Genomic DNA, 72,089 nt, shown 5'->3' on the forward strand with positions numbered 1-72,089 from the left:
TGAAAGACACTTCCCCCTAAAAATGCACCCTTTCACTTCTCCCATGTCCGATCGGCCCAAATTTAGTCCTTAATGCTTTAAATTGCTCATAAATGATATATTAATGCACTCCTACGAAACTCCTATGAATTTTGGACCCCGTCAAGGCTCAACAACACATTTATCACTTTCTCGTCATGTTATTATTTTTGGTGAAAAATGTAAAAGTACATGAAAGATGGCTGAAAATTAGGCCGTATGTCCTAAAAAGAGGAAGAACATAACCTAAATGATTAAAAAAGGATTTTTCTTAAAATTTTCTTTTTTTATAAAAATAGCTAATTTTGCTAATTACTACTCCCAAAAATAGCTAAAATTTACCCAATTTTGCTAAAAAATAAGGCAAATTAAGTCCCAAAATTAGGAGTTAGCATTGATCTTCAAATGCTAATAGATAGAACTTTGTCAAGGCAAAAGACCAACCCATCTCCTGATGCCACTTCACGAATAGTTGGTGATGCAGTGATGGGAATTCCAATGTTTACAGACATGATAAAATTCAAGGGGGAGGAGAAGACTATTCGAGCAAAGAGACCAATTCACCAAGGAGAAGAAGAAAATGCTGCTAATTGTAGTCATAGACTAGGACTATGCAAAGGTAAAGGATGCAATGATAGACTTGGAGCATGATACAGACAAACAACTAGTAGAAATGGAAAAAGAAATTCATGACACAAAGTGGGCTATTAGGAGAGTTACAAAGACAAGCAGGGTAAAGTGCCATCATTGGGCAATGGGTCATAAATGTGATGTGCAGTTACGAGGTGGGGATATTGCTCCTTGTTTTCCAAGCAACTGTCAGTTGTCACAATGGACAAAAGATAAGATGTGCTATTTCTACAATACTGATGTGAGACATACATGGAAGATTCAAACACTAGTTTTACATCCACTCCCTAGTGTTCCTGATGTATGGCCCATTGCAAAGGGCACCTCCTTAAAAATTGGGGAAGCACAAAAGCTTATTCATGTAGGTTTTGATATTGGTATTTCACTTGAGGATCTCTTAACATCCATAACTTCACACAGTGACAGTGACCTTCTTGGGGAAAAAAGCCATAAGTATCCCTATAGAAGAGGTATATCTAAAGCCACATTTGAACAGATTCAACAAGCATTGGACATGAAAGCAGAGATTGTTGGCGGAGTCATATACAAGGCTGGTGTCAAAGAAATGTTATATGTGAAAACAAAGGATGCTGATAACACAGAAGCAAACCTCCTATTCATGCGGTGCATTTGTGGAAAGGGTAAACAACAACAAGACATATCTTTCTTGCAAGCATATATATTTTGTGTTTTTGATGGTGCTTGGGCAAGATGTGAATAACAGTATGCACATCCATCAAGAAAAAATAGCTCAACATGTTTTGAAGGACATGCTCACAAAAGCTGTAAGGAGCTACCCTTCCACTTCACATTAGGCCAGAATTTCTTTGCCTCCTTTTATGTTGTACTCCTTTTTGGTAGACCATGAATACCTAGTATAGCACTATTTTGTGATGGTAAAAATACCAGCATAGGCATCTCCATGTGGTAGAAATTTTAACTTTTTGAAGTTATCATGAAATGCCATGTGTCTCAGATTCTCCTAAAAATTAGCACTATAATGTTACTTGTTCTTGCCTTAGTATTACCACTGGTATATTTTTTTATGTTGTATTATTTGTAAATTGCTTGTCAATTCATGATCAACTTGTTATTTGATGTTAGTAAATGTAGGTAGTTTAGTATTCCTTTATGATTAATTACTACATTTGTATATATCCATACATCTTTTGGCTCACTCTTGCTCGCTCACGCACTGGTAAGTTGTCAATAACCCAATCTTCTCACTAACTCATGCTCGCTCCACAGACACACCTGAATGGTGATTTGCATGAGGAGGTTTAGGCATCTCAACATTGTGGTTTTATTGAGAAGGTACATAAGTCTCCTAAAGTATGCAAGTTAAGAAAGCTATGGTCTTAAGAAGGCTCCTAGAGCACGTTATAAGAAGATAAACACATCCTTGGTTGGCAAATGGTTTTTGAGAGTACCCTTTATGTAAATAAAAGTAAAGATTATTTGTTGGTCATCGTTTCATACATTGATGACATGCTATTCATAGGCCCTAATGAGGAGAAGATTTCATCATTTAAGGATGAATTACATGTGTCATTTAAGATGACAGATTTGGGCTAATTGCATTATTATTTGGGAATACACCTTATGCAGTGTGATGATAGTATTGATGTTGTTGCCAAAGTACATACAAAGAGACTGCTTACATGGTTTGGTCTTGAAGACTATAAGCCTTGCTACACTAGTAGAGACAAGTGCTAGACTGCTTACATGGTTTGGTCTTGAAGACTATAAGCCTTGCTACACTAGTAGAGACAAGTGCTAGGCTTAGTCTCCAAGATGTAGGTGAACCATTTAATGTATCTTTTTACTAGCAAGCTGTTAGGTGCCTCATCTATCTATGCACTACGATGCGAGACGTTCAGTTTGGGGTCTCCAAGTTGAACAAGTTTATGCATTATCCTGGAAATAAGCATTAGTAGGTTGCCAAGTGAGTATTCCGATACTTATAGAGGGCACGAAGTCTCTTGCCCTTTTCTATGCTAAGGGGGGTAATATGAGGGTGATATTTAGCTGCATGATTTCCTTGTACTTATCCAATGTACCATTGGGCTTGTACTTAGTGTTCCAAATCCACTTGGTGCCAATTACCTTATGTTTTGCAGGACATTTGATAAGGTGGTTTCTCTTATTTATGTCATACTCTAACTACATGGCCCCTCTCCTCCAATTCGGATCTGCTAATGCTTCCTCCAAATCAGGGGGCTCCTATACTTCCATTTTCTCAGCCATCAAGACCATATTGACCATGTGAGCAGCGCAGGCCCCCTTCTCCTCTTCTATGCTCTTTGATCTATGAACATCTACTGGCTCTTCTATGATTGCTTCCGATCCAAGAGTTGCTTCACCTATGGCCCCTTTTCTGGTGGTGTAGGCTTCTCTTCTTCATAATCTAATAAATCCACCTCTTGTGGAGCTGTTGGTACTATCACTAGTGGTTGTGCCCATTTGGATACTTCTTCGTTTTGAAGGATAGTATAGACAAAGCCTTCTCCTCCACCTGATGAGGTTGTTCTTTTTGTACTACCAAATGACACTAAAAAACTACAAGATTAGTAAAAATGTTTAATTTTTAAAATGATAGTAGAGAGTTATGCAACAAACATTCATATTAGTGATGGACTAGTAAATGCTACAGAAGGGATGTTTAAAGCATACATTGAAAATCCCGTTGTTTGCCAATCAAAAAATATGAAAAAAAGCTTGTTATACTAATAGACATGTATATAATAAAAAAACATTGAAAAAGCTCATTATACTAATAGGCATGTATATAATAAAAGCTCGTTATACTAATAGGCATGTATATAATAAAAAGCTCGTTATAATAATAGGCATGCATATAATAAAAAACTTGTTATACTAATACGCATGTACATGATAAAACATTGAAAATTCGACTCAAAACTATCACAAAAGAAATAGGAACATCAACTCAACATCATACTCATTTACACAAACACAATTCTAATAAAATGAACTTCAGCACATAATATATATAGAGCACGAAGCCTTACTATGGAGACTTTAGCTTTTAAGCTGAGAAATGTAAAAGGACATGAACTAATGCTAGAGTTAAAGATATACAAAATTTGTATCTGCTTGAACTTTACTCTTGAGTGTGCGAACCCATTGACAAACTCACAACAATTGGAAGATTCGCAAACACTCTTTTAAATGCCCCATGAAGAAAACATTCCACTTACTCAGGCATCCACACATTGCGTGTGTTGCATGAGAAATCACGAAAGTGTACTTTAGGCACACAACTCATCCTGCAAAGCAAAATGAAACATTAAAACATCATAGTTGAAGAACAATGAAATAAACACATTTATAGTAGCACAACACACACACAAAGACCAAACCCTTCCTACATTACACCCACCAAAGCTAGATAGTGGATAAGCAACAAATGCTAAAGAGAAGAAAAATGCTTGGATTTCAAAAAGGAAGGGATTTTTTTTGAAAACAATAAATATTTATATTTATATTTACAAGATAAAAGCTTCCATGTACAAAAGGTCCATTTTTACACCTACCATATCCAGCCTACTCCAGCCTATTCCCAATCCTTGTTAAGCAGATTACAAATTTGATCCCATCTCTCTTCCTCCCACACAAAAGAAGGAGAGTCAGAGGTACATACATCCCTTTGGGGTCTATTCTTCAAAATAATCTCCCTTAGTCCAAAATTTTCAACAGTCATAACATTATAAAGCTCAAAAACTAAGGTAAATAATTAAAGAATTTCTCGTGTGCATGTGTGCTTTCATACCACTGTCAAACAGCCAGCAGGTTTTGAACCCAGTACCTCATGCTCTGACTTGAACACCTTACCCCCCTTTTTCAAGGGGAAGGTATCCACTTTACAGTTTAGGAAAGTGATATTCCATGGTAAATATAATATATAGGGGAAGGTATCCACTTTACAGTTTAGGAAAGTGATATTCCATGGTAAATATAATATATAGGGGCAATGTGAAAATTACGAAATCAACAATTTCGAAATACAAAATGTCATTGATTTGAGACGACACAAACCTTCCTCGAAGGCTGGGCTCATCAACATCTGCATGCACGGCTTGCCACATTCACATAACACACACACACACACACACACACACACACTCTCTCTCTCTCTCTTTCTCTCTACACGGCACCTACCGGCCTCCCCAGTTTTGCTTGACTGTCTAATTGTAGCTTCAAACATCAAGATGGAGCTAAATCATTACGCTTAACCACAGATTGAATCTGGTATCATCTTCTGCTAAACATCCAAGTAAGCACCCCCTTGCATTATTAATCATTTTCCTGTTGCTGAGCACCCCCTTGCATTATTAATCATTTTCCTGTTGCTGCCCTTTTCAATATTAATCATTTTTCTGTTGCGTGCATAGCTTTTTACTTAATTGAGATTAGAAGGTATAAAACAACAAAATAATGACACATTAAATGTAGGCAATAAGGATTCTCTCTGTGGTTTTGTCAAAAGAATAAGTTTCAGACTTGTTCCTGTTTTTTTTAAAAAAGGGGAAAGAAACAGGTTCCTCTTTGTAGGCCACACAAACATGCAGGGAGGCTTTAAATTTGAAGTCTATTTCAGCACCTTGCATGCAAAGATGTGTAGTTTATGAATGATCACATCACATTTTCTTAGGTGTTTTTCGGTACATTTTTTGAACTTTGAAGTCCTCTAGAGCTGAGCATCACTTAACTCATCTCCGGTAATCAGTTTTGGCTATATGGGCTTAATCTAGCCTAATGTCCTTTTTAATAAATATTTTAATTATGTATTATACAATATTTAGGTACCGGGCTTGAACCCAAGACCTATACATACACAGGCCAAGGGTGGCATGGTTGGTGAGATTATGGGTTTTCTGTTGCTAGTGATTTATATGTGTGATAGCTATTTTGTTTTACCAGAGTTATGACGGCTGTTTCCTGTGACTATGCCCTTTGCATGTCTATGTAAGAGGATATAACGCTCAGTATATGCAAGAGAATACTTACAAGAAGTAGGATCTTTCATAGCACAAAACTTTAAAACTCAAATTGCACAATAACCGAGATAGAGAAGAATATTATATCAAAGCATTCGCAGCAGTGAAAAATCTCTCTCTCAAAAAGGAAGATTGTGATTGGGTGTTCTGATTTATCCTCTTTGTGTGTCAAGATTCTCTTGCTTGGAAAGTCCCTCAAAAATTGAATTAAATAATCCTTGTGTGTGTTTTCCACTCTGGAATGCCTTATTGTTATAAAAGGCTCCATCATTCTCTTCATACCCTTGCATAGAGAAGTGGGGGGTGAACTGATGCAGGCTGCCATGAGTGGTAAAGCTCTTATATTAGGCTTGACATGAGAGTTCAAGCGGTGGTGTCATTGTGTCTCTTTTGAGCACATGATATAGCCTAGAGTCCAAATCACCACGGCTATTGAAGGCTTCTCAGACAACACCTCCTTCACTCCGAGGGGGTTTTGTTGGGATTTGGGCCTTGTAGGTGTGAACGCCCTCTTAGGTGTGAGCATCACCTATGTGTGGATAGGACGTGTGCCATGTGTCATCACTTCAGTGTGTGAGTGATTTCTATGGGTTAAAAGATAAGGCTTCAAGCCTATAAAAGCATGTATTTGGTGATGGTTCAACACAGCAATCAAATCATCATTGTGTCATGCAGTCTAGCTCTCACTCTATAGCTTTGTCATCTCTCTCTCTCTCTCTCTCTCTTTCTCTCTCTCTCTCTCATGCTTCTATGCTCCTAGTATTCCATGATGAGTTTCCATGGACAGTCTTGCATCACCCCAGTGAGATAGCTATGTTCATGTTTTCTTTTTGTATTATTTTCCATTCCATGATGAGATATGCCATGGACATTATTGTATCACTTTGGTCTCATAGGCCCATTGGATCTTTAGTTGACGCTTAATATATCCTTCTTTCTCTCTTTCTCCCTCTTCACCTATTGTGACTGAAAGTTGCTTCTCCGTGGCATGCATCATCCATAACTTATGGATCTCACAAAGCTTATCGAACTATACTACATATGGTAGCACTCGGACTTGGGATCTCATCGAGGAATTCTATTAATGCTTCTGCATTATTTCTTAACATAGTTTCTGCAAAGAAAATGGTAGCAATATTGTGCATAGCAACACATAACTGAATTCTGCATACTGTTTCCAGCCGTTACATGGTAGCATAAGAGTATCAACATAGGCATATTCAGGTCTGTAAGTGATTCATTTCACCAATGCCTTGATAGTAAGCATGTAAAATGCTTGATATCAACATAAGTAATCTTCCCCAAACAGTGGAACTTGGCTATGTAACTATACATATCAACTTATAAAGCATTCCAAGAAGGTAACTTATTTAGCATATCCATATACTTATGCACTTCCTTAGTGGTAACCAAGCTAACATAATCTCGGGTATTCACAAACCCATGGTGGCAGCCATTGTGCAACACATGACTGTCCCCGAAAGTACCTCTATGCATCAAGAGCTGCATTCTCAGCTGAGGCATCTGCATTCTTCATCTCAGGGCAGGTAGACAGCATGTGACCCTTGCTACCATACTTGAAACACTGTCTTCAGGTTCTTGGAGAGGCCGGCTATGCCCTCGTTGTCTTTGTCTTGCTTTTCTTTGAGATTGTCAGCCTTGGCTTCTGTTTTGGAATCCTTTTTATGTGGCTGTCCATGTTGGAGTATGCACAGGCAGAAGCATAGACAAGGAAAGAGAGAGAGAGAGAGCAAAGGAGAGAGAGCAGTCGTTGACAAGATCACCTTTATTATAGCATGAGGGTTTTACAATGGCAATAGCTAGCAAGAAAGTGCAATAGAATGTGCTAGGAATGGATGAAACAAGTGAATATGAAGGGGCCCCTTATATAGTGAAGCAAGGAGCTGGCCAACTGCTCCACGACCCACTAAAAGGAGAAAAAATGGATAAAGGCCAATAAATAGGCACCAGTAAGATGCACAATATTCTAACACCCCCTGTGCAGCTCAGTGTGTGCAATTGTCTGAAGTGATAGAATGTGCAGCGGAAGAAGGGAAAGTGGAAACACAGGAGAGAGAGAGAGAGAGAGAGAGAGAGAGAGAGAGAGAGAGAGATGGAGAGGAAACACAGGTGAGAACTTGCTCTCAATATCATCATCAAAAGGAATACATGTTCCAAGCAAGAGGGGAGAAAACCTCGTATGTGAGGGACTGCAGCAAACAATGCTAAGCAAGTAGTGAGAAATGAGGGAGGCGAGCCAGCTATATATATGCCCATGAGTAGGCAACCGATTGGTGATAAAATCCTCCACGACTGGGGAAAATACCCAAGACTCCATAAAATGGGAAATAATGTGGGAAAATATATGTGAGGGGTGACCAGCCCCTCTAACTAACATGGTCACCGCTAGAGGCTATAATAGGACACCAAACAGGAAGCCAGCAAGAAGGGGATGATGTGTAACACCCCCTCTCAACACCGGATGCTGAGTGAACTCCAAGAAGCCAGAGACGCCGTCCTCGATCAAAGATGAAAGAGTGCGGAAACAGGTACCAAGAAAGCTCCCCAAGCAATCTCCTCAGCAACTCATCTACAAAAGCAACAGAACAAGCTACCAGGTACACCGCTCCTGTGCAAGAAAACAACCATATAGGCTGCGACGTGCTGCTCCAAATAATGGATGCAAATCCAAGTGCAAGAACACTCCCTGAAGTCGAATGTTGTGTATCCAGCCTGGAGAAGGTATGAAAAGCCTCATAACCAACCAAGATCAGATCCTATATATAATCATTCCTGGGAGAAGCAAACTGCTACTCAACTGGAACCCTCAAAAGAAAGAGTCAATTTGCTCCAACTCTGTACCAAGAGTAGCCAAATGTTGAACAAAAGCATCCTCTGAAAAGGTCGGCATCGCAAGATGTAAAGACTCTGTAGAAAAGATGGGGTCCATCTGCTCAAACTCTGTACCATGAGTTGCCCAATGTTGTACATAAATACACGCCACTGAGGTGGGCATCACAAGATGAAAGGACTCCACATCCCCCTCTGAAAAAAGATATCGTCGGACTGGTACAAGCCCAACCTGATTCTGATCCAAATCCAAAAAACTCTGGAAGTACCATTGTGCCCCAGGCATGGTTAGCAACCACAGATCCAAAGCATCCCACTGGGTCCAAAAAACCATCCTCCAAAACAACAAACCTGCAGAGCTGGCAGGGGGGAGGGGCATCCTCAGAAGCATCACAAAGAGAGGCAGAGGTAGACTCCTCACAATGAGGAAGGGAAGCAGGAATATAAACTGCAGTGGTAACAAAGTCCTCAAAAGCATCACAGATAGCAGAAGACTGATCGAGAAGTAGAATCAGATCCCAAGAATCAGCAACAAATAAATGATCCATGTGAAGTAAAAAATAGCACTCCACCACCAACAGAAGACAAGGAACATGAAGAAATTGGGAAACCGAGTAGGCCAGGAACAAAACACATGTATAGATGCTCCAAAATCAGCAAAACGCTGACTGAAATCAGAAATTCAGAATCCTCCTCAAGTACCAAACTGCCTCCAAAGACACAATCCAAACAAGAAACCCCTTGTGCAAGTGATCTGTGTCCACTGGAGAAGAAAACGCAGCCAAACAAGGGGCTACAAACCTGAAAATTCAGGCCAACCAGTGTCCACACCTCCTATGAGGAAAAATGCTGAAGAGAAGGTATCTTCGGGTCCAACAAATGAAGCCCAGGTGAAGGTAGAGCTACCAATAAGATCAGTTCAGAAAAAACGCAGCAAGCATGGCTGCAAATCTGAAAACACAGAGGTATTCGGGGCAGTAGAAAGGGCTGAATCTGGAAACGCAGAACAGGCGACCAGCACTACAGGGGGGGTATGAATGCTGAGAACTGCTGTAGACAGCCACCTGTAGAAAAACGCAGCAAACTATGTGCTGCTGCCCTGAAAACAGTGCAGAAAACAGGTGTGAAAGGGGTTCTCAGAGGTCAAACTGTTGAGGACCATGGGCTGCTGAGAAGAAACGCCTGGAAGAGGCAGGCGACCAGCAGCACTTCTGAGAAAAAATGCAGATCTGTCCACCTTGCTGAAAACACAAAAACGCAGGAGGGAGAGGAGGGAGCATCCAACACTGAAGATCACCGACGCTCTGATACCATGATAGAATGTGTAGCGGAAGAAGGGAAAGTGGAAACACAGGAGAGAGAGTGAGAGAAGGATGGAGAGGAAACACAGGTGAGAACTTGCTCTCAATATCATCATCAAAAGGAATACATGTCCCGAGCAAGAGGGGAGAAAACCTTGTATGTGAGGGACTGCCAAAGAGGCTCTTAGAGGGCTTGATTCACTTGATTCCCAAGGAGGGTGGTGATTCGGTTGTGGAGACCCATCACTCTTCTAGGACAGCCTATAAGATCTTGGCCAAGGCCATCTGTCACCAATTGGCTGACCATTTGGTTGTGACGGATTGGGGATTCGGTTGTGAGACCCATCACTCTTCTAGGACAGCCTATAAGATCTTGGCCAAGGCCATCTGTCACCAATTGGCTGACCATTTGGTCCATCTCCAGATTTGTGTCTCATTCACTTGAGGCTAGACCGGTGTCTCATGTGAAGGGGCCAGTATTTTTGCATAACATGGACGGGAGCTAGACTGGTGCTACCCGTGTTAGCAGGATGGTGTCGTATGGACGGGAGCCAGATTGGTGCCACCCGTGTATGACGTGGACTGTGTTCTATCCATGGGATTGTTACGCCATGGAAGAGCCAGTATTTGTGCCGTGTCTTGCCTATGGGACTGTCACTCCATAGGGAGGCTCGTGCCTGGATCTGTGTCTTACCTATGGGATTGTCACTCCATGGGAAGACCGGGATTTATGTTTTCTGTCGTGCCATTTTTGTGCCCGACAGATGTATTGTACTTGTTCCATGAACGGGAGATATGTCCATGATACTATTTGCACATGCATTCATGTTTTGCATGTTTGGAACTGTTTTCGCATGACTTGTATTCTTGTGTTTGCCTGTTTGACGTGCCACTTACTGAGCAGGGACGCCTGCCAGTGAGTCGTGAAGTTTGCTCTGTCTTCTGACGATTTTTGTTGCGTGTGAACAGGGGGTAAGTGTATTGCACTTGTTTGTTTAATAGCTTTCTTTCTAACCTTTATTTTTATAAGGTTGTAAGTTCACATTCATTTAAAAGTGGGCATCCATTATGGGCACCCAGGTGTGGGCCAAGGTGGGGAGGGAAACCCCACTCTTAACCCTTTATGTGTGGGGGTGGGTGCATGGCCACCTACCCACACCACACCTTGAAACTGGCCGCCCCCATGCAAGCTTGGGGAGCCGGCCAGCTGTGGTCGTGTACTTCCTCTCCAACGCCTACAAAGGAGCTCTCATACAGCTGCACACAGGGCATCTCTCCGCCTTCCTCAGGTTGCTGCACGCTGGTGGGTTGCTCTCTCTACATAGGCGACTGCTCCCTCTGCTTCTGCAGGCGGTTGTGCGCTCTCTCTCTCCATAGGCGTCTGCCCACTCTGCAGGCGGTTGCGCCACCCCACAGGCGGCTACAGCCAGGCGTTTTCCTCTCCAGAAGGCGGCTGTGCCTACTGCAGGCGGCTGTGCCTACTGCAAGCGGCTGCGCTTGCTCTTCAGCAGGCTGCGCCTCCACCTCCACAGCTGGCGGCTGCGCCACCCCATAGGCGGCTGCAGCCAGGTTTCCTCTCCACTCAGCGCATCCCACAGCAGGCTGCGCCTCCTCATCCTCCCCTTGCAGGCGGCTACGCCTTCTCCTCCATAGCAGGCGGCTGCGCCCTTTGCACAGCAGGCGGCTGTGCTTCCTTTGCAGGCGGTTGCGCCTCCCTTCCATAGTCGGCTACAGGCGGCTCTGCACCTCCCCTCTTCAGGTGGCTACACCTTCTACACAGGCAGTTGTTCCTCCTCCTCCTCGACAAGCTGCTGCGTCCTGGTGTCCATCTATAGTAGCTGCACACAGACGCCTCGGGTATTTGTCTTCCGTTAGCGAGCTACAAGTAAGTGGATTCAGATTTAAGTAAAGGATTTTGTTGTAAATCTGATAAAGGATTCTCTCTACCGCTAATACCCGTTCGGTGCCGGGTAGTCGAAGCTTTTGGAGAACCACGGTCCATGGGTGCCGAGATCGGGAGAGCCAGGCGTTAGTACGGGAGCGCCTGTTTGTGCGTGGTCTTGGAATACCAGTGGGGTGCTCTCCGCGGATTCCAGTGAAGGCACAGGACCGTAGAGACTTGACCACTCAAGTAGGTCGCACTCCTTCGAACGTCTACTTCGAGTCTCTTGTTTGGTACTATATTCATCTCAGTTGTACATGGACATCATCTGGTTCATTGAAGCCATGGAGCATTGTATTTGTTAAATACTCCCAAAAATATATCATATATTGAGGGGGGGGTCGACCCGTTCCGGCCCCAGTGTTGGTGTCCATCTATCAACATTTCATTTCATTTTGATTTTCAGTTGTTATTAAGTTGTCCATTCAAATTGTGATAATTAAGTTGTGCTATTACGCGTGTGGGTGTCCAACGGAGTCTATTCCCACTTGACGGGATCGGTTTCATTGGTATCAGAGCACGGTTATTTCCCTCTTCTTAGTGGGGAAACGAACCTGTGTATTGGACACCCCGTTTCTAGCACACTTAACACAATGGACAGCCAAGGCAACCCTTCGAAAGTGCCTAATTCGAGGGGCCCATCAAGTGCCTCGCGTGGTTCTGATGCTTTACAAGGAAGGCACAAGTCCCTTGAAAGGGTAAATGATAGTGATTCAAGGGGACAATTGTCTCGAGGAAAGACAGTCATGCAAGAAGAAGAGCCTGATGCAATGAGGGCTGAATTGAAGCATATGAGGAAGCTTTTGCAGGCACAAGAGCAAGAGCTGAAATTTTTGCATGAAGATCCCTATGTGCAAAGTGCCATTGAAGCAAGGAAAGCAGATGCAATGGTAGATGTGACTTTTGAATCCATGGCACGAGAAGTGGGCAAGAAGCCAAGGGAGTCGGCACTTTCCTACCTCCTCCGCAAAGGTGACATCAAAGAGGGGGAAGATGGAGAGCTGAAATTCAGAAATCCACCTCGCTCGAAGCATGGAGATCCCGCATCTCAAAGGTTGAGGTCATTTATGCAAGGGGAAGAGGTGACAGTCACCTCTCGTCATGCATCTTCTCCACAAGGCACAAAGCCTGACAGGTATATGTATGCTAGTGCTCGTGGAGGGCATGATGGTCACATGCATTCAAGACATGTATCCCACGGTAGGGGTGACAGGTCTGCCACTAGAAGAGCTTTGTCTACTGAATTGTCTCATGGAGAAACATTGCCTTATGCAGGAAGGTCACATGCATCTGATTCTCAAGTTCGTGGAGCACATGCCACCGTGCTTCATGAAACTTCCATGATGACCCATGGAGCCCATGCAGATAGGGCTGACCCGTTGGATAAAGGGAAAAGAAAAAGAGAGGACCATGAGTCTCATGCCAGAAAGCTCAAGGAATTTAAAGCAGGTGACAAGTTTGTTAAGTTTGATGTTTTTCATGGAGAGCATGATGCTTCCAAAGTGTTAGCATTTGTGGCACAGTTTGACATTGCTTTTAGCGATGAGGACTTCACTGAGAAGTCTAAAGTACGCCATGCTAGCATGTTCTTGAAGGGGACCGTTGCTCATTGGTGGATCATTGAAAAGATCACCAAAGACCCCATTTGCACTTGGAAAGAGTTTAAGGACAGATTTTATGCTCAGTTCTTGCCACCAAATGCGGAGTAAACTCTCACCCAAAAGTGGGATAGACTTGAGCAAAGAGATAATGAAAGTGTGCAACAATATGTCAACAAGTTTTGGAAAGTGTTGCTTGAGGTAACTCCTTTTATGCAAACCACTGAGGATGAAAGAAAGAGGAAGTTTCGCTCCGGATTGCAACCAGCTTATCGTTCGGGCATTGAATTGCACCCGAAACATACTTTGCAATAGCTTACAACCTCTGCTCTTGGTACGGAGCAATTGGTGCTCAAAATTAAGCAAGATCAAGGCGGTTCAAAGGGGAAAGACAAGGCTGTCCCAAATCTGCAAAAAGGTGGACAGCCACCTAAAAAGAACTTCCGGGAGATTCAAAAGGGAGGTAAAGCTGAAAATACCTCATCTAAAGATCAGGGCCTAAAGAAGAACAAATTTGGCTTGACCCCCGAGCCAAAGTTGAAGAGCTCGATGTTAGCTTTCCGATAAGCCCTAGACCGCCTTCATCGGATACACGGTTTAGCGCCTTTTAGCTTTTTGGTCTGGCTTAGTCTCCTTTTTCAATTGGTGCCCTCGGCTCGCAGTCAACTCTGTTTGACCTTTTGCTTTTTCTTGCTTTTTGACAAGGAATTGTGCTTTTTCGTAATCAAACCTTATGGACCTTGTCCCCATGTCTTCTTTCACCTGTCTGGTGTCCGGGCATGGATTTCACCATGTGAAATAGAGCTAGGAAGTCCAAATAGTTACAATGTCCAAGCTTCATGCCCAAGCTCTATGTCCAAGTTCTTCATGTCTATGCTCAAGTTCAAGCTTCCATGTCCAAGCTCTAAATCCACTCGCTCATCCCATGAATAATCTCCACAATTCCTATAGCCTTGTCGATGATGAAAACCCTAGAGAAGCTCTTTCTGGCAAGAAAACTGATATAAAACCTGTTTTAATGGTTTTTAGGTGATAAAAACCTCCAAAAAGAAGTTTTTAGGGTTTTTGAGCAATTTTAGGGTTTCTAGAATTTTCAGGGTTTCTTAAAATTTCTGTCTGTATAGTCCGTACAGTTGTATGGATTCGTGAAGTCGTACGGAAAGATGGTGACGTGGCACTATAGTTGCTAGAGGCGCTCTGAAATCAACGGATAGCGATGAAAAACTCCATGATTTGGTTCATAGATGATGAAGAAGATAATCTCCACGCTTGAACGAAGATGGCAACGCGATAAAGAGGTTCTTCTTCAACTTGATGCTCAAGAGAGGCTCATGCTTCTTTTATACTTGGGGAAGCCTTGCTTTTTGCCAAAAAGTAATGCTTTTGCTTTGCTTTTGTCTTTTTATTAAATATTATTAATAATAGCCAAAGTTCTTGATTTGTGCTTTTACAACTTCAAGGCCTTGCTTTTTGGCCCTAGAGCTACTTTTTGAGAACGCGGCTTTTAGCTTTTTGGTCCGCCTCAATCTCCTCTTTCCAATGGTGCTCGCGGTCAATCTTGTTTGACTTTTTGCTTTTTGACCAAGAATGGTGCTTTTTCTTAATCAAATCTTATGGACCCTGTCCCCGTGTCTTCTTCCACTTGTCTGGTGTTCGGGCATGGATTTCATCATGTGAAATAGAGCTAGGAGGGCCAAATAGTTACATTTCCTCCCTCTTGCATCGCAGTTATCCTCAATTGTAGACTGCAAGTGTTCCAAACACATCCATATGTTCCATGTATATCCATGTGTTCCAACTTCCAAGTACATGAAGTACTTCCATATGTTTGAAGGTACTAGCCCCATCTGGTCTGTCCCCATATCCGTGGTGTCATCTTCTCATCTGGCAACATCTCAATGCCTTTTTTTTGACCGATGGCCTTGTTCTTGATGGTACATCTTCATTACCTATCACACGTGTTAGATAAAATAAATGCATACTTACCTCCTGCAAAAACTAGACACAAGTGGACTATCACATGCCATAAATCCAAACATTGTTTATACATCGAAAACAGCACACAAAGTCAAAGAAATTCAAACATACATCAGTATGCAGTCCACAAGTAATGATCCTCCTGTTCATGGATTGTCCTGTCTGGTTTCATCGAAACCGTGCTGAGCCATCTGGCCACTAGGACCGCTCAGACAAGGCCATCTGGTCACTAGGACCGCCCGAGAGTTCATTGATAGTCATTTGGGCCATCTGGCCTCATTGACCGTCCGACTATGAAATCCAATACAGTCATGTGGGCCATCTGGTCGCAATGATCGCTTGATTGCGAAATCCAATACAGTCATGTGGGCCATCTGGTCGCAATGACCGCTCGACTGCGAAATCCAATACAGTCATCTTGGCCATCTGGTCGCAATGACCGTCCGATTGCGAAGTCCAAGATATCAGGCGTCCTTGCCGTTCAATGGTCATCTGGCATCGTTTCCTCCTATATACAAATCTCGTTTTGGCATCATTGCTGTCCATATACAAATCTGGCTCCTTGGGCTTTCTAGCATCGTTGCCACCCAAACTAGAGCATGTCCAAATAACCATTATAAGCAGAATAATGATCAATTCCAGTCCAATATATATACAATGAAGAGGGCTAGAGGTATGATTCCTTCCTCTTGAATCTGTCTTGATCGCAAGACGTCCATATCTGTACTTCAAATACATCTCGACCAACCACTTCCTCAATGCTCATAAGCTCGAAGTATATCTAAATAGTCCTAGAAGTACTCCTCTGGCATCCATTTCACGTCCAACAGTGAATAATTCTCGAATTCCAAGAGAAACTTTTTGACCACTGTCTTTCCCGTTTTTCTCATAGAATGAAACACAATCGCTTCTGGCTCTTCCACCCCTGGTGGATCCTCCAAAACAGGCTCCTCTAGGGGTAACTTGTACATGGTTTCAATAAATTGTCATGGAAGGCATTATGTATCCTGCAATGATTTGAAAGGTCCAACCGATGATCTTCTTGGTAATCCGAAAGGTCCATATATCATCATTCCTTGACTTTGGCAATCCAAAGATAAAATCCATAGCAATATTCTTCCATAGAATATTCAATGGGTGCAATAATCTTGCTAGCTTTTGTTGGTCAAACTTGTCCTTCTGATAAACCAAACATTCTCGAACATATAACTGAATGTTCTTTCTCATACAATGCCAATAAAAGTAGCTTTCCAAAGCTTGAGTTGTAGTCAGTATGCTTCTTTGCCCTGCGTAAGGTGGAGCATGGCTTTTTTTTTGTTCACTTTTGGCCTCGAATCCTGTGTCACATAAACGGGTTTGCATTATAAGAAAAACCCTTTTTGATGACATAGAAAGTCACCAAATCTTTATTTTGTAATCTGTTCCAAAACATCTTTGAAGTCTTCTGTGGTAGCATAAAGATCCTTCATCAAAATGAAATCCATATGGTAACCCATAGAAACCGCATGGCTCAAGGGTTTTCGAGATAATGCATCTGCTTCCTTGTTGGCTTTTACATTCATCGGCCACAACATGGCCTGCTTGGTTCAAGACTGCTCCAATGCAATCTCATCATGTTCAACCACAAAAAAGGGTCTAGAATATCCAACACTGATCCTTTGCTAGCATAAAGTCTCAATGCTTCAAAAGGATTCTGTTTCAGCTTTGGTCCACAAAGATCCCATGGCTTTATTTGTCGAAACATGCAATGCGCTAAGCACCACTGCAAACCATTTGTCGAACTTCCTGGCATGATGTCAATCTGATGATCTTCCGATCTCTCTGGCTTCTTTGCCTTCCTTTCCTTTACCTGTCCTGAAGAAACTGCATCTGAAAGAGTAGGCCTAGAAGTAGCTTCCTTGTCTCCTCCATGATAAAAAGAGCGGGTAGCTCTAGATCCTTCTGCAACGGTGACTCGAAAATAGGCTTTAGCAGCTTCAACTCCTTGATGAAATCTGCAAACATTTGAGTCCTTCATTGCTTCTGTTCTCTTCTGGTTCTCCAAGAAATAAATTCTTCGTCTCTGAGAGGTCATCTGAACTGTTGAAAGTCATGGTACTCTTATGATGTCATGGCTGCGGTTCCCATCAAGAATTTCTGTAACCACCTCATGGTTGTTTCCTTGATGAGGCCCATGCTCTCCCTTTGCTCTTGACATGGCTTTGTCACCCCAAGAAAGTTTCTTAAAGAGAAATCCTACTCTGATACCGCTGTGAGCCTAGTGGGGCGTGTAGTGACAGACTCAACCATGTGTCCAAGAGAGAAAGATATATAGGGGGAGAGAGAAGGAAATAGGGATCTTGCACAGTACACCACATTGAGCGGGGAACAGGTCTCGCCCCCTTTCAGGAATTTATTCACAAACAATCCATGGGCACGCCGGCCAAGATCAATACAATCAATGAATACAAAACAAACACATATGCCGATCTAGGATATCCAAGTCGATGTCGATGTACAAGATCTCTGATGTCGAGCACACCACAGGGATGACCCACAAGTATCTCTCATCGGGCTAGTACCAGATCTAATAATATCCAAATCCAATGGATCCCAAGTCCAAGTCCAAGTCCAAATCCAAGTCCAAGTCCAAGTCCAAGTCCAAATCCCAGTCCAAAATCCAAGCTCCATATCTAAGCTCTGTGTTCCATGTTCATGTCCAAGCTTCATGCGCAAGCGCTATGTCCAAGCTCTGTGTTCCATGTTCATGTCCAAGCTTCATGCCCAAGCGCTATGTCCAAGTTCTTCATGTCTATGCTCAAGTTCAAGCTTCCATGTCCAAGCTCTAAATCCACTGGCTCATCCCATGAATAATCTCCACAATTCCTATAGCCTTGTCGATGATGAAAACCCTAGACAAGCTCTTTCTGGCAAGAAAACTGATATAAAACCTGTTTTAATGGTTTTTAGATGACAAAAACCTCCAAAAAGCAATTTTAGGATTTTTGAGCAGTTTTAGGGTTTGTGGAGTTTTCAGGGTTCCTGAAAATTTTTGTCTGTACAGCTGTACGGATCCGTTTAGACTCAAGGCCTTGATTTGTGCTTTTACAACTTCAAGGCCTTGCTTTTTGGCCCTAGAGTTGCTTTTTGAGAAAGCAGCTTTTAGCTTTTTGGTCTGGCTCAGTCTTCTCTTTCCAATGGTGCCCTTGGCTTGCGGTCAACCTTGTTTGACTTTTTTGCTTTTTCTTGCTTTTTGACCAAGAATGGTGCTTTTTCTTAATCAAATCTTATGGACCTTGTCACCAATTGGCCGACCATTTGGTCCATCTCGAGATTTGTGTCTCGTTCACTTGAGGCCAGGCCGGTGTCTCATGTGAAGGGGCCAGTATTTTTGCATAACATGGACGGGAGCCAGACTGGTGCCACCCGTGTATGACCTGGACTGTGTTCTATCCATGGGATTGTCACGCCATGGAAGAGCCAGTATTTGTGCCATGTCTTGCCTATGGGACTGTCACTCCATAGGGAGGCTCGTGCCTGGATCTGCGTCTTACCTATGGGACTGTCACTCCATAGGAAGACCGGGATTTATGTTTTCTGTCGTGCCATTTTTGTGCCCGACAGATGTTTTGTACTTGTTCCATGAACGGGAGATATGTCCATGATACTATTTGCACATGCATTCATGTTTTGCATGTTTGGAATTGTTTTCGCATGACTTGTATTCTTGTGTTTGCCTGTTTGACGTGCCACTTACTGAGCGGGGACGCTTGCGAGTGAGTCGTGAAGTTTGCTCTATCTTCTGACGAGTTTTGTTGCGTGTGAACAGGTGGTAAGTGTATTGCACTTGTTTGTTTAATAGCTTTCTTTCTAACCTTTATTTTTTATAGGGTTGTAAGTTCACATTCATTTAAAAGTGGGCACCCACGTGTGGGCCAAGAAACCCCACTCTTAACCCTTTATGTGTGGGGGTGGGTGCATGGCCACCTACCCACACCCCACCTTGAAACTGGCCGCTTCCATGCAAGCTTGGGGAGCCGGCCAACTGTGGTCGTGCGCTCTCTCTCCAACTCCTACAAAAGAGCGACCACTCCACCCGCTTGAAGGGACAGCCGGCGATCATCTCCTCCTCGTTTGCTCTCAGGCGGCTGCACACCCACTCTGCAGGGTGCTGCGCCTCTCCTCTCCACGCTCTGCACAGCAGGCGGCTGTGCTTTCCATAGCAGGCTGCGCTCTTCCCCTCCATAGGCGGCTACGCTTGCTCTCCAGCGCAGGCTGTGCTCTCCTCTCCACAGGCGACTGCTCCCTCTACCCTGCAGGCGGCTGCAGCCAAGTGGCTTCTGTGCTCTTCAGCTGGCGGCTGCACCTTCTCCTCTCCAAAGGCGGCTGCGCCTCCTCCTCCCTTGCAGGCGGCTGCACCTTCTCCACAACAGGCGGCTGCGCCCTCTTCTATAGGCGGCTGCGTGGGGCTGCGCTCCCCTCTACAGGCGGCTGCGTGGGGTTGCGCCTCCCTTCCATAGGCGGCTACAGGCGGCTGCGTGGGGCTGCGTGGGGCTGCGCTCCCCTCTACAGGCGGCTGCGTGGGGTTGCGCCTCCCTTCCATAGGCGGCTACAGGCGACTCTGCACCTCCCCTCTTCAGGCGGCTACACTTTCTACACAGGCAGCTGCTGCTCCTCCTCCTCGACAGGCTGCTGCACCCTGGTGTCCATCTCTAGTAGCTGCACACAGACGCCACGGGTATTTGTCTTCCACTAGCGAACTACAAGTAAGTGGATTCAGATTTAAGTAAAGGATTTTGTTGTAAATCTAATAAAGGATTCTCTCTATTGAAATATACAAGTGAATAGGGTGTGTGTGGGAACAAGCTCTTGGATAGAGGCTGTAAAAGAGGAGATGTAATTGTGAAAGAACCTGTGAAAAGGTGAGAAGAATCTATTGGGAGAGAATAAAGGGTAGCATGAGAGAATTTAGGAGTGTGGAGATATTCTGGGAGATATTCATGGAGAAATCAATGGGATTAGATGCTTGATGTAAACTCTATAAATTGAGGCATAGCCCTAATGAGAATTTGTTGGTTTTTGAGTATCCATGCCTACATTAATCGATGTACTAATTATTCACTAATTACGTCTTAATCATTTGCTAATCACTTTGTTAATGATGTTGATTCTAGTGTTTGATCCACCATAGCTCATCATTTTGCTCAAATTTCAACATGGTATCAGAGCCATGCCTAGAATCAATTAGGTTTATGAGCCCATTAGTTAATTAATTAGGATTAGTAGATAATTAGCAAAAAAATCAATTTTTAGTGAGTTTTTCACCTTCCCCTTCAGCCCCAGCCAGTGGAGGATCTCTAGCACCTGGCACACTCACAATTAGGGCACAAGCTTCTAGCATATCATAGCTTACATCTTTGGCTACAAGCCCATCAAGAAAACGCAGCAAACCGCCGGCGCTAGCAGGAGAAATCGACGATTTGGCCAGCGCTGATTTTTCTGAGTAAATTGCAGATCTCCACTTCATCAGATCAAATTGCTTCAATTCCTCCTAGCCCAAGGGGTAATCAAGCATGCTCTACAAGCTGGTGAAGATAGAATTCAATTTCATCAAGTCTACATTGAGATCAAAGCTCTTCATCAAATCTGCAGGTGACTTTGGTAAAACAGAGATTAAGCTTTCATTATTTGGTCAAATCTTGTGTTTCTTGGCTTAATCCTCTACTAGACTCATTGCTATTGATGCCTTTGAAAGCATTTGAGCTCATTTGAAGTCTAAGGCACCAGATCTGGACTCCCCGCATACTCTGTTTTCTGCACAAACCAGAGCATTAATTTGCTAATCAGTGATTAATCAGTGCTAATCACTGTATTTTGGTGCAATTGAGGGTTCAAATTAACCATTAGGTATCTGATACAGATCCCTAAAGCTTCAGATTGCAAATCGGAGTTGGTTTGATACTCCAATCATCCCGTACAAATTGGTTACCCTTAATTTAATGTAATTTCTGGTGATTTTATGCTGATAAAATTGTTGTAATCATCTATTAAACACCAGATTGAGTTGTAAAAGGGTAGACACTGCCCTTGAATCTTGAAATTGGATCAAGAGGTAAGACCCCCTTCACATCACCATGAGTTCAGCACAGGAAATAGCCAAATTTAATGGGGAACAGTTTTATACATGGCAGACAAAAACCATGTATTTGCTGATGAGGAAAAATCTGTGGGGATTAGTTGAAGGGAGAGATGAATGCCCAGAGAGAGGAGAAAATGAGTGGAAGAGTAGGAATGAAAAAGCATTGGGACTTATTGCACTCAGTTTAAATGATGAAATCATTCACAGGGATACAGTGGGCAAAAGATGCATGGGATGAACTCAATAAATTATTTGGTACACAAGCAAAAAATTCCAAGATAAATCTATTAATGCAATTCTACAAATTGGACATGAAGGAAAGTGAACCTTTAATCACACACTTGAACAAATATAAAAGCATTAGCTGCAACTTTGCAGTTGCTCGTAGAGCCTGATCACGTGGGAAGGAAAACCTATGCATTTTTCCCAAAATACATCCTTCACAAATGTGATCTGGAGGCTTCTCCATGAGAGGTAGATCTGTAAACATGTTATATCGCTGCATAAGCATAAGACTACCAAAATTTATATGCCCCATGCGAGCATGCCATAACTCCGCATCAACCATAGTTGGAGTAAGAGTGAATGTATTATAAGCAGACTGATCCACTGGCTGAAATGCATCCAACTGATAAAGTCCATGACATAATGTACCAGTAAGCATCAAGGTCAAAGCATTAGCTTTGTCTCTGACCATGCATTTATCATCATCAAAGTGGACTTGCATACCACAATGTGCTAAAGAAGAAATGGACAACAAATTCTTCTTTATCCCTGGTACATATAAGGCATTTGTAAGGTGGAGAATGGAGCCATCAATGGCTGTGAGCTGAATCTCCCCAATGCCACGAGCTGGATATGAAGCATTGTTGGCACACTGAACAGTTTTGCCAACAGGGGCAGGGTCTACATGACAAAACAAATCCCTGCGAGATGTGATATGCTTTGAGGCACTACTATCAAAATACCAAGTACATGCATGCTCTGTCATACTGAGTGCTTGTGAAGACCAAGAGGCATCATAGCTGCATGTATAGAAACAGTAATCCCTGTCCTCAACAAAAGAAGCAGTCTCTGGAGGAGCTTTAGAGGCATCATTTACAGACATCCCAGCTTCCTTTGCCTTCTCTTTGGCAATCCTCTTTCTACACTCTGTGATGTAGTGACCTGGCTTCTTACAGTAATGACATTTGCCCTTCTTCTTGGGCTGTCCATCACCTTTCTTGGTATCCTGAGATCCACCATCACCTGAATTTTGATTTGAACTCTTTGGCTGAGTTTTTCCTTTCCCCTTTTGACCTGTAGTAAATGCTTGTTCAGCACTTGTGTTCATATTCATATTCTTCCTCATTTGCTCTTCTTGTAGCAAGAGAGCAGCAAGTTCCTGATACTTAAGGGGTTCAGCAGCATTCCTCATGCTGAGGTTCAAAGAGGTATGAAAAGCCAAGTAAGATCTTGGCAAAGAGTGCAAGATGGTGGACACAAGCTGTGTCTCAGGAATAATCTCATCCACATTGATGAGGCTCTCTTAAATCCTGCAGCTTGTTTAAGTGGCTAGACATATCATCTCCATGCATTTTCTGATTTTCCAGCTCTCTTTTCAAAAATGAGATCCGAGCCTCATTACGAGCAGCATACATCTGCTCCAAAGTCACCCATGCATTCTGTGAAGAGCCAGCTGAACGAATATGAGGTATAATAGACCTCTGTACTGACAATGCAATGATGACAAGGCTTGTGCATCTCTGGCATCCCATGTCTTCTGAGCATTTGTTCTTTGAACAGGCAATGGGTTCCCTGGAGCCTGTACCTGTTGTCCTCATCCACGAGCACCCCCTTGGGGAGGAGTCTCTGGAGCCAATGGACCTGGACGTGGTTCATCACCACTAACAAAATCCCAAAGACCTTTTGCCACAAGCACATTTTTCAGCATAAAACTCCACAAGGAGTAGTTCGTGCCATCCAATTTGTCTTCCTTAGACAAATACATGAATACATCACTCTGCTGTTGATTTGCCATTATGCCTATGTGCCTTTACAATGAAGTTAGATGGACAAATAACCTTTGAACCTTAGGCTTTAATATTGGGTATATGTTTGGATTATTTCCAACAATCCAAACCTGCAAAGAGATGGACAACACTTTAAATGCAATGGAAAACATGCAAAAGGTGGGGGTTGTAGCATTATATGGTAGTGATGTGTGTGAACACACTTAGGCACTTTTTCCCTCACTAGGAGGTTATTTCCCCCGTGCATATGTACACCCTCTTATCTACTCATTTTGGGGTGTGTACTATCTTTTGTATATGGCACACATTTTTTTATTCTAATCTAGTGAGTTTGTGTGCTCTCAAGCTTCTCTATCTTGTGTGTGCGCATTGTTGCAACCCTAACCCTAATTCCAACAATTGGTATACACCCCCTAGAACTCTGGATCTACAAAAAACCAACTGCATGCAAGGAGGAATGTTAGTTATCCCATTGAGTTTGGGAAATTACACCTCTCTAACGTGCTCTATCATCTTGTCCATGCCCTCATAAACCTTGCCCATGCAAGGTTGCTTGCTATCCACAATCCTTAACATGTGAATGATGGGCTTCACAACAACATTAAGATGGCCCAAAATGCATCATGAATCACATTACTATAGCATGCTCTACATGTAACTGAACGAGAGGTAGGCCAATTAATCCATTGATCACTCACCACAAGCTGTTTCAAAACATTTTCACCTGTGTATCAAAAAACCCAATAGCAAGAACCCTGATAGCAACTGTACTCCACTGAATACAGGTCACCCAAATATGCCTGCACTCTCAATCCTCTGAATGTGCAGCTCAATGCACCAATGACTGAGTAGAGCAGCAAAAATGGCTTACACAGTGCCAAAATGTCCCAAAAAGACCCAAAATTATTGCACCCAAAACCTTGCAAAAAGCCTGTAGACTTCTTTGCAAGAAAGTCTGCCTATAGATTTTCACAGAGAAAATAGAAATACCCAAAAATCAAAATTTGTAATGCTTACCACAGTTGAGATTTCAACAGGTCCAAGTTGATTGCAGTGTGCAGGTACTGATGACTTGACTGTTGTACTGTGCAGGTACATATTACTGTACGGAGCAGACTGCAGGTACAGTGAAAGTACGGCGGATGTACTCAGACGGAGCACTGTACTGAACAGTGCGAACAGGTACACTGCAGGTACTCGATGCAAGTACAGTCGACTGTATGTTGGTACAGTACGAAAGCAGTCAACTGTAAGCAGGTAGGTACAGTACGGGTATTGAAGCAGTTGATTGTAGGTACAGTACGGGTACTGAAGCAGTCGACTGTAGGCAAGTACAGTACCAACTGAAGGCAGCGCTGACAGGTGCTGTCGGCGAATTGGTACGGAAGCTGCAATGCTGGTATGGAAGCTGCAGTGTACCTGCTGAAGGCGGCGCTGACTGCGTACAGGCAGGTACTGATGTACGAGCTGGACAGAACCTGAAGGCGGCAGTGTACGGGCTGGGCAAGGGCAGGCCAACGAAGCTCTGATACCAAATGAAGGCCTTGGACTGTTAGGGTTAGGGTTTGAAGGTACAGCAAACACAAGCGTGGAGAGGCAGAGAGAGAGAGAACACGACCCTTGTGTATTCAGATGATAAAATGTGAAGTACAATAGCCACATAATAAGTGACCTAAAAAGATGTGTTCACATGTCCGGCCATAAAATGTGCCGGGTGGACCAAAACACTTATAAACTGTTTATAAGTGTAACTAAGCTAATCTGGGGAAAAAAACCTCCACTAACTGAAGTAAAAAGTGTCCCAGTAATCTACTGATGATCACTAGCACTCCTGCATACACAGCATAAAACCCAACAGCATTTTGCTATGATAGCCACCCCTTTACATGATCTCACAAAGAAGAAAACCACTTTCAAATGGACTCCAAAAGAACAGGATGCCTTCTTGCAGCTCAAGCATGCTATCATATGTGGACCCATACTAATTGTTCCTGACTTGCAAAGGTCATTCGTAGTAGAATGTGATGCTTGTGGCGATTGTATAGGGGCTGTCCTAAATCAAGAAGGGCATGCAATTACATATGAGAGTCGTCGTTTGCATGATGCTGAGCTTCATATGGATATCTATGAGAAAGAGCTCTTGGTTGTAATTCATGTCTTAAAGATATGGAAACATTATCTTCTTGGGGCTGAATTTGTAGTCAAGACAGATCATCAAAGCTTGAGATACTTTCTATCTCAAACAAAGCTTTCGGAGAAGCAGATGAGAATGACAAACTTTCTTTCCATGTTTCATTTTCAGATTGTGCATACTCCGAGAAAGAAAAATGTGGTGGCCGATGCATTATCCAGGAGGCCTTATGTGGCTGCAGTTTCCGTGGCCTCTCATGGGGACTTATCTGCTATGCGTGATTTGTATCATTTGGATGCTGATTTTTGCCATATATGGACTGATTTGATGGCTGGTCACTCACATGCCTCTTATATTATCAACAAGGGTTATCTTATGAAGGATAATTGCCTATGTGTGGGAAAGGGTTTGCGTCCAAAGGTTATGGAGGAATGTCACTCTCCACCTTATGCTGGTCATAGAGGTATCATGCTCACTACACGCATGATTGAGAGATATTTCTTTTGGCCAAGCATGCGTAGAGAGGACCATTGTGGACAGGTTTAGCAAGCAAGCTCATTGCTTGCCCGTCAAGAAAACCATTAAAGTTGATCATATGGTAAAGCTTTTTCTTGCTAACATTTTCAAACATCATGGTATGCCTAAATCCATTGTTGGGGATAGAGATCCTAGGACTACGAGGCTTTTTTGGAGGGCTTTATTTGATAATATGGGCACTAAACTTGAGTTTTCATCAGCTTATCATCCCCAAACGGATGGCCAAAGTGAAGCTGCAAATTCAGCCGTGTTGGATTTGTTGAAGTGTTATGTGGCAGATCAAAAGACTGCATGGGAGAAGTATCTTCCACTTGTTGAGTTTGCCTACAACAATACGATCCATGCCTCCACGAGCAAGGCCCCGTTTGAGATTATTTATGGCAAGGTGGTTCCAAACGTTATGTACTGTACGGATCCGTACGTATTGTACGTTGTTTGGTACGGAAAAAAATTTGAAGGTACGTAAAAATACGTACCATTGGTAAAAATACATAAAATCTCAGAAATTTCAGCCACCTACATAAAATTTCAGTCCATGTCCACATTGACATATAAAACTTTCGAAATAGAGACACAACAAGGTCAAAAACCTACTAATTCAAAAGTGAGAAATTAGAATCACAAGTCAATGCATGATTGCTCTGACAAATTCAATGCACAATGCCATACAATTTCAATCAGGATTCAGCAATCATGCAATGCATAATATTTAGTGGGCAGCTCAGCTGAGAGAGAGAGAGAGAGAGAGAGAGAGAGAGAGAGAGGGGAGACTTGAAGGAGAGAGAGGCTGAGAGCTCTATGCACGGTCCACAGAGGGTGGGCTAAGGCTATGAGAGAGAGAGAGAGAGAGAGAGAGAGAGAGAGAGAGAGAGAGAGAGAGAGAGAGAGAGAGTTATGTTGCTGCCTTGGGGGCCTGAGCAAGGGAGGGAGGCAGGGAGGAAGGGTGGGTGGGGAAAAGGGTGCGAAACCAGGCGAACACATAAGATGAGCAAGGCGCCGGGAAAGAGGCGAAGCGAAAGGAAGGCGGCGGCGACAGGAAAGAGGCGAAGCGAAAGGAAGGCGGCGGCGATAGTAGCGACGGCAAGAGAGAGAGAGAGAGAGAGAGAGAGAGAGAGAGAGAGAGAGAGAGAGAGAGAGAGAGAGAGAGAGAGAGAGAGAGAGAGAGAGAGAGAGAGAGAGAGAGAGAGCGAGCGAGAGACTGTAGAGGCCCTTACCGGAAGGTGTGCGCCGTACGGAGTCCAGACGCTATCGCAGGCGAAATCCAAAAAAAAAAAACGTTTATCGCAGGCAAGCAAAGCAAAGCACCAAAAAAAAAAAGGCGTACGGATCCCTGTACGGTATGGATGTACGGTACGGATTGGATCCGTACGTACGTTTTGATCCAACCTTGATTTATGGCAGAGTGGTATTGCCACCCATCCTTCGTACAAAGGATGAGATTTTTGCAGCTGATGAATATGTTCGTGACTTGGATGTGGCCTTTGCTCAGGTACGGACAGCCATTGCAAGGTCACAAGATAAGCATAAAATGGCTGTTGACAAGCATAGAAGGGACATGCAAGTCAAAGAAGGTGATTGGGTTTTGCTGAAATTTGAGAAGGCTAGGCTTCCGAAGAGGCCAGGACGAGAAGGATCATATCCTAAGCTTTCTTCTCGCTATTATGGATCCTTCAAGGTGATTCAAAAGATCAATGAAGTGTCATACAGGCTTGCTTTACCTAGTCATTGGAAGATTCACAATGCATTTCATGTGAGTCTTTTTCGGAAATATGTGGGGCCAGATCCTGACGAGCCTGTCACAGAAGATCCGCCAGAGATTGATGAGCTTGAGGAGATCCTCCAGCCAGAACAGATTGTCTTTCACAAGGAGCGAAAGCTACCTGCAGGAAAGCTTTCCAGGAGATACCTTGTGAAGTTTAAAAATTCTTTGCCCATTGATGCAAAGTGGGTAAATGAGGATTATTTTGTTGAATACCCACAGTTGTTGCAGGCATATCTTGAGGCTTTTCAATTGAAGACAACTCTTTAGAAGCCCGGGGGGATGTCACCAATTGCCCGACCATTTGGTCCATCTCCAGATTTGTGTCTCGTTCACTTGAGGCCAGGCTGGTGTCTCATGTGAAGGGGCCAGCATTTTTGCTTAACATGGACGGGAGCCAGACTGGTGCCACCCGTGTGTTAGCAGGATGGTGTCGTATGGACGGGAGCCAGACTGGTGCCACCCGTGTATGACTTGGACTGTGTTCTATCCATGGGATTGTCACGCTATGGAAGAGCCAGTATTTGTGCCGTGTCTTGCCTATGGGACTGTCACTCCATAGGGAGGCTCGTGCCTGGATCTGCGTCTTACCTATGGGACTGTTACTCCATAGGAAGACCGGGATTTATGTTTTCTGTCGTGCCATTTTTGTGCCCGACAGATGTTTTGTACTTGTTCCATGAACGGGAGATATGTCCATGATACTATTTGCACATGCATTCATGTTTTGCATGTTTGGAACTGTTTTCGCATGACTTGTATCCTCAACAGGCTGTTGCACCCTGGTGTCCATCTCTAGTAGCTGCACACAGACGCCTCGGGTATTTGTCTTCCACTAGCGAACTACAAGTAAGTGGATTCAGATATAAGTAAAGGATTTTGTTGTAAATCTAATAAAGGATTCTCTCTACCGCTAACACCCGTTCGGTGCCGGGTAGTCCAAGCTTTTAGAGAACCACGGTCCATGGGTGCCGAGATCGGGAGAGCCAGGCGTTAGTACGGGAGCGCCTCTTTGTGCGTGGTCCTGGAACACCAGTGGGGCGCTCTCTGCGGATTCCAGTGAAGGCACAAGACTGTAGAGACTTGACCACTCAAGTGGGTCGCTCTCCTTCGAACGTCTACTTCGAGTCTCTTGTTGGGTACTGTATTCATCTCAGTTGTACATGGACATCATCTGGTTCTTGGAACCCATGGAGCATTGTATTTGTTAAATACTCCCAATAATATATCATATATTGAGGGGGGGGGGGGGGGGTCGGCCCGTTCCGGCCCTAGTGCTGGTGTCCATTGATCAACATTTCATTTCATTTCAATTTTCAGTTGTTATTAAGTTGTCCATTCAAATTGTGATATTTAAGTTGTGCTATTACGCGTGTGGGTGTCCAACGGAGTCTATTCCCACTTGACGGGATCGGTTTCAGACCTTGTCCCCATGTCTTCTTCCACCGGTCTGGTGTTCAGGCATGGATTTCATCATGTGAAATAGAGCTAGGAGGGCCAAATAGTTATATGTGGACCGTCAAACGGGCCCCGCAACCTGAGAACACTGTCCAAGAAAACCTAATCCATATTTAACATGTAAACACACTTCATAAGTGAGGAGGTGACAATATTATAGAACATACAAAAGCCAAGTGTGAACCAAGGGATAAGGATGACTTGCTTGAAAAATAAACACTGTTGGCAAAGCTAGTTAGATGCAGTCATGCCAAATGACCCTAGTGGTAAAGAGGGAGAGGAGGAGGAGGTTATTTCAAAGACTGATAGAAGCATTTCTTCTGACCTATGATTGCATGGACTTGCCTAAAATCCCTTTCCAAATAGAGGAGAGGGGGTGTGCAATATCAGACCAGATGAAGGGAAGAGTATGTATGTGATTTGTCTGAATGCCCTCTATAGCCTCATTACTCCATAAGTGCCAAGGTGTCAAACCCTCAATAATCTCCTGAGTTGAGTCTACTGCAAACTGATGTGCTCCGAAGGGAGAATCAGAAACCTCTTGTGATATTGACCGTTCCACAAATAGCGTTTAGGGCACATAGTCATGAATCATTGGACAACTCAACGAACCCCTGGTTGTAGAGTATGGTCCTCTCTTGATACTTGCCTTTGTCATTCTTCTTTCACATTGAAACATTGATAAGCCCTCTTGGTTCCTTAATTCATGTATCTGCCCTTGAAGAAATACAGGACGTGTAACATATGGTGAGAGGCTATAAGATTGTGATACGCTATAGTATGTTCCTCTCTTGATACTTGCCCTTGTCATTCTTCTTTCACATTAAAACATTGATCAAGCCCTCTTGATTCCCTAATTGACGTATCTGCCCTTAAAGAATACAGGACGTGTAACATATGGTGATAGGCTATAAGATTAGAACAAGAAAATTCTCTTTTTGCAACCAGACTTAGGTATAATATAGTGATCAATAGGTTGATAAAAATTAGTTGACAAGATGAAGAAAATATAGAACATGGGAATTGAAGCAAAGATAAATGCTCAAGGGCATCCTTATTTGTCCGTCCAATTAACTTGAGCCTAGTTTCTGAAATGATTATGAGTCATGACATCTTGAAAAAGATACAAGTAAATTTGTAATCCTCCATAGAACATGGGAATTGAAGCAAAGATACATGCTCAAGGGCATCCTTATATGTCTGTCCAATTAACTTGAACCTAGTTTCTGAAACGATTATGACATCTTGAAAAAGTTACAACATCTTGAAAAAGTTACAAGTGAACTTGTAATCCTCTATATGCGTTGTAGGCTTCTGACTTGTATGGGATGGATTCCTTTGTGTGCAAGTGGTTTCACTTTATAGAAGATTTCGTTTTTTGGAAAACAGTGATTTGTTGCTTTCTGACTTGCAGGCACAGTCAGACGCAGCCAACTTTATAAAATATTGATTTATCTCTTGAGAAGATTGAAATGGAAAATTCTGTTGAAATCTTATGCATATTTTCTAAATGAGTTCGAAGCTGACATGGTTTTGTGATAAGTGGCATGGTCTCTACATGACATTCTAACTTTGGCTTTCTTTTCTATGTTCGTAAGGGTGACTTTTTTGGACTTCCCTTCCTGCAGTATGGATTCATACTTTCAAGGTGTTGACATTCATGAGTTTCTAGCATGCTTGGGAAGGAATGCAATAGCGAACGTGACATTTGGGTTTTCAGAGACCCTAGAGCCCGACATTCATAATCCAGTTTTTGTTGAGGATGTAGAACCAAGCTTAGTAGGTCTTGGGAGCATTAATACAGAGGGAGGTAAAGAAGGTTGGAATGAAAACCGAGAGGTAGCAGTCCCTTCTCCGAATGGGTTGGAGGGTGGTGCTTCTTTTGATGATGGGTGGGGTGTAGAGGAGGATGGTGTACCTCGTGATAATGGATGGGGCATGCCTGATACACAGGAAAAGGAAGTTACCCCTCCTGATGGAGGGGGATGGAATACACCAAAGGAAGATACCCCTGCTGCAAGCGGATGGGGCACGGTGCAAAATGCTCCCTACCACAAAACAAGAAAGGCTAGTATGCCTTCAGGTACTGAGTGGGGCACGGCAGACGATCCTCCCTTTGAAGATGGATGGGGTGGCCAACAGACAGCGGCTACAGGTAGCGATGATGGATGGGATTCCATGGTAGTAAAGAGTGAAGGCCATAAGACAGCTCCTGCTTTTTGCCATAGGAAAGCAGCCGGCATGACCGATCCAACAGATAATCATGCAAGTGAAAGACGAAGTGGGGTGTTTGGTCCTTCTGGGTCCAATATAGTGCCAATAGGCAAGCGGAGAGTCGCCATGAAAGAAGTATGTGATCCAACTGATGGTTTATGTTTTGACCAATTTAAAACTGACGGCCCAAGCATGAAAACAACCATGCAATGTGTTGAAGAAGGAGATCAAACAGCTTTGGGAAACTGCAAGCAGGTTGGAGCCAAGGAACTGGGTGATGAGACGGTATCTGGTAATGGATGGGGTTTGATGCAGGCAGAGGCCCCGTCAGATAATGGATGGGGTGTCGTGAAGACAACTACTTGTGATGATGCATGGGTCATGGATGATGTGGCTAAGCATGGTGCTATACAAGAAAATTCAGTTGCTTCGCATGATGGGGTTAGGAATGCACCCAAGGACGCGGCTATGAGTGGATGGGGCATTGCAGAAGATCTGGCTTCACTCGAAACCGGATGGGGTGTGGCAACAAACAAACAGAAAGTAACTACTGCAGGTGATGATGGATGGGATGCTGTGGAGGAACAGAATGGACGACATAAGGCAACTTATACACATCCAAGTAGGAAAGTAACCAATACCACCGATCCAACAGAAAGTCACTGTGCTAGTGAGAGACGAAGTGGAACGTTCGGGCCTTCAGGATCCAATATGGTGCCGCTAGGAAAGCGGAGGAACACCATAAAGGCAGATGTAAATGGCAGCAGCCCGGACAGCTATAGCATGAAAAAAGCCAAGCAGTGTGAAGAGAAAGGAGATCAAACAGAGTGGGCAATGTGTGAGCAGACTGCATCAGTTGACGATCCTGGTTGGGAAAGTAACTCTCTGGAAGAGAAAAATATGCATGAGAAAATTGAACAGAAGGGGTGGGATCAGGATGAATGGGCATCTGCAGTGGAACTTGAAACGCTAGATGCTGATCAGACAAACCAAATTCTGAAGGATGACAGTCTTGGTGGGGATGACTGGAAATCTGCACCCGATCCAGAGGCATCAAATACAAATGGCTGGGGATCTGAAATGCAGATGGCTGACAACGCTCGGGGCAACGGCTGGGACGATATTAACTCAGATGCTCTATCGGTCCCACGTAGTATGGAACAGCCTCAAGCTGGCTGGGGTTCTGAGGCCCTTGATCCATCTGATACTCCACCATCAACATGGTTGTCTCGACAAGATGACATGCCAAGACCAAAAAGAAGGGCCAGCCAAGGTTCTAATGGTGACTCGTGGGCGGGTTTCGCATCAAGTGGTCCTATTCAAACTCAAAGCAGACGGTCTCGACTCAGAGCTTTGATGGCCTCACCAGAATACGTTGAACTGGATGAATTACAGAAGTTAGCCAATCAGATTCTCCATAACAAAGGGTATCAGAATGGGGACAAGCTCAACCCTGAAGATGAGAAGCTTGTCCTTGAGAAAGTTCTTGTGCATCATCCGGACAAGGAGGCCAAGTTGGGATGTGGGGTCGACTGCCTGATGATAGACGCACACTCAGACCATCAGGTGAGCTGCTTTTTCGTGGTCCGCAAAGATGGGTCAAAGACTGACTTTTCTTACTGGAAGTGTTTGGAGGGAATGTTCGAAACGAAGTACTCTCAAGTTGCCAAAGAGGAGGTTGTCAAAGAAGGGGCCAAAGACAGTTGGGAGAGAGGGAACTGACCCAGCAGCTCTCAATGGCTTTTAGTTAGAAGTCCCTTTCTAGCCCTACAGCATGGTATAATTAAGTTTCTCTTCAGTAGTAGCACTGTGAAAAGCAGTGTAAAAAGCTATTGTATAATTTTTGATATGCATGTTTAGCTTAATCAACTAGTGGATGGAAGGCTTCAAGGAGGCCTTAATGGCATACCTGTAAACTATTATTACAATTTTTGATATGCATGTTTAGCTAGCTTCAACCAAAATCCAGCTATTGGATGGAAGGCTGTAATGGCATATTTATAGGTTGCGTTCTTAATGCAGGTATAGTGGGAGAAGGATCAGATACTTACGACTATGCAATCATTCTAACTCATTGGCTTGAAAGGCAGGGACCCGGGTGTGTGTGTTCTTCAGCACTTTCCAAAATTTTGATCTTGTGTGTCTTCTTATATTTAGAAATTAGGTCATGCTGTATTGGTCATCAAAAGTAGGGTTGATTGTGGGTTCTCAAATGAAAACACTCAATTTCAAGAGATTAGATAATTGGTCACACCACAAGTAGACATGCTATACACATTTATTTCTACAGAGCTGCATCATTGTTAAAAATATGATGGGCCTGAGTGTGTTTACTTTACTGACTGATGTGAGTGTACTGTTCCCCAAGGCGTGTGCTGCAAGCGTGCTCACTAATTCTACCCTAATCTTATTACACTTGTCAGTAATAATCAAGTATGATAGTTTGGAAATGCTTTTCACTGTACTAGCCTGAGTACAGTGAAATGCTTTTCACTGTACTAGCCTGAGTGTGTTCACTTTACTGACTGATGTGAGTGTACTGTTACCCAAGGGCGTGTGCTGCAAGCGTGCTCACTAATTCTACCCTAATCTTATTACTCTTGTCAGTAATAATCAAGTATGAGAGTTTGGAAATGCTTTTCACTGTACTAGCCTAAGTAAGTTCTCTAGATTTAAGATTTAAGATTTAAGAACAGAAGGTTGTCTTACACAAAAAAAAATTGATGGAGAACCACCACTTGTCTAAGAGCTTGAAACTCACTATGCCATTGTTTGTTGCATCGGATTGCTTTGATTAGTATTGCTCATTTGTACTAGGCTTTATCATTTTTTAAAAGAGCATTTGCAATATTAGTAGTGCAGCTCATACACAAGGTATTAAGAGTTGCGGCCACATCGTGTTTTGAATGTGTCGATGTGGTGTGCATGTTGCTAGTTGATGGCTACTCTTTAATAATTTTGGTTTGAGGCTGAAATTTGAAGATGTGCCTAGGAATGCCCTAGATTTGAGCTTGAAGGCTTCGAAAAAACCCTGAAACTCCACTTGATCAAATTGGCTAGAGGTCTGTTTTTGTAATCCACTTTATCTAGGTGGTCTTCTTTTGGAAGATTGCATTTCCAACACTCTTAATTGATCTTAATTATGAAATTAGTGCATCCAACAATTTCATGAATAGTGATAGTGTTTACCGATATCCTCCTCCATCTTAGCTATGATACCTTAAGGATAAAAATAATGTACAATCATCTTGATGTTATTATATTGTGTTGAAATTGCTATTAGTTGGAGTTGTGTAAGTGACACATTATACTTGCAAGCTTCCTTATAGCCTTGAATTTGCTAACTATATCTTCTTGAGCATGGCATAAGAAGGCAATGGCCTACATCTATACACCTCAGCAAAATGGAGTTGCGTTGTGAGAGGAAGAACAGAGGCCTGTTTGAGTCATCTAGGTGTATGCTAAAGGAGAAGAACCTTTCCAACACCTATTGGGCTAAAGCTATGAGCACATTATGTTATTGGATGATGAATAGATCTCCAATTGAAGCACTCCAAGGCATAACCCCATATGAAGTCTTTCATGGCCTCAAGCCTCATGGTACATTATCTCAGAATATTTGATTGTCTAGCTTTTTCTCATATTTTAGATGCTCATAGGAAGAAGCTTGATAATGACAAGTCAAGAAAGTGTGTTTATTGGATATAATAGTGAGCATAAGGGTTATAAACTCTATGGTCCAATTAAGAAGGAGACATTTGTGTCAAGGGATGTGATCAGCTGATCCACCAGATGCAGGCATCCTTTCTTCATCAATGCCTCTCAAAGGATAGATAGCACTTTTGCAAGGCTTCATTGAAGAATTGGAGGAAGAAGATGATGCCCACCAAGCAGTCCTTAGGAAGTCTACTAGAGATAGAAAGTATCCCCAAAGGTTAACATATCATAGAGGTAACAATTCAGACATTGAACAAATAAATTATACTCTCTTGACATCATTGATGTAGTATGATGAACCCTTCTATGAGGATGCTTGTGAGAAGAAAAAATGGATAGATGCAATAGACAAAGAGATGACTGCATTGCACAAGAATTACACTTGGGATCTGTGTCAGCTTCACACAACAAGAAAGCCATAGGCTACAAATGGATTTACAAGTTGAAGTATATAACAAGGGGAAGGAAAGATAGACAAGTACAAAGCAAGACTTGTGGCTAAAGGTTTTGCTCAAAAATAGGGGGTTGTTTTACGAAGAGATCTTTGCATTAGTAGCTAAGATGAAATCCATCATGTTAGTCCTTTCTCTAGCCTCTTTTCATAAATGAAAATTGTGGCATATGGATATCAACAATGCCTTCCTCAATGACCAACCTGAGAAAGAAGTCTACATGTAGCAGCCTACAGGTTATGTTAAAGCAGGAACAAAGTATCTTGTTTGCAAGCTGTAAAAGATCTCATATGGTATGAAATAAGCTCCAAGAGCTTGGTATGGTAGAATTGATGAGCATCTGAAAGCTTAAGGATTCTAAAAGAGTAATGTAAATTATACTCTCTACTACATGGTGAAAGAGAAGGACATTGTTCTTGTTCTTTTGTATGCTAATGATATGTTTTTAACAAGCACCAATCAATGAAGCCATGGTTGCAGCTGTTAAATCCAAACTCTCAACTAAGTTTGAAATGAAAGATCTTGGATACTTGCACCATATATCGAGATTGAAGTAGCCATGACCACAGTAGGTGGTATCTTCATCTCTCTCAGCAAAAGTACCTGCAAACTATTCTTAAGAAGTTTGGTATGGAGACCTAGAGACCTACAAACTAGTGTCTACACCAATGGGATCCACTTTGAAGCTTACAAAGGATGAAATAAGTCATCCTTCTTGTTACATTATTGGCCCTCTATGAAGAAAGATATAGCCAAGTTTGTAGCCGAATGCATTACTTGCCAGAAGATTAAAAGCTATAAGGGAAAAACTCAAGGATTACTTATGCCACTCCCAATTCCCAATGAACCATGGGAGCAGATTTCAATGGACTTTATAACTGGTTTTTCGCTTACTGCTAATCAAAATGACATGATTTGGACAGTAGTTGATAGATTTAGCAAACAGGCTCATTTCATTGCATGTAAAAACAAACTGACTGCTCATCAAGCTGCTCATTTATTTTTAAAGCATATATTTATGCATCATGGTTTGTCTAAAGTCATTGTATCAGATAGAGATTCTAAATTTTGGAGTGATTTTTGGAGAACATTGTTTGATAATTTAGGCATAAAATTAGATTTCTTAACTGCTTTTCACCCTGAATCCAATGGTGGCCAGACTGAACTGACCAATAGCACTATCCTAGACCTTCTTAGAATCTATGTTTCATCATAGCCTAGGCAATCAAACACCAATATCAACAACACTAGCATGCGTACACATGGCATCACCCAATCACAACATACGTAGCATAGACCTGCAAAGCATATGTCAATCACACTTACAATGTAGTATTTAATATGACATCACTCACGATACTAATTGTAAGCATGGCACAATGGTCGGATGTGCGTGATGTTACATTATTGGCCCTTTATGGTCTATTGGGGGGACGCCCATCCGACCATTGTGCCGCCATGTTTGCAATTAGTATCGTGAGTGATGTCATATTACCACTGTCAGGAACTTGCCACACAAAAGAGAATCAAAGTACCAAAATTGCACACAATAAACATTCGACTCCAAACAAATAACAGATTCAAACATATTAAACATAGACATGGAAATAAACATGGAAGATAAACCATAGACTTGAAAACTGTGCGCAAAATAATGATCACCATCAATCAACAAGGATTGGGTTAAATCACCCCCTCATGCGTGCAGGCTTCTTGCACAACATGAGTATTTAATCATGTATTCCTCAAAAATAGCCCTTCAGCCAATCGTGAAGCTTTTGCCAAAAATAGGGCTCTTTTTACAAAAATAATCAATCCTTCTAGAGGATGTTCACACACATCTAGTGTGTACCAACAAAAACAATAGAAAAATTCTAGTTCACACGCACTACACCCATGCACATCGGGGTGCATAAATATACGAGTACAAATAAATGGCACACGGCCAACCAACAATAATGAAGTATAACTCATAAATGTCGAGGCGATGTAAACGCCCATGCACATGACAAAATCCGTGCGACACCTCGTTCGGTAACCCTCGCACGTGCAACACCTCGTTCGGTGACCCTTGCACACTCATGCCTGTGCGACACCTTGTTCGATGTGACTCTCGCATGAGTACAACGCCTCATTCAGCATCCTCGTACTCATCACCTATACTCAACAAGTCAACATGTTAGGTGAGGCAATCAAACACCAATATCAACAACACTAGCATGCGTACACATGGCATCACCCAATCACAACATACTTAGCATAGACCTGCAAAGCATATGTCAATCACACTTTCAATGTAGTATTTAATATGACATCACTCACGATACTAATTGCAAGCATGGCACAATGGTCGGATGGGCGTCCCCACCAATAGACCATAGAGGGCCAATAATGTAACACTTCTGATACTACTTTATACAGGCAACTCATTGATTCTCTCATTTATTTGACTCTATCACTAGGCTTAATCTTTGTTTTATAGTAAATAGTCTTGCTCAATTTATGTAGAACCCTAAATTATCTCATTGGATTGCAACCAAAAGGGTTCTCAGATATTTAAAAGGCACTCAGCATTTGGGTATCTTATATGCAGGTGTGATACACTAAGTCTGCATGGGTTTAGTGACTCTGACAATGCAAAACCTATTTGATAGTGGATAGAAGAAGATTCAGTGGAAATGCATTCTTTCTTGGTGCAGGAGCCATTTCATGGTGTTCTAAGAAGCAGAATACAATTAACCTTTCCTCTACAGAGGTTGAATATAAGGCTTTAACCACCTCAACCTATGAAGCTATTTGGTTGAAATGATGCTTGCAAGAACTTGGTCTTTATAGAGTTGATGGTCCTACTCCTGTTCTTTGTGATAACACATCAGCTGAAGCCTTAGCCAAGAATCCATTCATGCATCGGACCAAGTATATTGAAGTCAGAGAACATTTCAAAAGGGAGAATATTCACTCAAGTGAGATAGTGTTTTGCAGCATTGCAATACTAAAGAGAATGTTAGAAAGACGTGTGAGTGCACTTGAGTGTGCACTCACACGTCTTCCTTCTTCCACTTATGAAGGCCTCCATAACTTGTTTCTCTTTGAAGCATTTTCTCCTTGATGAAATTAAGTTTGCCTCCTTAACCTCCAAGTTGAGGTTTTCCACATAACCATTGACATGACCTCTATGAGCTCCATGATGTGAACGCTTCATCCCCACACACCATCTTCAAGGGTTCTTCTTCAAAGTGGTTTCTCACAAGAAACCAAAGTGCATAAACCATTTTGAAAGTTCCCATAGCTTTCACAACTTTGCTCATCTCCTTGAGCAACATCCCCAAGTGCATCCTATTCTTGATGCACACACTTGTGAACTCCATTGAGTCCACCATCTCACTTGTCATCATCTTGACAAGCATGCACCTCCACACATGCTCTTTGCCCAAGTGCAAAGAACCATAGGATTCACAAATCCCAACATGGCAACCCTTTTCAAATACGAGCATTCTTCCATGCTTAAACACCAAATTAGAGGCAAAAACACCAAAGTACCTTCACAAATCTCCTTGGCAGCTTCTCCTTGATGACAACAAAGACTTCATAGCCTTCATACTTGCTGAAATCTCAATTTTCAGCTTCTTTGAGCAGCACCATAAACTCCAAATATTCATGGGCATAATCTCTCTCCAAATGCAATACTAATGACAATGAGTGTGCTAATTTTTTATAATAAACTAAAAATCTTGCTTAATCAAATAAACACATAACCAAGAAACTATACATAAATATTCACCCATGACCAAGAGCCCACCCAAGCTCTCATACCATGTTAACAATCCAAAAATGGGATTGATCGTGGTGAAGGATATAGATTAAGCAACATAATTAAGGTGGATTAAACTACAATAAGAACTCCATAAGAGAGAGAGAGAGAGAGAGAGAGAGAGAGAGAGAGAGAGAGAGATTGCACACTCAACACTCAATTATATTGCTCTATTGCATTCACAATTGCACACTCAACACTCAATTATATTGCTCTATTGCATTCACAAATGAACCATACAATGATATAGGCTTCCTAGCCTTATCCCACTTTACATGTCATCATCCATGTGGCAACTCCTTTTCCACTCTTTTGGTCAACACTCACACACCATTTAGTATAACATGTGGCATTCCTGTCTTGCCACAATATCTTGCACCTCTAGGGTGCTTTCTCACATACACACAACACCGCGATTACATCTCTCAACAAGGTTTCCTCTCACGGTTTCTAGAAAGACATCTTCATCCACCTCGAAACTTGGATGATTAATAGCTACGTCATCTCCCCATCTATCATACTTTGGTCGACTGTACGTAGTGTGATGGGGATGCGTAAAGATTGTGATGACCAAAACAGAGACCTACGTGCACACACGTAACTACGTTAGGGAATTCATGGTGGTTCACTTAAAATAAAAAATGATTACAATTAACTCTTTCACTCACCTCTTCTTGTCCATCTTTTGACATAAGATACATGTATTGTGAGAGGCGTATGAATAAAGTCCTACACAATGTGAAATTGTAACTTTTAGCCTCTTGCACTACAATGCTCTATGTTGGAAATAGGGTTGCAGAAATGCACACACAAAGAGTGAAGAAGCTCAAGGGAGCACACAATGAGATGATAGATAGATAATGAATGTGTGCTATACAAAGATGATAAGTATACCCCAAGATGGGTGTATATTAGCACGAGGAAAAAAAACCTCCTAAAGAGGAAAAAAGTTCCCCAGCTAGTCATAGTGTGTTCACACACACTATTTGGTAGTAATGTGTTCACACACATCACACATCACTACCAAATATTGCTACAAATCCCCCCTAGACTGATGATGTGAACAAGGGGTGAGCTGGCACTAGAAGTACAGAGATGTGCCAGGCTCTTTGTACTGTGATATAGGGAGCCCAGGCTATTCTCCAAAGGAAAGTAAGATTAAAGCTTGGTGAAAAGCTTCAACCTTTATATTGAAAGGGCCCTTATGGTGGGGATACTCACTTATATAATGTGGGCCTTGCATCAAAAGCATTGCATTAGTGTGGGTCTTTGCATGAAAAACATTATAGAGAGTCCTTACACAAGGACACTTTGGACCTTTACATGGAAGAATTGCAGCAATGGCCTACACATCATATTGTTGAGGTCCGTTGCACCATTCAAAGAAGGAGGCATAGTTTATGGCTCGAGTCTATTTTGGATACCCATATGAATCATATTACTTATATAGGTCTTATTACTCATAGGACTCGTAGCTCTCATATTTTGGATTCTCTGCATTTATAGGTAGAGTCATTTGGTGTGGGCATTTTCATGGAAAGCATTACAAAGGGTCCTTACACAAGGACACTCTAGAACTTTACATGGAAGGATTGCATCAATGGCCTACACATTGTATTGTTGAGTTCCCTTTCTCATTGTTTCACCATTCAAGCAAGGAGGCATAGTTTATGTCTCAAGTCTATTTTGGATACCCATATGGATCATATTATTTATATAGGTCTTATTGCTTATAAGACTCATAGCTCTCCTGTTTTGGATTCTCTGTATTTCTAAGTAAAGTCACCAAGTACTGTGGTGCAATTCGTGGAGGAACTAGTTGGGTTTGGTAATACCAAAAGTGGGTAAAGCAAATTGTGGTGGTTTATACATACCTCCCCAATAAGGTGTTTTGGTAAAGCGCACATTGGAGTGGCAGCTAGGGTTGGTAAGGTTAATGGTTGCCTTCACATCAGGAGCATCTATCATGGTGTCAAAGTCCATTATACTAGTTTCTTTGGTACCAACAATGAGCTATGTTATTATTCTCATAGCACTAGCAATGAGCACAAAACTCTTATTATCTAAGCCTTACCCCAATAGACACTCGATGCTAATATGGTTTTGGAAATAAATTATGCACCACAAAATTATATCTCTATGTGGAGATAAGTGTGGCTCACCAAACTATATCTCTTTGTGTGGAGATAAGTGTGGCTCACCTTGGCTTAGTCAGTGGAGATAAGTGTGGCTCACCTTGGCTTAGTCAGTGGAGTAAATTGTTTGACAACTCATCCATGCTTATGTCCTTCACTAGGATTCTTCTTGGTGTCGGTTGGGCTCCCTTAGTTGAAGGGGCTTTTTTAGATGATGTGTCCCCTATTTACTATTGGTTATCATGGTGGCTCATATGCATTAAGAAAGCTCATGGTTATGCATAATGATGAGAGGTTAGGGTTAAATCAAGATGACTAGGTTAAGCATAATGATTAAAATAATCATAGCATAATGGGAGGAGTGATTTGTGTTCTTCCATTAGGTGAATACCTCTTAAATAAGCCAAGTACAAGTGTTAACCTGTAGGATCCCTGACCCCACTGCTTGCGCAACGAATTTGGGGGTGCTAGTAGTAGCAGCAAAAGTAGCACTTCTTGCACGGGGCAGGGTCCCACACTTGGGGCCTTGCCCACAGATATCCAGATAAGAGACTAATCCATCGGTTCTTCCAAAACCGAACTCGGAAAAACTTCCCTTGCTCGGAAAGCACGAGCAATTCCTCCAGGATAACTTTTCTCTAACGTAGTCAAAAGCTTGAAACTAACAGAACTGACTTGACCGAGCCCGTAAGTCCCATAGTCAGATCAGGGAAAAGATTGTACTTGGATCATAGAGACCAACGCTTTTTCCTCATCGAGAGGCATAGGCGTTGATTATTTTCCATAGAACAGTTTTTGTCCGGGATTTACTTCAGCCTATCGTACTATACAGAAATTGAGTCTCGGTTTAGGGATCCATCAGATCTTTATAACAATCATTTAATGAAACCATAGTGTTACTGATCATAATTCTCTAATTATCCACCAGTTGAATCCTAATTTCCAGTTCCTTCCTTCATTGGTGTACCTATGGCATCATTGGCAACCAGAACGCTCACCACCTGTTTACTCAGGGGCCTTTTCAATAGTTCCTAGCTCATAGTACCCGACAATATAATCACATAAAAATATCCAAATAGAATCTCCGTTGAAGATCAGCAAGATCAACCAATAGATCCATATAAAAGAGCCATGGACTCATCCGTTGAGAACCAGCAAGGTCAATCAACCAGATCCATGTTCGAATTCAGAAAACAATTCTTACTCCTTGTTCCAATATCTTCCCTGATATACTTGTGGGTATCTTCGGCGACCTAGAGCCCGAGCACCGTATGGTCAGCACCCTCTAGGATCCTTCGCAGGTCACCTAGCGCTTACTCATAGGCCTCTTCCTTGGTCCCTCATCCACTGTACCGGAAGCTCACCATTTAAATCAAACTGAGGCTGGGCAAGACCTCGGCCGGCCTTGCTACACGAGACGTCCTTCGTTGACTCTCCGTCTCACAGCAGTTGCAACTTTAATAGATAGGTCTCTACGACCTCATTCACAAGACGGTCAAAATGCTTCCCCAGCATTCTTGACATAAAACAGTCATTTAAAAATAGGTTTCACATACAATTACAGTTTCAACAGTATTTCCATCTTTTCTCAATCACTCCACATCCTTTCACATTAGTCCCCATCTTTTCTCATCTTACCACAATTTTACTTCATCCATCCCTATCACATCACATCATTCCCACATCAATTCACATCCAATCACATCAACCACACGTCAATCCACATCATCCACACATCAGTCCACATCATCCACATCAATCCACATGTCAATCCACATCATCCATACATCCATACACATCAATCCACATTAACTACACATCAATCTATATCATCCATACATTAGTCCACATCATCCACATCAATCCACATCATCTATACATTAATCCACATCATCCATACATCCATCCACATCATCCATACATCCATCCACATCAATCCACATGTCAATCCACATCATCCATACATCCATCCACCCACATCAATCCACATTAACTACACATCAATCCATATCATCCATACATCAGTCCACATCAATCAACATCATCCATACATTCATCCACATCAATCAACATCATCCATACATTCATCCACATCAATCCACATCATTCACTCATCATACACACCAATCCACATCATCCACATCAATTTATATCATCCACTCATCAATCCACATTATTCACATCAATTTATATCATCCACTCATCAATCCACATCATTCATACATCCATGCACATCAATCCACATTATCCACACAATTTCATAAGTATTCCCATTCTCATCTAATCACATCTTTTTCTACCTCAACACTTAATTCCTCATTTATCCTCATCAGATCTCATCCACTTGCATCTACCCATACATCTCATCACTTTAACATCTATCCAGTTTACATCGCATCTTATCACATCCATTTGACATCATATCACATTCATTCACATCCTATATCATTCATTCACATCCTGATTCACAGGTTATTACATTCATTCACATCCCATATCACATTTATTCACATCCTGATTCACAGGTTATCACATTCATTCACATCCCTTATCATTCATTCACATCCCCTGATTCACATGCTAACACATTCATTCACATGCTAACACATTCATTCACATCCCATATCATTCATTCACATCCTTTATCATTCATATCTATCCAATTTACTTCCATCTCATCGCCTCTATCCTCGTTCATATCCATGACATTCACATCCACATATATTCTTCCACATACATCCACATCCATACTTATCACATACACATCCACATCTATCCTTTCACATACATCCACATCCATCTTTTCACTTATATACATCCACATCCATTCTTTCTCATACATCCACTTCCATTCTTCACATACATCCACTTCTATTCTTCACATACATCCACATCCATCCATCCATTCATTCCCATCTATCTGATTTACATTACTTCTCAGCACATCTATTCACCACATTCTCATCACTCCTATTCTCATCGCATCCATCCATCCATTCATTCCCATCTATCTGATTTACATTACTTCTCAGCACATCTATTCACCACATTCTCATCACTCCTATTCTCATCACTCCTATTCTCATCGCATCCATCCATCCATTCATTCCCATCTATCTGATTCGCATCCCATCTATCTGATTCGTATCCCATCTCATCACATCTATTTACCTCTCATTCTCATCACATCTATTCATCCATTCATTCTCATCTATTTGATTCGCATCACATCTCATCACATCTATTTACCTCTCATTCTCATCACTTCTATTTACCTCTCATTCTCATCACTTCTATTCTCATCACATCTATCCATCCATTCATTCCGATCTATCTAATTCGCATCACAGCTCATCACATCTATTTACGCATAATTTTAATTTTAAGGAGAATAACACTTTCGAAATAAAAATAAATCTTTTATGCATCTTTCTATGCATAAATTCAATTTTAATGAGAATAACTCTTTTGAATTAAAAATAAATTTCTTTATGCATCTTTCTATGCATAAAATAAAAATTGATGAGAATAACTCTTTTGGAATAAAAATAAATTCTTTATGCATCTATTTATGCATAAAATCAAAATTGATGAGAATAACTCTTTTAAAAAAAAAATCTTTATGCATCTTTCTATGCATAAAATCAAAATTGATGAGAATAACTCTTTTGAAATAAAAATAAATTTCTTTATGCATCTTTTTCTTTTGAATAAAAATAAATTTCTTTATGCATCTTCCTATGCATAAAATGAAAATTGATGAGAATAACTCTTTTGAAATAAAAATAAATTTCTTTATGCATCTTTCTATGCATAAAATGAAAATTGATGAAAATAACTCTTTTGAAATAAAAATAAATTTCTTTATGCATCTTCCTATCCATAAAATGAAAATTGATGAAAGTAACTCTTTTGAAATAAAAAATAAATTTCTTTATGCATCTTTCTATGCATAAAATGAAAATTACACTTTTAGAATACACAATTGGTGGGGGATTACTCTTTTTGGATAATAAAAGATAAAAATTATTTCACCAATTTTTAGAAAATTTTACCATAACCTCCTTTGTATGGTTGACCATTTTTCAAATTTTTCTAACTTAAAATTACTTAAAAATTATCTCCCCAATTGGTTTTAAGCACTCTAAACTAATCAAATTTCACTTTTAAAAGAGAAACAATATGAAAAGTTTAATTCCAACAATTAGATTACTTCACTAGGATAAAGAAGGGTTGAATTTAAGAAGAAGAGAGGGGGAAAGCCTTTCGAATAAGGCATAGCATTTGTTTATCATTTTAAGATAACAAACAATTTAGAAAACCATTAAAAGAATAAGAAAAAGTAAGATTTCTTACTTACATGAAATTCTGGGAGCTTTCCTTTAGCTTGATGGTTTGAGGGATCTACTCTTATTTGCAACAAGAGTGGCCACCAATTCTTTAGAAGAGGGAATGGTCAAAAACTAGTGAATTATTAAGAAATTCACAGTTCTTGGCTCTTGGGAGGAGTAGAGTAATAGTGCATAAAACACTATTAAGCTTCAACAAAGGGGGAGGCTTCTATTTAAAGGAAAAAGTGAGCTTCTAACCAAGCAAACTGATTATAGAATTTTTCAGATTAGTTTGGCCAATTTTTGACCATTTTTAGGTCAGTTTAGCTTACTTTTTGGAACTAGACTTGAATTAGGAGAGAGGAGAGATGAAATATCTCAATTTTTGATTATTTTAAACTTCACCACACATGTGAAGTAGGTGCCTCCTTCATGAGGGGGGGAATTCCCATTGTGAGGTGTCAAAAGTCCATTTTTTTTAGTAATTCCTTTGGTCCTTAGTCCACTCTTCATCTTATGTGAGTATTTACTCATTTTTTTGGGGGGGATTTTCTTTATTTCCTCTATTTATCTTCTCCACACATTTGGATGAATCTGATTGGCCTCTCAAAACCTTAATTTAAATTTTTTTGAAAATTTGGACCCCTAGGAGGATAAGGCCTCTTGAACAGATTATACTTGATTTCTAATGCACCTTCTGAAAATCTTTTTGAACTTCTGTTTCGGGGAAACTTATTTTAATAAGAAGAGATACTTTTCCATCCAAAAATATTCAAAATCTGAATAATCTCTCTCTAGAACATTTTCTCTCTCTAGGCCAAAACAGGTAGAAACAAGTTCTTTTATATTTCTGAAGAGGGGATTGATTACAGGGGAAGATACTGGACATCCTGAGAGACTAGGGAGGAATCTTACATAACCACATGTGGTTAACATGTCTCTATGACAACTATGTCCACACACTTATGTAACGGGTGCCCATACTATATTATAAATCCCATCATTTGATGAGGAAAACGCCCTAAAGACACTTCCAAGTCTTGAGCTTCAAAGGAAAGACAAGAGGATCTCGGCTATGATTGGCCAAAACGTAAAGAAAATCCTTGTAACTATGTTCCAAGCGCCGCGGGTCACTTTCTCCTCCCCCGACAAGTAGCCTAGTGGGAAAAGGCTTGGAACTATAAAAGCCAATTTCTCTTATTTGTATCTCATTCTCCCATTTATGTAATAGAATTAGAGTGTTCTCTCTTCCTCCCATTTATGTAATAGAATTAGAGTGTTCTCTCTTCCTCCCTCTTACAACTCTAATCTACCATGTGGTGTGGTATGCTTAGGGTTAGGGTTTGGGTGTGCTAATTGCTCATTCTCTCATGCTTCCCTCTTGCTCGAGTGATTAGGCTATCGCCACGATCGACTTTTGCAGAGATCCCACATGATCTTCTTAAAGAGAGCGGTTGCACCACCTGTAGGATTAGGAATCACCTCGGTGTGACACAACGAGTGCGGGAGGATCTCGATGACGAGCGGCTATCCACACGCAACGGTGGAGCTCTTCAGCACGGCCTGAGCTTGGCGAATCAAAAACTTCCCACGATAAGTTTGGTTAGGTTAACATCTTTGGCGCTGTTATCGGGGAGTGCCAATCCGCTTCTTATTGGAGCCTTCCTTGTTTGAATCCGACGGAGTCTCCATTGCCTAGTGTCAAGTAAGTAACTATAGTATTCGATTTTGGGTTGTTTGATTTATTTTATTTATTATTTTGGATGTTTTTTTTGGGTTTTTGTTTTGATTTTATGCATAGCTTATGGTTTAGAGTAGCATTAGCAAGTGTTTAAGCTAAAAAACTAGAGATTTGAGTAATTAGAGAGCTCAAAAGAGAGGGTTTTTACTTAAACCTAGAATGCTAATTTTTAGCTTTCAATCATGTTTTTTGTTAGATTTGTGTACATAGGTAGGTTAGGAATGCAAGACAAAACCTTAATCAAGCAAAAAACATAAAAAAATCATAAATAATCTCTTAATTTTTACTAATTATCCCTAATCTACTAGTTAGTGTGATTAGTGAGCTTAAAGAGAGTAAAAAACCAAAAAATTGAGCCTTATTGCTTGCAATTGGATAATTGGAGTGGCAATAGTTTTCTAAAGACTTTCCTTAACCTAAATCCATGCTTAGACCACTCCCATTAGAGCACAATTAGTGAGAATCAGTAGTAGTTAGGCCTTATTTGCCTAGTTTTTCCTCTTTTAAGTGGGTTGATTAGAGACTTAATTAGAAGGGCTAATTGGAGATAATCACATCATTAGATTAGCCTATCAAATCCCCATCTCAAAACTCCTTCCAATTAAGGAGTAATTAGAGAGCAAAGAAAGTGGGTTAAAGGGTGATTAACAATGAGATAGCGTATTGACGTACCTACCTAAGCATACGGACGTACCTCTCTCAAAAAAAAATTCTAAAAAAAAAAGAGTTCACTCATAAAGCATACGAACGTACCTTCCTAAGCGTATGCATACAAATGTACTTAAAGAGTACGGATGTACCTACCTAAGCGTACGAGCATACGTACTCGAGAAAAAATCTAAGAAAAAAACATACTCACAAGTATACGCCCGTACTACCGAAGCATACGGACATACCTACTTTTAAAAAATCTCGAAAAAAAATGTTCACTCATAAAAGCCACAGATGTTCACTCACAAAACCATGACCGTTCACTCCCAAAAAGCCATGCCTGTTCACTCACAAAGCCATGACCGTTCACTCCCAAAAGCCATGCCTGTTCACTCACAAAGCCATGGTCGTTCCTTCACTAATCTACGGCCAAAAGCCAGAGCCGTTCACTCACAAAAAAGCCATGGCCATTCCTTCACTAAGCCACGGCCTTTCACTCCTAAAGCCATGGTCGTCCACTCACAAAGCCACGGCCTTTCACTCTCCTAAAGCCATGGTCGTCCACTCACAAAGCCACAACCGTTCACTCATAAGAGTACGGACGTACCTACCTAAGCGTATGGACGTATGTATCCGGGAAAAAATCTCAATTTTTTTAAATTTTTAAATCTTTAGAGGTGATTAAGGTCTACCTCCCCGACCCACTAGAGTCGTTTTTATACACACAAAACACCTAAAAAGACCTTATTTTACCTTAAGGGGGGGTTCACGTGCAAAGAAAAAGAAAGCAAAAACTTATATTTTTGATCCGTGCATGCATTGTTGAAGCTTTTCTAATCTTCAACGCACATTATGGACACCTTTCGATCATGGTTGCATGCCCCAAGTGTCCCCATTCCATGGAGCGGCACCCTGACCATTGTACATTCACAAGTGGTCGATATGCCAAGCATATTCCATGAGGAAAAACGATTTATGAAGAGTCCCCACCTAGTGGTGTACCTCCGTACATGCACCATGACATGAATAGATGCCTCGAGGACACACATGTGCCTCCTCCTATAACCATGGGCTTATCCTCACCCCCCACCCACATACCACCTCCCCTTGATCCCCAAATTGACATTTTGGGCTTAGCACAAGCTATAGGAAGGGAAGTGGCACAATAATTGTACCCACAAACATAACATGAAGGACATTGGAGACCATGTATCCTACCTTGAGATCTTTAACCAAAGTTGTCACGCATTTGAAATTTTCAATGATGTAACAAAGGTCCATATATCTTTGGACTAAACCTTGAAGGTAAGGCGGTGCAATGGTTTTAATCCTTGGACCCTCGATAAAAAAAGGCATTTTCAAAGCAGCTTCACTCTTGGATTTGCACCATACAGGCCCAAATGGAGCCCCATTATCCAACTGTTCCACCTGGAAAAAAGCCAAAGGAAACCTTACGTGATGACTATATCACACACATAAAGTACCTCAATTCGCATTGTGAAGAAAGGGAAAGATTGAGTGCCAAGCAATTAATGGACCATTTCCTCTTGGGTTTGCATAATCCAACGCTTCACGACGACGACCATCTGTTATTGAAGGACCCCTTAACCTTTGATCAAGCCTGCAAATGGGCAACCTTTCTTGATGACAATATGTGAGAAAGTGATTCCATGCAATTGGCCACCGAGCCAATGAAAACCCAAAGCCCACTTGTAAAATTACCATCATCTCTTTCTGGGCACCATGCATTAATGGTGGCACTGCCCCTGTAAGATTCCTCCTCAGCCTGAATAATGAATAAGCTTTACTTCAATCCCTTATAATCATTCCATGTTTCTGAATACAAGAAAATATTATTTTTCCTTGTTTTTGCCTAGTGCGATAAAAATTTCTAGAGAGTGGTAATTCAATATTAAGATATTTTGAATATATAAATTCTACAAATATTAAAAATATATTTTCTTGAAACAGAAAATCAAAATAAAATTTTCAAGGTGCATTAGGAATCAATTAAAAATGATTTAAAAGACCTTAGTCTAAGGATCAAGATTTTTAAAAAAATTTGGATTATGGTCCAATTAAGGTTCTTATAGACCAATAAGATTAATCCAAGTGTTGGGATGAGATAAATCCAATGAATAAAAGAAAATACCCAAAAATGAGTAAATGCCTACATAAGATGAAGAGTTGACAGAGTACAAGATTTATTAGTTAAAAATTATGAAATATTACTAAAAAAATAGATATTTTAGAGTAATCATACAATTTTGACACCTTGGTAAGGAAAGGGGGAGCCTTGAAGGAGGTGCCTATTTCACACATGTGAATTTTTCACACTTCTCAACCCCTCTCAAGCTTGAGAAGTATTCAATTGAATGATTTTTCAATGCAAAAGAAGCTCTCTAATGAATTTTAATGATTAATCACATAAAGTTTTTATTTATGCTTAATTTAGGATGTTTTTTATGTATATCTCTCTCTCCCCCAAAGAATGGTCATTCCTATGACCAATTCTCAATTTAAATGATGCTTCTCATGGAGTAATTCCTAATTCTAAAATCAAACTCTATGCTAGTCAGCCAAGCCAGAGGCCAAAGAGATGGCTTTTTTATCCTTTAATGTTACATAAATTATGGTAAACTTAGGAATTAAGTCCATAAATTGGATATTGGTTCAAATAATAGTTACTCTATCATAATCCTATTACTAAGTCTTATTCTTTTAGAAAATATTAAAAATTATCAGTAATAGCAGCGGAGCTATGGCAAAATTTTTAAAAATTAACACATAAATCATTTTTATGCATAATGTGAAAAGAGGACTTCCTACCATATTCTAGGATTGAATATCCTAGGCTAAAAGAATGATTTTCATCACATTCAATGAAAAATTAAATTTTAAGGTTTATGCATAATTAAATAATTAAGAAAAGACGATATTGAGGTAATTTTATTTAAATGATAAAAGAGGAAGTCCCATGACATTGGAATTCAATCAGTTAAATGGGAAAAGTGGAATTCTTGGTATATTGGAATTAATGGATGTTTTATCTAAATTTAAAAGAGAAATTTTAGATAAATTTATTTTATGTATGAGAAATATTTAAATGATAAAAGAGGAATTCCCATGACATTGGAATTCAATCATTTAAATGGAAAAAGTAGATCTCTTGGTATATTGGAATTAATGGATATTTTATCTAAATTTAAAAGAGAAATTTTAGATAAATTTATTTTATATATGAGAAATATTTAAATGATAAAAGAGGAATTTCCATGACATTGAAATTCAATCATTTAAATGGAAAAAGTGGAATTCTTGGTATATTGGAATTACTAGATATTTTATCTAAATTTAAAAGAGAAAATTTAGATAAATTTATTTTATGATAAAAGAGGAATTCCCATGACAATTGGAATGTAATTAATTAAATGCAAAAAGAGGAATTCCCATGATATTTGAGATCCAAGAAATTAAATGGAAAAGAAGAAATTTTTAGTATAATTCAATTTATGAATATTTATCAAAAGTAGAAATATGGGTAGAATTGATTTTTATAAATCCCATGAATTCTTTTATTCAAAAGAGGAATATTGAATATAATTCATTAGAGAAATTGAGAAAGAACATGGAAATAGTCATCGAGAAAAAGAACCTTTATCTAGGCCAAGCAATTGGCAGAACTTTAGAAAAAGTTTCATTATCGTTATTGAAGTAGAAAAAGCTACTAAATGGGAATAATATGTGAAAGGATGTGATAAGATGTAAATGGGATGCGATAGGATGTGAATGGATGTGATAAGATGTAAATGGGATGTGAATAGATGTGATAAGATGTAAATGGGATGTGATAAGATGTAAATGGGATGTGATAGGATGTGAATAGATGTGATAAGATGTAAATGGGATGTGATAGGATGTGAATGGATGTGATAAGATGTGATAGGATGTGAATGGATGTGATAAGATGTGAATGGGATGTGATAGGATGTGGTGTGATGAAAATGAATGTGGATGAGATGTGAAGTAAATGGATGTGGATGTGAATGATGAGATGAGAGGATATGTGAAAGGGTGAGATGGGAAGTAAATGGATGTGGATGTGTATGTGTATGTGAAAGAATGTGATGTGAATATATGTGGATGGGAAGTGATAGATATGAATGTATGGATAGATGTGGATAGTCATGCATGTAAATGATTGGATGGATGTGGATGAATGAGATGGGATGTGTATAAATGAGATATGATGTGGATGTTATGTAAAGTGGATGGAATGAATGAGATATGATGTGGATAGATGTGGACATGATGCAATGTGGATCGAATGTATGTGATGGAATGGGGATACAATGAATGTGATGAATATGAATGGATGTGATGTGATGTGAATCGGGATAGATGTGAATGAATGAGATGTGATGTGAAATGGATGTGATGTGATGTGATATAATGAATGAATGAGATGTGACGTGAATGGATGAGATGTGATGGGATGTGAATCAGGATAGATGTGAATGAATGAGATGTGAGGTGAAATGGATGTGATGTGATGTGGATCAGGGTAGATATGAATGGATGAGATGTAAATAAATGTGATGTGATGAGATGTGGATATGGGTATATGCGAGTGGATGAGATGTGATGAGTATAAATGTGGAAAGATGTGATGAGATGAAAAATGATGTGATTGGATGAGAATGGATGAAGGACGATGGGAATACATATAATTAGACCTGGATTAAGTAATGTGGATTAATGTAGAACAATGTGGAAAGATGAGAGTTCGTTATAGAAACTATATTTATGACCTATTTTTAAATGACCTATTTTTAAATGACCTATTTATGTCAAGAATGCTGGGGAAGCATTTTGACCGTCTTGTCAATGAGGTCGTAGTGGAGACCTAAATGATAAAGTTTCAGAGAGTCAACGGAGGATGTCTCACGTAGCACGGTCGGCCGAGGTCTTGACCAGCCTTGGTTTCGATTTAAATGGTAAGCTTCCAGTACGATGGATGAGGGACCAAGGAAGTGGCCTATGAGTGAAGTGCTAGGTGACCTACGAAGGATCCTAGAGGGTGCTGACCATACGGTGCTCGGGCTTTTGTTCGCCGAAGATACCCACGCGTGTGTGGGTCCTCAATGGATGAGTCCATGGCTCTTTTATATGGATCTGTCAGTTGATCTTGTTGATCTTCAACGGAGAGTCCATTTGGATTTTTATAAGTGAATATATTTCCGGGTACTATGAGCTAAGAAAAGACCCCTGAGTGGACAGGTGGCGAGCGTTCTAGTTGCCAATGATGCCATAGGTACATTGATGAAGGAATGATCGGAAACTAGAAATCAACCGGATATTTTGGAGGTTTATGATCAGTGATACTATGATTTTATTAAAAGATTGTTTTAAAGTTAGTAGAATCTATGAAACATGTGATTTCATATTGAGTGTGTAAGTGGTGTGACTATCTTGAAGTTTGCATGAAGTTTGCATGAAGCGCCGGCTAGGGGGCCTGGGAACTCTTTTTCCTGGTACTCGGGACAAAACATCCAAATTCCTAAACGGATTCTATCACTATAGTGGTTGGGTTTTGGTTGGCTAACCCATGGGACTGGATGGGGTTAGGCTGGACTAATGGATCCCTAAAATGAGACTCAATTCTGTTATGGTACAACAGATGAAGTAAATCCCGGATAGTCCTTGTTCTATGGAAAAGAATCAACGGCTGTGCCTCTCGATGAGGAAAAAAGCGTTGGTCTCTATGATCCAAGTGCAAATCTTTTCCTTGATCTGACCATGTGACTTACGGGTTCAGTCGGATCAGTTTGGTTAGTTTATGACCTTGACTACGTTAGAATAAAAATATCCCATGGAGGAATCACCTGTGCTTTCTAGGTGAGGAAAGTTTTTCCGGGTTCGGTTTTGGAAGAATTGAGGGATTAGTCTCTTATCCGGATATCCGTGGGAGCGAGGCCCCGAGTGAGAGGCTCTGTCCCGCACAAGAAGTGCTACTTTTGCTGCTAGTATCCCCGAATTCGTTGCGTAGAGGGGGCAGGAATCTTTCAGCTGTCTGGTATCAGAGCCAGGTTGGCTAAAGTGGAACAACCAAGAAGCCAAAAATGTCAAAAATTTATGAAGTACGAGTAAAAGATTGTAATTGTGTGATGAAATCCATACAAATTGATATTCAGAATGTAGATTCATAAATTTGTAATTGGGTCTTCATATGGAAGTACCGCAATTGTATGGAATCCCTGACTTGCTTGAGGCCCAGACATGATGGTCTTTACCTTATAATTCCAAGGACTGTGACTACCCGCATATTTCGAGGGTATAACTGCAGCTCTTTACTGGCAGTATATATGAGTAAATCTAAGACCTTGAAATTATAAGCAAAAATACTATCCAGATGATGAATTCGAATGCTGATTGATATGATTTTAGAATTTTGGTTGAGAATTGATGAGTTGATTTGGATTCTGATTGAAAGATAATGATTCTTGAATTCTAGTTGAAAGAAGATAAGTTTAACATAGCCCTAATGAGGATGAATGGGACGAATCCCAGTGATGATGATAATAACTAGAATGATGATTTTGACTTCAGCAAAAATCACTATGAGATTAGTGGATTGTGCTGACAGATTGCTACTTTTGACCTTGACGCAGTGACTCTAGTTAAGGGATGACAAATTGAAAACCTCCATAACTGAAATTCTCGTGAAGGAATGTTCTCAGATGAAATTTTTAGTCTGATGGACCATTACTGTGATAAGAATATGAATAAATTATTCTCTGATAATGAGTTCTGTATGTTCTTCTATGAGAAGGGATCTTTATCCTAGGATTCTGTGTGGGACTAACCAATCTAACGAATCCCAGAATCAATTGGATCTAAAGTCGGATTTGCATTATAAATAAAGGGACTTAACAAGAATTTTCGTATTGATAGGGTCATGGATCGAGGTTGTCGTGGTAGGAATGATAACCTCCAACTCGATGAGGAAGAGCTTGACCTAGATGTTCGTAAAACTCTTCATAGATCGTAGCTTGGACCTTTCAAGGGTGAAGGGAAAAACTTGGGCGAGGCTATGCAAAAGTGGATCGAAGCAATGGAAGAGTACTTTGATGTCACCGGGTACAATGAGAAGAGCAAAATGGCTCTTGCAAGGATGAAGATAGTAGAAACAACCAGAGTGGCATGGAGAAACCACTGCGAGACAAACCGTCTGGATCAGAACACTCAGACATGGAATGATCTCAAAATTTACCTAAGGAAGAGATTATGTCCTCCCGGCTTTTTGGGGAAACCAAGATAAACAAATTCTTAGAGTTAACCGAGGGGAGCATAACTATTGAAGTGTATCACCAAGCGTTCGCTCTCCTCCTCAAATACTTGCCACTGCTAGATGAAGAACAGCTGATAGCCAGGTTCATTTGGGGACTGAACGAACCTTTGAATATCCTAGTGAAGAATGCCAAGCCAGTTTCCATGGCCGAAGCAGTGTAGATGGCGAAGGATTTCGCCTAGGCCTTTGATGTCAAGGTCTCGCCAAAGCTAGCACCATCATCTTTCAAAAGATTTCTAGCTCGAGAAGGTGATTCCAACCTTCCCCCACCGCCTAAGAGACAACAAGGTCAAGCTCAAAATATGCATTAGGACCTCAATGGAAGGCTTCTTGGGCCCTTTTATTTGGCAATTTAAGGAGTCAAACCTTTTCTCTTAAGAAGAAACGTTTTCTAATTAGAAGCTTCAAAACGGCTACTTTATTCGAATTTGAATTTTGGGGGAAAAATGGAATTTAAAATCTAGCGGACAAAACCATATCATGTAACATATCTATGGAAAGCTCTTGATGCGTAGATCACGGATCTATAATCTCCGCTCAAATCGGAGCTTGTATGTAGAAGTTATGGAGGTTCGAAAATTGTAAAATTACCTCCCCCCCTTTTTGGGGGAAAAAGTGCACCCTTTGACCACTCTTACACCTCTCTTACAAACCCAACATTTCAGTCCACATGGCAACCCTCCATTTGGCTATTCCTTAATCACCTTGATTAGGCTTGGGCAAATTAAAGGGCCCAAGAAGACCCCATTCACTTCCTAATGGAAAGTTCCAGAATGGAAGAAAGGTCCCTTCCTCGGAACTCAATCCCCCTGGAATTCAACTTCAGAAGTTCCACCCTTGAACAAGGAAGTGAAATGCTATAACTGTCAAGGATTTGGACATCGCAGTATGGATTGCCCAACTCCTTTTGGATCAAGGTTTTCGGGGCGGGGAAATCAAGGACAAAGATTCCAGACTCCAGCTCCTTCCCTCCATAGTAATCAGGTTTCTTTCCCTCCATAGTAATCAGGTTCCTTTCCGCCAAAATCAGGGAAAATTCAGAGGTAGACCCTCTAACCAACCCGCAGTTTCAATCCAAAGCAATGCAAGACCTCCACCTTAGAATAGGGGAAGTCAAAGAGAGATTTTTCCAAATCGGCCGTCCACTTCCAAGGTAGTAACGTTAGAAGCAATTGAAGAAGAAGAAGGAGATGAAAGAGATCATACTCCACCTGCGAGATGAGCACAGCTCAAGTTTTTCAAGTGGGAGAGGATGTAAGATTCCTCCTCAGCCTGAATAATTAATAAGCTTTACTAATCATTCCTTGTTTATAAATACAAGAAAATATTGTTTTTCCTTGTTTTTGCCTAGCAAGATACAAATTTTTAGAGAGTGGTAATTCAATATTGAGATATTTTTGGATATATAAATTCTACAAATATCAAAAATATGTTTCCTTGAAATAGAAAATACAAATAAATTTTCCAAGGTGCATCAGGAATCAATTAAAAATGATTTAAAAGACCTTAGCCTAAGGGTCAAGATTTTCTAAAATTTTTGGATTACGGTCCAATTAAGGTTCTTATGGACCAATAAGATTAATCCAAGTGTTGGGATGAGATAAATCTAATGAATAAAAGAAAATATCCAAAAATGAGTAAATGCCCACATAAGATGAAGAGTTGACTGAGTACAAGATTGATTAGTTAAAAATTATAAAATATTACTAAAAAATGAGATATTTTGGAGTAATTATACAATTTTGACACCTTGGTAAGGAAAGGGGGAGCCTTCAAGGAGGTGCCTAATTTACACATGTGAATGAGTTTTAAACTGAAAAATATTAAGATATTTTTATCTCTGCTCTCTCTTGGATCAAACCAAATAAAAAAGGGAGCCAAATTGGTCCAAATCTTGTCCAAATTCAGCCAAACTGAAGCTGAAAAATTCTAGAACTTAGTTGGACTCAGTTAGTGGCCTCCCTCACCTATAAATAGACCCTCATTCTTTTGTATTTTCATCTGTGAACTAGACCATGCCAGTATTACCTTCAAATAAGTATATTTTCTATTATCCCCTAAAAATCCTCTACATTTTGGAGAGATTAGAGCTTCTCTCTCTCTTCAACCTTCCTTGGAGCTTTCCTCAACATACTAACCAATTGATTGGTTGGGGGCCTCTCCTAAGAATAGAGAATCAAGAAAAACAAGAGGTAAGGTGTGACTTTATGGTTTTTTTCTTAATCTTCTAAATTTTTTTCACTTCTCAGCCCCTCTCAAGCTTGAGAAGTATTCAATTGAATGGTTTTTCAATGCAAATGAAGCTCTCTAAATTCCTAAATGGATTCTATCACTACAGTGGTTGGGTGGTTGGCTAACCCATGGGATTGGATGGGGTTAGGGTAGACTCATGGATCCCTAAAATAAGACTCAATTTTGTTATGGTACGATAGATAAAGTAAATCCCGGACAGTCCTTGTTCTATGGAAAACAATCAACGGCTATGCCTCTCGATGAGGAAAAACGTGTCTCTATGATCCAAGTGCAAGTCTTTTCCTTGATCTGACCATGTGAGTTACGAGTTCGGTCGGATCAGTTTGGTTATAGTGATGACCTTGACTACATTAGAATAAAAATATCCCATGGAGGAATCGCCCGTGCTTTTTGGGCGAGGGAAGTTTTTCCAGGTTCGGTTTTGGAAGAACCGAGGGATTAGTCTCTTGTCCGGATATCCGTGGGTGAGGCCCCTAGTGAGAGGCTTTGTCCCGCACAAGAAGTGCTACTTTCACTTCTAGTACCCCCGAATTCGTTGTGCGGAGGGGGCAGGGATCTTTCAGCTAGTATCAGAGCCAGGTTGGCTAAAGTGGAACAACCAAGAAGCCATAAATGTCAAAAATTTATGAAGTACGAGTAAAAGATTGTAATTATGTGATAAAATCCATACAAATTGATATTCAGAATGTAGATTCATAAATTTGTAATTGGGTCTTCATATGGAAGTACCGCAATTGTATGGAATCCCTGACTTACTTGAGGCCCAGACATGATAGTATTTACCTTATAATTCCAAGGACTGTGACTACCCGCATATTCCGAGGGTATAACTGCAGCTCTTTACTGGCAGTATATACGAGTAAATCTAAGACCTTGAAATTATAAGCAAAAATACTATCTAGATGATGAATTCGAATGCTGATTGATATGATTTTAGAATTCTGGTTGAGAATTGATGAGTTAATTTGGATTCTGATTGAAAGATAATGATTCTTGAATTCTAGTTAAAAGAAGATAAGTTTAACAAAGCCACAATGCGGATGAATGGGGCGAATCCCAGTGATGATAATAACTGGAATGATGATTTTGACTTCAGCAAATCACTATGAGATTAGTGGATTGTGCTGACAGATTGCTAATGTTGACCTTGACCCAGTGACTCTAGTTAAGGGATGACAAATTGAAAACCTCCATAACTAAAATTCCCGTGAAGGAATGTTCAGATGAAATTTTTAGTCTGATGGACCATTATTGTGATAAGAATATGAATGAATTATTCTCTGATAATGAGTTCTGTATGTTCTTCTATGAGAAGGGATCTTTATCCCAGGATTCTGTGTGGGACTGACCAATCTAAAGAACCCCAGAATCAGTTGGATCTAAAGTCGGATTTGAATTATAAATAAAGAAACTTAACAAGAAGAGGTCGTCTTGGTAGGAATGATAATCCCCAACTCGATGAGGAAGAGCTTGACCTAGATGTTCATAAAACTCTTCATAGATCGCAGCCTGGACCTTTCAAGGTGAAGAAAAAAACTTGGGCGAGGCTATGGAGAAGTGGATCGAAGCAATGGAAGAGTACTTCGATGTCACCGGGTACAATGAGAAGAGCAAAATGGCTCTTGCAAGGCTGAAGATAGTAGAAACAACCAAAGTGACATGGAGAAACCACTGCGAGACAAACCATCTGGATCGGAACACTCAGACATGGAATGATCTCAAAATTTACCTAAGGAAGAGATTTTGTCCTCCCGGATTTTTGGAAACCAAGATAAACGAATTCTTAGAGTTAACCCAGGGGAGCATAACTATTGAAGTGTATCACCAAGCGTTCGCTCTCCTCCTCAAATACTTGCCACTGCTAGATGAAGAACATTTGATGGCTAGGTTCATTATCCTAGTGAAGAATGCCAAGCCAGTTTCCATGGCCAAAGCAGTGTGGATGACGAAGGATTTCACCAAGGCCTTTGATGTCAAGGTCCCGCCGAAGCCAACACCATCATCTTTCAAAAGATTTCTAGCTTGAGAAGGTGATTCCAACCTTCCACTGCCTAAGAGACAATAAGGTCAAGCTCAGAATATGGAAAGTTCTAGAATGGAAGAAAGATCCCTTTCCCGGAACTCAATCCCTTGGAATTCAACTTCAGAAGTTCCACCCTTGAACAAGGAAGTGAATTGCTATAACTATCAAGGATTTGGACAGTGCAGTATGGATTGCCCAACTCCTTTTGGATCAAGGTTTTTGGGGCAAGGAAATCAGGGACCAAGATTCCAGACTCCGGCTCCTTCCTTCCAGAGTAATCAGGCTCCTTTCTACCAAAATCAGGGAACTCCCAGAGATAGACCCTCTAACCAACCCGCAATTTCAATCCAAAATAATGCAAGACCTCCACCTCAGAAGAGGGGAAGTCAAAGAGAGATGTTCCCAAATCGGCCGTCCACTTCCAAGGCAGTAACGCTGGAAGCAATTGAAGAAGAAGAAGATGATGAAAGAGATCATACTCCACCTGCGAGATGAGCACAGCTCAAGTTTTTCAAGTGGGAGAGGATGTAAGATTCCTCCTCAGCCTGAATATTTAATAAGCTTAACTTTAATCCCCTATAATCATTCCCTGTTTCTGAATACAAGAAAATATTATTTTTCCTTGTTTTTGCCTTGCGAGATAAAAATTTCTAGAGAGTGGTAATTCAATATTGAGATATTTTTGGATATATAAATTCTATAAATATCAAAAATATGTTTCCCTGAAACGAAAAATCAAAATAAATTTTCCAAGGTGCATTAGGAATCAATTAAAAATGATTGACCTTAGCCTAAGGGTCAAGATTTTCTAAAAGTTTTGGATTATGGGTCCAATTAAGGTTCTTATGGACCAATAAGATTAATCCAAGTGTTGGGATGAGATAAATCCAATGAATAAAAGAAAATATCCAAAAATGAGTAAATGCCCACATAAGATGAAGAGTTGACTGAGTACAAGATTTATTAGTTAAAAATTATGAAATATTACTAAAAAAATGAGATATTTTGGAGTAATCATACAATTTTGACACCTTGGTAAGGAAAGGGGGAGCCTTCAAGGAGGTGTCTATTTCACACATGTGAATGAGTTTTAAACTCAAAAATATTAAGATATTTTTATCTTTGCTCTCTCCTGGATCAAACCAAATCAAAAAGGGAGCCAAATTGGTCCAAATCTTGTCCAAATTCAGCCAAACTGGTCCAAATCTTGTCTAAATTCACCCAAACTGAAGCTAGAAAATTCTAGAACTTAGTTGGACTCAGTTAGTGGCCTCCCTCACCTATAAATAGACCCTCATTCTTTTGTATTCTCATCTTCTGTGAACTAGACCATGCCAGTATTACCTTAAAATAAGTATATTTTCTATTATCCCCTAAAAAATCCTCTACATTTTGGAGAGATTAGAGCTTCTCTCTCTCTTCAACCTTCCTTGGAGCTTTCCTCAACATACTAACCAATTGATTGGTTGGGGGCCTCTCCTAAGAATAGAGAATCAAACAAAACAAGAGGTAAGGTGTGACTTTATGGTTTTTTTTCTTAATCTTCTAAATGTTTTTCACTTCTCAACCCCTCTCAAGATTAAAAAGTGTTCTATTGAAAGGTTTTTCAATGAAAATGAAGCTTTCTAATGAATTTTAATGATTAATCACATAAAGTTTACATTTATGCTTAATTTAGGATTTTTTTTTTATGTATATCTCTCTCTTCCCCAAGGAATGGTCATTCCTATGACCAATTCTCAATTCAAATGATGCTTCTCATGGAGTAATTCCTAATTCTAAAATCAAACCCTATGCTAGTCAAGCTAGAGGCCAAAGAGATGGCTTTTTTATGCTTTAATGTTGCATAAATTATGGTAAACTTAGGAATTAAGTCCATAAATTGGATATTGGTCCAAATGATAGTTACTCTATCATAATCCTATTACTAAGTCTTATTCTTTTAGAAAATATTAAAAATTATCCGTAATAGCTATGGCAAAAATTTTAAAAATTAACACATAAATCATTTTTATGCATAATGTGAAAAGAGGACTTCCTACCATATTCTAGGATTGAATATTCTGGGCTAAAAGAATGATTTTCATCACATTCAATGGAAAACTAATTTTTAAGGTTTATGCATAATTAAATAATTAAAAAAAGAGGATATTGAGGTAATTATTTAAATGATAAAAGAGGAATTCCCAAGACATTGGAATTCAATCATTTAAATGGGGAAAGTGGAATTCTTGGTATATTGGAATTAATGGATATTTTATCTAAATTTAAAAGAGGAATTTTAGATAAATTTATTTTATGTATGAGAAATATTTAAATGATAAAAGAGGAATTCCCATGACATTGGAATTCAATCATTTAAATGGAAAAAGTAGAATTCTTGGTATATTGGAATTAATGGATATTTTATCTAAATTTAAAAGAGAAATTTTAGATAAATTTATTTTATGTATGAGAAATATTTAAATGATAAAAGAGGAATTCCCATGACATTGGAATTCAATCATTTAAATGGAAAAAGTGAAATTCTTGGTATATTGAAATTACTAGATATTTTTATCTAAATTTAAAAGAGAAAATTTAGATAAATTTATTTTATGATAAAAGAGGAATTCCCATGATATTTGAGATCCAAGAAATTAAATGGAAAAAAGAGGAATTTTTAGTATAATTTAATTTATGAATATTTATCAAAAGTATAAATATGGGTAGAATTGATTTTTGTAAATCCCATGAATTCAGTTTTGGAAGAACCAAGGGATTAGTCTCTTGTCTAGATATCCGTGGGCAAGGCCCCGAGTGAGAGGCTCTGTCCTGCGCAAGAAGTGCGACTTTTGCTACTAGTACACCCGAATTCGTTTCGCAGAGGGGGCATGGATCTTTCAGCCCCCGACTCCCCCGCCACCACTCGCACATAGAACCACCACAATCATCTATAGTCCCCATCTTTCCATTCCAACCATTTCCTCTCTGAGAAAATCCCATTGATCATAGAAAGATCAAAACTTGGTCCATTGCCAAGCCCATGCGGACACCCTCCTTGAGGCACCAATAACACATCATCTTCCTTTGCTTCCTAACATGGACTCTAAACCAATTGTGCACACCATAGGTTTCCTTTTCCACCTCTTCAATGTTTCCTTTGCCATGAACCCCAGAGAGTGGTTGAATGCCCTTGTTGGAATTACGGTTAGGGTTTCAACAATGCACACACACAAGATAGAGAAGCTTGAGAGCACACAAACTCACTAGAATAGAATGAACAAATGTGTGCCAGATACAAAAGATAAGTACACACCCCAAAATGAGTAGATAAGAGGGTGTACATACGCATGGGGGAAAAAACCTCCTAGTGAGGGAAAAAGTGCCTCGGCGGTCCTAAGTGTGTTCATACACATCACTACCATATAATGCTACAAATCCCCCCTGGAGTGATGATATGAAAATGTACAGAGTATGGCTAATAATCCTGAAAATGCACTAAGCGCCCTTTGGATAAAATAATCCAAAATACTAAGTGCCCTGCAAATAGTGAAAAAACCGCTTGACAGCCTGCCAATGCTTCGTACCTGGGCTATGCATAGATCTGCTCAATTGTGAGACCACATACTGTATATCTAACCTCGTGTTGCATACATAAAGAAGGGATCCAATAGCCTGCTAATACAAAATAGCATCAAAAGAGTCTCCTACATCTTGAAGACTAAGTCAAGCACTTGTCTCCACAGGTTTACAGTCTTCAAGATTAAACCTCTTCAATAGCTTCTGTATATATTTAGACTACTATAGCATAACAATGCCATCATTGCGTTGCATAACCTAAATCCCCAAATAATAATGCAAGGGCCCCAAATCTAGCATCTCAAATGATGATTGCAAATCAGCCTACCAAAGAAGTCTTCTGAGAAGAAGTCCAATGCTGACCACAAAAACTAAAGGCAGAGAGGACCTGTAATGATTGTGCTGAGAAAGGCCACTATTAGAGGTAGTGTCCCACAAGCAAAACACCAAGAAGGGTGAAGACTCCTCATCAGCAATCATGAAGACTCCAACTTTTGTGCACCTGGAGGTGATGGACACCGATATTTCATTTTCTTCAGGAAGGGACGAGGTTGGAGGACTCACCCCGCTAACAGATACTCGGGAGTGGATTCTAGATAGTGGTGCTTTCAAGCACATGACTCCTTCTCATTCAGATTTATAGGATCTCTGTAGGTATTCTGGTCACATTCTTACTGGGGATGCGTCCACTATCCCACACAGTGAGGGCAGGTTGGAGATAGTTCCCGATGGTAGAGGGGGGAAGCATTCCTCCCATGTGTTGTATGTTCCATCCCTTGGTTTTCATCCGTTGTCAGTGCATCAAGTTTGCAAGACTGGTGTACGGGTGGAGTTTGATGAGCATTTTGTTGCTCTCTAGGACAAGGCAACATGCCAGGTAGTTTGGGAAGGCATAGTGGAGAATGGAGTTTACAAACTTTCAGCACTCTCTCTCTCCTAGGTCCTCAGTTTTGTGATGTGTTTGTCTGGTAATGGCCACTTAAGTGTGGATATGCTGCAGGTGCAGGCTTTCCCGGACCAGATGGTGGATAGCTTGCCAGTTGATGGTAGTAGTTGGCAGGAACTTTCTAATACTGATGTTGGTCATTCTTGTGTTCGTCAATTAGAGGAAACTGAACAGGTAACCTATGCTCTGATGTCTCGTAGCATTCGGGACAAAGAAATTCCTATAATTGAGGAAGTTCTTTCCACGGGGACCTCTTGGAAAGCCAGGCAGGTGGCAGTTGATTACTTGTAGAAGGAGGTGGTTGTTGCACATTCTCCAGGCTTTGTGGTTCCAGATTCAGAGGGGGTGGTTTACAAGTTTCAGAAGGCCTTGCGTGGTCTTCAATAGCAGCAGCAGCAAGTTTCTAGGACTTAGCTTCCCACCATAATAGGTGTTGATACTTGTGAGAGCAGTATGATGCCTCTTTGACTCGGAAGCAGAATGGTTCATTAATTTGGTTGATGGATACCAGATTGGACGGGAGCTTCTTGACAAGGCTGTTAAGCTCGTGTTTGCATATGACTCTTTGGTGGGAGACAGGATTGCGTATCTTGTGGTTTCTACAGCATGCAAAGGATCTTGGTCTCTTTTACACAAGAGCGGGATTGATGGATGGATTCTGACTCCACGGTTAGAGTGACTCAGTTTGGGGAGGAGATTCAGACACGAGGAGATCTACTTCCGGCCCAGGGGTAGTTTTTTGGAGCAATAAGTGGCAGTCATCTTTTGCCTTATCATCGATAGAGGCAGAGTACCGGGCTACTTGTGGTGCTACTTGGGAGGTGGTGAGGTTGCAGAGGTTGCATGGTAGGATTGGGGCTTTCACTGGTGGAGGAATCGACGGTCATCCAGAGGCACTTTGTTCGTGAGAAGATTGTTGCTGATGACATCTTGCAGAGTTCTGTTCGACGTAGGATAGTACAGTGGACCTCTTCACGAAGTCGCTATCTCAAGCTTTGCCGAGGTGACACTCCAGCTCCCTGGGGTTGGTTTCACAGCCAGGAGCTGAGAGGGGGTGTTGAACGTCATCTCCTGTCTTTACCTATACACCAGGGCCTTTGTTGTAAGTGTGCTTGCCCTTTGTAGGTGGTTTCTCATTTTTCCTCACTCCCTATATTTTTCCCCCATTTTTCCTATTTTTTCTGTGGCTTGGGTGGAAACCCTGTGGTGGTGGCAGGAGGTCCTATTTGTTAGTCGACTGCATCTGTGTGTTTTTTATGGTCCTGGCGGACTGTATGTAATAGGTTATGGACACCTTCTTGATGCTGGCTGACTCAGCACACCTGGCCAACTGGGTGTTTTTTGCTGGTCGTGGAAATATGGACTCTTGTCGGCTATCCTAGAGTAGGCCAACTACTGCTTGGGGGCCATATAAAATGGCCCCACAGTCCCTTGCCACTTTGTGTGTTGTATTTGGGATCTTCTTGTGTATATAGAGTAGAGTTACACGCCTATCTCTCTACTTCTCTTGTGCTGTTTATTTTCTGCACTGTTCTTGCTCTAGTGTTTCCAGATTTTATCATCATCTCTGTTGCGTATTCTGACATCTTCTACATAAATGGTGATGATCACAATACCCTTATCACTCTTGCACACATACAAAGAGTGATCTACATCTGCCATATGAAAACCAATAGTGACAAGATACTCAACAATCTTGTCATGCCATGCTCGTGAAGCTTGCTGCAGCCTACAAGGCCTTACGAAGCTTACACACATACTCTGGGTGACCTGTATCCTCAAAGCCTAGTGGCTGATCCATATACACCTCCTCTTGCAATTCACCATGCAAGAATACATTTTTTACATCCATCTAATGTAAAAACTAGCCTTTAGCTGCAGCCATCGCAATCACAACTCTCATAGTTGCCATCTTTGCAACTGGGGCAAATGTCTCCTCATAATCAATCCCATGTGTCTGCGCCTATCCTTTGGCCCTACCAATCTAGCCTTGTACCTGCTTATGCTACCATCACTATTATGTTTCACCTTATACAGCCACTTACATTCACCTTATACAGCCACTTACATTCACCTTATATAGCCACTTACAACCAATAGCTTTCTTGCCTTCAGGCAATGGCACCAAATCCCAAGTCTCATTTCCATACAATGCATCCATCTCCTCATCCATAGCTTTCTCCTAACACACATTTCTAATAGCTTCATCAAAACATGTGGGTTCTACAACCTGCACAACTTTTTTCATATACGCATAGTGATGTGCCACATAACCATCATAAGTCAACCTCTGCACAAGATTTTTGACTCTTCTAGATCTTCGTAACTTTACATTCATGGTTCCATAGCCTTCTTCACACTAGGTGTCCTCATTGTTGGAATCCCAAGCTGCTCATCAAGGCTCATCTTTCGAGCCACTAGAATCTCCATCAACAAGAGAATGCCCTGCACAAATGTTAGGCATACCAAGGGGCTTGACCACTTTCTCTTTGCCTTTATGTGATGTACCAACTACATTTTCAGAACTGGTATTATGACGTAACTGCCACTCCATGGTCCATCAACAAAACCACTGGATGGGGACTCTCCTGGTCCACTCAATGACTGTGATTGTTGCTGACTTGCATTTTGTGCAACCACATTTCCACTTACATCAGCCCCAACAACATCATCCTTTTCAACAGCATACCAGCTACTCATCTCATCAAATACAACATCCTTGCTTACCCTCAATTCACGTGTAGCAGGATTATAACAACTATATCCCTTTTGCTCAAGGGAATACCCAATAAACACACATTTTTTTGCTTTTGGATCCAGCTTGGTACGTAACTCATCTGGCACATGCACATATGCAATACATCCAAAAACTTTCAAGTGAGACAAATCAGGTTTCTTGCCAGTAAACTTCTCCTTTGGTGGCTTTACATCATGTATGGGCTGCAGTAGGAGTCATGTTCATGATATAAATTGTTGTAGACATAGCCTCAACCCAATAGCTATGCGGCATATTCTTCTCTTCCATCAATGCTTGTGCTATCTCTAAAATGTGCCTGTTTTTTCGCTCAGCAACTCCATTTTGTTGCGGAGTATATCTACATGTAAATTGTCTTTGAATGCCATTCTTTCGTAAGAATTCAGAGAACTCATATTCTCCCCCTCCATCTGACCTTAGGCACTTTACATGCTTTCCTGTCTGTTTTTTAGCCATTACTCTGAAATTCTGAAAATGAATTAACACTTCACTCTTCTCCTTCATGAAATACACCCACACTTTCCTCGTGTAGTCATTAATGAATGTTTTGTAGTACTTGCAGCAGCAGCAGCAGCTACCCATAGACATAGTCTTCTTAGGACCCAATACATCTGAATGCACAACATCTAGCACATTCCTGCTCACATTTCTGTCATGTGGAAATACATGTTTTGTTTGCTTTCCAAATCGACATGCTTCACAAACTTTCTACATACCTTCAACTTTAAACTTAGGTAGCCCTGTCACAAGTTGTTTAGTCTGCATAGACTTAGGTAGCCTTGTCACACAAGTTGTTTAGTCTGCATAGACTTCATTCTTTGCACATTGACATGCCCAATTCTCTTATGACAAATGCTTGTATCTGCAACAACTCCTGAACCATTTGCAAACATTGCAGCACTCACTTCACGCATATTTACATTCAATGTAAACATTCTGCTCACTCTATTGCCTTTTGCAACCAACCTGCACTTACCTTTAAAGTCTTCTACATAACAACTATTAGGGTTAAACCAAACCTGCAAAAGTACATCTGCAAGGTACTTTACCTTACCATCCTGCATAGACAATGGCATATCCCCAACATGGGCATCGCGGATGAGTAGTGTCATCCCCTGTTTCAATAAAACCTGGTCTTTCAAGACTCTTCATTTCCTTGAACTACTCACCATGACTTATCATGTGGTTTCATCCTTACATGCTGCTACATTATTTCCAGACACAGCATTAACCACATGTTGCATAATAAACAACCTCTCATTATCCTTATTATTTCTGCTAGAGGATGCATAGTTGTTTTGGTGCACTTTTCCATTTCGCATGTCACTTTGCTTCTTATAGCAATCTTTCTACATATGCCCAAGCTTACGACAGTAAAAACAGCCTCATGTATCATTATGTTGCCTTTGCCAATTACCACAACCTCGTTGACTCCCCCTACCTCTAAACTAGCCTCTTCCACCTGTGTGTTGTTGTTGCAAATCTTGGGACTATTGCTGCTGTTGACTATAATTTTGATTACCTGTTTGGCCACATCCATGACCTCTACCTCGTCCTCTACCTGCACTTGTGTAGAAGGCCTGTTGCTCTAAACAGTTTCTATTTTGTGAAGATTGTTGATCTTCACCCAAGTTCTTCAATGTGATCAGCATTCACACTAAATCTATGAAGATTGTGAAGATTGTTGATCTTCACCCAAGTTCTTCTCTTCAATGTGATCAGCATTCACACTAAATCTATGAAGTTGGGAATTTTCTCCCAAGTCTGAATAGACGTCTTGAATGCCTTGTATTATGGCCCGAGACCACGTAGACACACTTCCACCTTATCATCATCGTCAACAGAAACACCAATTTGATGCAAGGGATTCCACAATTCCCTTGATCTTCAAGGCATAATCATTCACATACATGTTCTTCTTCTCCACAGTATGAAGCTCATTCTTCAACTGAATCTTTCGTGCCTTGGTGTTAGTACAGCTTCACCAAGGTGTCCCATGCCTCCTTAGGTGACTTGGCATCCTATATATGCCCAATCATGGTGTCTTGTATACTAATAGAAAGCTAATACATGACTTTCCTTGCTCCTTGATTCCAATCCTTGAACTCTTTTACATCTGCAGGAGTTAGATTAATCTCCGGTATCTCCGGTGCCTCCTCATGTTCACCTTCAATATGTAGTCCCAGTAACCTTTTCTTATTAGGAAATTTGTCAATCTAAACCTCCAAGCATGGAAATAGTTCTTGTTAAGCTTCTCTGCAATAATCTGGTTTATTCTATCATTTGACATCTTTTCTCCATCACAAATTTACCAACAATAGCACTCTTGCTTGACCTGCATGCTTGACTTGCACAAACTACTATATTCTCTACAGCGGTATTATACTGCACCCAAACTGTGACACAACCAGTGACTTCAATTTGCATACATACACCCACTAGAAACTTTAAGACCTCTTTGCAGCAGTGTCTACACAACCAATCGCCCTTCCTGTAGTTCCAAAAATAGAGTTCTATAGAGAATCGAAACTTACCCACAGTGCTAGTGAATGCCTGAGTGCGAACTGAATGCCTGAGATCTAGACGCACCCGAAACATGTTTTCGGCCCAGAAAATTTTGCCCAACAAACCTTATAGTTTCCATGTAGCTTTGCTCCTACAAAGAAAGCTCCTCAATCGGAGTTCGTTGTTGCTGGTGCCTCCCCGAAGGGCTCCCGACACAAGGATGTAGTAGTAGCCAACACAAAGGGGGAAGAGTAGATGAGAAGCTCTTACCCTCATACCGCTTCTTGTGCTTCTCTTGCTTGCCGCTTAGCCCTTAGCATGAACCAGGCTCTGATACCACGAAAAGATGCAAGGGAGAAGAGAGCTTGAGCTCAAGCACACACACACTCACACAAACCCTAGAAGGGAGCACACAAGGTGAGAGGCTGAAAATTCTTCTTCTTCTTCACACAACAAAAGAGGTCTACAAAGAAGATAAAGTGACTAACACACATAATAGAGTATATACAAGCGGTCCATAATGTGAACACTCTAAGAGGAGTGGGTAGATATAAACTAGTTAGTATAGTCCAGCTGTAGAATCTCTGGTGAAGATATGTCAGTGCCAGTTGCCAAACCGCTAGTGATATAAATGTCGAACAGTCATGCCGGCGCCTCTCGTGAGTGTCAGCTCATGTTGAGCTTGACATCTCAACAACTTTTTGGAGTGGTCATTCCTAACTGCCGCAAGCAGGCAAGTTTCACTTCCCAGTCCTCTTCCTCAAGATTGACTACCTGGGCCATGTTTATAACGACTTGTTGGCCTCTAAGTTTCTCTTGCCATTCCTTGTCTTCACTTTGTACTTATTTTTTTTTCATCTCATCATGTTTATGTTTCTTCTCTTTTTTGAGGTGAGTGACTCTTAAGTTGTTCTACATGAGTGGGCTGTAGTAGTGCTACTACCATCAAAATAACTGGCCATCTCGACGATACCGGCAAGAGTTTCAATGCACATTGCACCTTGTGGGGCTATTTTAGTCGCTAGGAAAGGGCCTAGTCCTCTATATTTAAGTTTTTTCTTGTTATTTTTAGTGTTGTAGAGGAGGACCATATCTCCCTTGGTCATCTCTTTGTCCTTGAGCTGGTCTCAAGTTTTTTGATAATCATTCCATACATAGTCCTTAGATGCGTTTTTGTCGAGCTTCTCAAGCTCAAAGAGCCGCTCGCTCAGGACATTGCTAGTGAGCCTTTCGTGTACGAGACCCTTAGGCTTGGCACCAAGAATTCCATAGGCATAATTGCTTCAGTTCTGTATGTTAACCTGAAGGGCGTCGTGTTAATGACCACTTTATATACAATGCGATAAGCTGAAAGTGCACCTAGTAACTTTTGTTCCTAGTCATTATTGCGACTCACCTCTACAATCTTGGTCAAGATAGCGCATAGGGCCTTGTTTATGCTTTCTGCTTAGCCATTGGCTTGGAGGTAATAGGGTGAAGATTTTTCGTGCATGACCATGAATTCTTATAATAAGAATTGTATTGCTTCATTGATAAAGTGGGTGCCATTGTCACTAACAAGCTTCAGGAGGCACCTAAAGCGAGTGATCACGCACTCATAAAGGAATTTAGTAGTATGTTGAGAAGTATCTACTGGGAGAGAATAAAGGGTAGCATGAGGAGATTTAGGAGGTGTGGAGATATTATGGGAAGAGGTGGAGAGAATCAAGCTAAAGAGGTGGAGCGAATCAAGGAGAAATCAGTGGGATTAGATGCTTGGATGTAAACTCTATAAATTGAGGCATTGGCCTAATGAGAATTTGTTGGTTTTTGATTATCCATACCTACATTGCTCACTAATCACATCTTAATTATCATCTAATCTCTTTTCTAATGATGTTGATTCTAGCATTTAATCCACTATAGCTCATCACATTGTTGCAAATTTAACAGTAAGGACATTACAGGGTATAGGGGAATTCTATGCTTATTGTGTGGAATTGTTGTTCATTGGCACTCATTGCATTGTTTAACGTATTCAACGGCATCTCCAAGAAAGGTTGGCCACCCACCATAGGCCTACCATAAGGATCTTTTGAGAAGTATCTGCTCCAAAGTGTCTGCCTATGCGACTCCATAGTGGCATTGCTCCAAAATAGAGACGTATTCCACAACGGACTTGATCCAAAATAGAGACGTATTCATCCTCATAAACACGTCTCACGATTTCGTCCTTTCCTTGTTTATAGAGTTGACCTGCAAATCAATTGATAGGGAGTAGCTTTTTTGATGAGGCATCTTGCTCGATCCTT

General features: G+C 40.9%; 1 protein-coding gene across 3 annotated transcripts; it reads left to right on the top strand.

Moving 5' to 3' along the window:
- The first annotated feature begins 4,694 nt into the window (after positions 1 to 4,694).
- On the top strand, positions 4,695 to 33,620 carry LOC147630303 (uncharacterized). 3 transcript variants are annotated; one of them, XM_086810145.1, is made up of 3 exons: positions 4,696 to 4,855; positions 4,913 to 4,945; positions 30,951 to 33,620. In XM_086810145.1, exon 3 carries the CDS (start codon positions 30,982 to 30,984, stop codon positions 33,286 to 33,288), a length of 2,307 nt encoding a protein of 768 aa, XP_086666271.1. In that variant the 5' UTR covers positions 4,696 to 4,855; positions 4,913 to 4,945; positions 30,951 to 30,981; the 3' UTR covers positions 33,289 to 33,620. The 3 variants fall into 3 exon arrangements, with proteins under 3 accessions (XP_086666270.1, XP_086666272.1, XP_086666271.1); XM_086810144.1 differs by having other exon boundaries at positions 4,695 to 4,945; positions 30,981 to 33,620; XM_086810146.1 differs by having other exon boundaries at positions 4,695 to 4,920.
- Positions 33,621 to 72,089: the final 38,469 nt, after the last annotated feature.

The sequence above is a fragment of the Cibotium barometz genome, chromosome 16, assembly GCF_041138505.1.
Source record: "Cibotium barometz isolate CiBa-2024 chromosome 16, ASM4113850v1, whole genome shotgun sequence".
Taxonomy (NCBI): domain Eukaryota; kingdom Viridiplantae; phylum Streptophyta; class Polypodiopsida; order Cyatheales; family Cibotiaceae; genus Cibotium; species Cibotium barometz.

Bases quoted from the DNA above. Each gene is read 5' to 3' on its own strand.
- LOC147630303 (XM_086810144.1), top strand. From the start codon at position 30,982: ATGGATTCATACTTTCAAGGTGTTGACATTCATGAGTTTCTAGCATGC.